The sequence below is a fragment of the Bidens hawaiensis genome, unplaced genomic scaffold (genome assembly GCF_021521415.1).
Source record: "Bidens hawaiensis isolate Kalapana, Puna unplaced genomic scaffold, B.hawaiensis_p1.1 tig00035420_1, whole genome shotgun sequence".
Lineage (NCBI taxonomy): Eukaryota > Viridiplantae > Streptophyta > Magnoliopsida > Asterales > Asteraceae > Bidens > Bidens hawaiensis.
In genome coordinates this window covers 133,584-205,672 of record NW_027496148.1, presented here as the reverse complement: position 1 = coordinate 205,672, position 72,089 = coordinate 133,584, and the positions used below count along the sequence as shown (strand labels likewise).

Genomic DNA, 72,089 nt, shown 5'->3' with positions numbered 1-72,089 from the left:
TGGTGTCCACGCGAAGATGTCAGCGTTTTTCTGTAATAAGCGCTTGAGTAAGGTGCGTGTGGGATCAACAACTGTTGGGCCAATGGAAACGGCCTGGTCAGGGTACTTGCCGTTGAAGGCCCATCTTTCTGGCTCGGTGATGGTTGGTTTAGCCATCTTTGGTTTGGGTTTAGATGAGACAGATGCGATGCATACCTGGGGAATGCCGGTGATCATCACTACACCCTCAGCTGTTGGCCATCCCATCATGCCGTGGACTGAGGATACCACGGCGTTGAATCTTGCCATCCCGTCTCTTCCGAAGAGAATGTCGTATGTGTGGTGTGGCTTCCTTATTACGACAAAATCCACGTCTTCTGTGCGTGAGTGATTCCCGTCCGTAAGAGTGACGGGGAAAGATAGGATGCCCAGGGGGGTGTTTGTGCTGCCATCGAACCCTTCCATCGAGGCGCAGATCGTTTCCAGGCGCTCTTTGTCTTCGTCATCTAGCTTGTCGAAGAACTGCCTGTACATCACCGTTGACGAGGCGCGTTGTCAGCAAGAGTGCGAGAAGTGATGTAGTGCCCCAGCTGGCTTTTGATGACGATAGGGCCTTCTTTGCTGGGTCCTCCTGGCACTCGCGGGAAGCGCACCTCAGCTTCCTTCCACGCACATGGTTCTGTCGTTCGCCTTTTTCTTCCTCTGATCTTGCCATGAACCATGTTGATGCTGATGTCAACGGGCTTTCGTCCGTTGCCTCGGTACCGGTTGTCGTTCCTTCCTCCCTTCTTGATTGATGCCACCAGGTGTGCCAGTCTTCCATCCTTGACGAATGCTTCAACAATATCCTTCATGGATGTACACTCTTCCGTACTATGACCTTTTGTCCCGTGGAAGTCACAGGATTTGCTCTGATCCGCATTAGGTCGCTGCCGGATCATTGGAGCTTTTGGCCATGGTAGCTTTTCAGTGGCAAATATCTCCGTGACGCTTTTGGTGAGTGGCGTCCACCGGTGTTTTTAGCTTGAAGGGTGTGTGTGATTTCTTCCGCCAACAAGAGGGTGAGAGCTGGATGAGGTGTCAAAGTTTACCCTTGACTGCCAGATACCTAGCTTCCTCTTTTTGTTCTGTCGGGCGATCCGAACATTGTTTTCTCTAGTCCTCTGCGTGTAGAGGTGTGTACTCTGGGGAAGATCCCTTCCCAGCTGCTTCTCCGTCTCGGCAAAGCGCTTGGCCGCCGTCATGATGGCATCCCATGTTGATGGCATGCCATCCTTACCCGTCAATGTGCGGATAAGCTCCGGGTATTCGGCGCCCTGGATGAAAGCGGCGCGAACAAGATCTTCACTTATGTTGCCGAGACTTAGCTTTTTGGAGTTGAAGCGAGTGATGAAGTCTAGTAAAGATTCATCCTCCTCTCTAACGCAGTTGAGGATCGTCCACTGTTCTTCAGTATATTTCCTCTGCTGGCTGAAGTGCTGGCTGAACTTGTTCTGAAAGTCCGCCCAATCATAAATGTGGTGGACCGGTAAACGGTCGAACCATGCCCTGGCCGCTCCAACCAGAGTCATCTGGAACATATAACACCACGTGGGTTCCGTCCAGTTACTGACGGTTGCCCCCGCAATGAATCTGTTCAAGTGGTCGTCTGGGTCGGATAGACCATCATAAGTGGCAATGTTGGGCATTTGTTTGGCACTTCTCGGGGCGATTGCTTCCGCAATGTCCCTTGCGAACTTTGACTTTCCTGCATTTGTAGCAGTTGGTCTAAAGGTTTTGGAGAAGTCACGCGGGTTTCTCTCCGCATTCGTTGGTTTAAAGGCTTCCCCAAAATTCCTTTTTGGTTGGAAGTCCGTTTCCTTACGCTTCCCTTTCGCCTTATGGCGAGGGTTTGCGTCGGTATCGGATTCTTCCCTTTCATGGTCTGAGTACTCGCACTCACTGTTCATATTGAGATGTTGGCGAGTACAGCCGAATTCGTCAGCCTGTTGAACTGAACGCAAGCGTTCATCCAATTCAGCTTGGAACTCTTTCTGACGTGCCTCGGCCCATGCCTTAACTTGATATAGTGTTTGGCGAGGGACCCTCGTTCGTTTTTCCAACTGGGCATCAGTGAACCCCAGTGGAATATTTACTGCACTTGCCCCGGCTTGGGTAACCGGGGTAGTGTTCGTAAGATTTGTATAACCGCCGGTGTTCCCCCCAGTTGCTGGGGTTGTGGTTACCGGGGTTTCTTGGTCGATTACTGGCCTTTGGACCGGAGTAACGTTAACCATTTCTTCAGAAATTTTGAAAAAACTAAGGATTAGTTCTAGCTTTTATGCACGGATGACGCCAATGAAGAAACACTAAGTGAACCCTGGGCAGATTATAGATAATCTGGGGGTTAAGTAATGTTTCCCACGAGGATGAGGTCCAGCAGAGAAGGTTGTTCTTCAAGGGACCTGCAAAACAGACACCGTAAGCTCGTCACTGAGAAGGGGGGGGGGGGGTTCCTCCTTGTGACCACCCTCCGGCGTGAGAATCAGACTAGATTGCTCTGAATATAAGTGTATATTAAGAGATTGCTAGATAAGATTGAGATATCAGATGATGTCCTTACCATTCCAAGGTGTTGGAGTATTTATAGCCGAAGGTAGGTTTCCTAGAAGGTACAGCCGGCTGAATAGTATTCCTGTTCCACCAACAGTGGACTACGCACAGGCCATGCTGGTTGGTGGATAGGCTATGGCCGACAGTAACAAGGTCGGCTGTACACTGTTCCTTTACTGTCGGCTACGCACTGTTCCACCAACTGTAGGCTGCGCACGTCCCATCGTAAGGGTTGGTGAGTAGGCAGCGGCTAATAGTGACAAACAGTACTAGAGGGTGCTCCTCCTCGTACTGTTGTCGGTGAGCTGTCACCCTGTGATTGGTTCATGGGCTGTTCTGGTCAAATCGTCTATTCTGCCCATACCTTAATAGGTATAGTACAAAAGATCTTCAAGAAGCATACGGACTGGCTCATTTAGGCGGGAGAATTCCCGCCTTGCTCATTCCTTCATGTGACTACTGAAGTAGCTAGTGCCTTGTGCGTGTAGCCTTGCTGTTAGTGCGGGTAGCCTTCCCTGATGGCTTGTATCCGCAACTGCGGGAACAGGCGGGGTACTTCACCATTGGGAGGCTTTCCCTACGGGTACAGCTGGCGTACTGCGCGTAAGGTTCTCTGAGCATGGTGGGTCCTGCGGGAGCAGTTGGTCGTTGCGCAGACGTCCCTGTTCAAGGTGAGTCTTGCGGGTCCAACTGGGCTCTGCTGGGACCTACCTCTTCAGAATATAAAACTAATAATCAGTCATTGTCTACTATACAAGTATATTTGCTTTAACATTTTTCTTGATTTAAATAATTAAACTACAATATTTACCTTACTTAGTAAGCACTATATATATAAAATGTTTTTTTTTCTTTGCATGTGTTTCTAAAGTGACATCATATCCTTTTAAATTAACAATGTAATAATAATAATAATAATAATAATAATAATAATAATAATAATAATAATAATAATAATTTGTTTATAAAGAGTTCAATTACGCATTACACACTTCATTCATAAAAAAAAGTGGTGTGTATTGAAATAAAAGGTAAACGGATAATAAGTTGTTTTGTTAACCCTTTTTGAATATCACACAGTTTATAATTAGAGAATACTTTCATTTGTAGCGGAAAATTTAAACCTTAACATCTAAACATCCAACATATCTTAACATTACTCCTCTTAAAACATAACTATATCAACATTCATTCATGGATGTTAGTCTTTATTCGGATAACCGTTGAATGAATGTTAGTCTTTATTCGGATAACCGTCAATGCTCTTTAGCTATGCCACATCATTAATTAGTCAACATGTGTGCATACTAAAGTAAGCTACGCTGAGTGAGTTCTAGTTTAACATAGGCAAACAAGATAACTTTACTCGTTCATTAACATTCATATCATAAGATATACATTCCATTTATAACCTTCCATATCATGCACAACTTAACTTAACATACTCAACTCATTTACATTCATAACTTACACATATTAACCATGAGTACGTACATAGTTCGCAGTCTATCCCCATACTCATTGTTGTGAACACGTTTATGGTTTGCAGTCTTTCCCTATGTTCACCCATACAAGGTTCACAGTCCTTCCCCTATACCATTTTTTCGTCTCCGCGGTACCTACACAGTTCACAACCCTTCACTATACCATTACCTGGCCTTTCATGCTATGAACACATACAAGGTTCGCAGTCTTTCCCAATGTTCATAACATACATTCATATTCACTTACAGACGCACAATGCCGTATAATGTTCGAAGTCCTATTAATATCGGCATATGCACATTCTCATTTCATAACAACTAACTATAAATGCATTAGCTAACTTACCTTAAAATTTATTTAAAACATTACCATGCATATACATTACCCAATCATTAACTTACATGCATGAAGCCCAAATCATTATCACTTCATGAGATTCACACAACCCCAAAACGTTAAAGAAAAAGGGGTCTAGAAACTCACCTAAACTACCTAATACTTTAACTTGCGTTCTGACTGGATAGACACCTGAATCACTATAGTCGGCCTAAGCATTAGAACCAACATTCAATAATAGACTCTATCTTGTGTTCTTAATCATCTAACAAAATACTTGGTCAGGATCAAGTGTGTTTGGTTCACTAGACCGACGCATCTGAATCAATTAGCAAAACTCTTAATGGGTAAGTTAAAATGGCGTTGAACGAAAAATTTACCCATTTTTCCCATCACCTATGTTTATATGTAACATCCCCAAAATTTTGATCCAAATATGACAAGTTAATAGAATAAAAGGGATTAGAAATGAAAAAAATTTGATTTATTAACCCATCGCGATACGTGATGGGCATAGCCAAGGAGACATCGCGTTACGTGATGGGAACGTCACAGAAACCCAATAAGGGCGGTGTCGCGATACGCTACGGCCCAAGACAGTAAGCCGTCGCGATACGCGATGACAAGGATAATGGGAAGATGACACTTGTCCACCACGTGGCAACACATGGCAGAGGTGTCTAAGAAGATGACACGTGACCACCACGTGGCAACACGTCGCAGACGTGTCAGGCCACGTGGCGACACGTGGCGCTCTCTGAGTAACATGTGTCACCACGATACGCGATGACCAAAAGAAAGGTTCTATCGCGTATCGCGATGGGACCAGTTTTCAGCTATAAATAGGAGGTGTTATAGCTCATTTCTCTACACACCACCCCACTCTCTCTCTAGAAATACTTTCTCTCTCTACCTCGGTTTCCGTGCCACCGACCTGACAATCATCACGTCGTAATCCGTACCATATACCGACGACACCTCAAAGTTCGTGCCGACAATCCCGACGACCGGCGCACCTCATTTTGCGTTCTGACATCATAATGCGTGACGACCTCGTAAACCGTGTCGAACCGACATTCTGCCTCGAAGTACGTGCATGACTCGACGACCCCCGAACGTTTCCTCGATTTGCGTGCTGAGGAGTTGTTAATCAAGATTATCACTATACGTGCAAGCGTTGAAGTGCTGCCCGAGAGTCTAGAAAATAATAAGCCAAACAAGGTAGGCATAGTGCCAAAATAAAATATTATTGTTTCAAAAGGCTTAGACCCTAGTCGGGGGGTATAGCCTAGACCTTGATGAAATTAAAATATAACAATTAAATAATATTTTTTATGATTAAGAGATATAAAATAATATAAACAAATGTTATAGCAAAAAAAATATAGTATCTTTATAATTAAGAAACCTAAGCTTTTACATACAATTGTTATAGTTAAAATATTAAGAATAAGTAAAAGTTTACATGCAAAGGTTATAGTCAAAATAGTGTTTCTTTATGATTAAGAAACATAAGACTTGACATACGAAGATTGTAGATAAATGACGTTTCTTCTTGAAGAAGAACATAGTACATGGTTGGCAAATAAAGAGAAAGAATTCATGTCCAAAATGTTTTATTCAAACTAATGATCAATCAAGGTTTAAAGCTATCAAAACCAGACTAAAGGCCTGTAGCCGGATTAAGAGACGATCCGCGTATTTATATATAAACCTATTTTATTATAGGTCAATCATTCAATCATTCATTCATTCACAAAGGTTTTCAAACGAGATCACCACATCATTCAGAACAGACAGTCACAGGTGAATACGTTAAACCTTTTTCAGTCAAGATAAACGGGTTGTTTATCTTAAACAAAGACAGTCAAATAAAGATTTTAGGATTACATGATCCCTATTAAAATACAAGATAGAGAATAAAAATAAAACTCAGACCGAGTACACATGTGTCTGGATCCAAACATAATTAATTAATCTAGTCTATCAATCAAGGCTACGTGGCCGCATACTAGAGATCATAATAAAAGTTCTTCAATGGGTGTCAACTCCCGGAGAACTGAAATTGTGTGTGTATGGAAAGTGGTACAAATCCCAGAAATAATAGACGTTTCTGCTGAGTGTGTTCCAGAAAACTATCTTGTCAAGCAAAGAAAGATTTATAAAAATGTTTTTAGAGTCAACGATTCACCAGCATATCGCTGACGTATTTTTTTCCCTCCAACATTTCAGGAAATAAAGATAGTACAGGTAGTAAGGAATTATATCCATCCAAAAAGATAGACGCTCGCAAGGTAGAGATGGCTCATCTTTATAAGTCAAACCCTCGAACATTTATTATTCGAGAAGCTTTCTAATAAATCAAATATTTTATTATATTAAATAAAAGTTTACAAATAAACTAATGATTTAAAATATATAAAGACTTTCGCTAAAACTCTTATATATTTTCAAAACAGGTACCAACTATTGGTCACACGCCTAGGCCCTAAGTCGGGGTGTGACATTATAACCCCTAGCCGGAAACACCACACATTCCATCGCCACTGGCTTCTTCTAGAGCTTCGCTACGCCATGTCGCCAACTATCGTTGAACCACCATCGCAATTGTCAATAAACGGTGTCGCAAACATCCACCACACCACGACCATTTTTTTGTTCCGACTTCCATCTTCGTGCACAGCCAAACACTCATAGCCACCTATAACACCGGTAGCCACTATTGCTCCCCGCCATAAATAGCCAAATTAATTTTGATCAATTGATCTTAATATAATGAAGATGTTCTGGTTGGTCTATTTTATTAACATGATGTTCTGGTTGGTCTATTTTATTAACACAAAATATTTCAAATGAGTAAAATAGTTATTCCATACAGTCATTCATAGGTCCAACTAAAAAACACTAGTGGCTCAACAATTGATGGCTTATAGTCTCTAAGTTACTAACTCAACACTTACTAGCACAAAAAATGCCAAATAACCCCGACCTATTTTCAAATTTCTTCCAAAAGAAACATTATTTTAAACAAAAAATGAAACTACATTTAAAAATATAAGAGTTAAGTGCAAAATGCATCCTCTGTGGTCAACACCATTTTACAGCATTAGCCCATGTGGTGACTTTTTTGTACGGTGCACTCTTATGGTCTGCATATTTTTGTAATTGGAATTGGTCGTTAACCCCCGTTAATTTTAATTGTTAAAATAAGGGGCCAATCCATCTTTTAACCCCCGAACCCAACCTGGCAAGAAAACCCCCTTGTTCACAAGATACAACCCTAAATAGCCATCATGTTGCGTCCTCTCACGATCATCATCTTCAACATCTACATTTCACATTGTTCATCTCAAATTGCTTGGCTATTTGGCTTATTTGCAGACGCCATGACTTTCACAGGTATGAACCGCTTCTCCAACGCTTCAATTGTTCATTTTCGTTTAGTTAATTGTAAGGCCCCGTTACCGGTGCCTCACTTTGGGCGTTGTATTTACTCATAAACACAATTTTAAACACCAGAGTTAAATAAAACTTTTGCGGAATAATAAATATTTCATAAAATATTACATGATAATTGTAACAACTCGGGTTTTCCAACTAATAGCTTATATCCGTTACCCGATCCACTTTTATATTCGGGAAATTTTTACCAATATATATATATATATATATATATATATATATATATATATATATATCGCGTCATTTGAGTAAATATTATTATGTTATTATATTATATTATAATCCAAAGCCCAAACCATTTTCCAAACCCGTTTTTGACCCGTTTGCCCGTACCCGATGACCCGTTTACGTATCTTGCACCTTAATCTTCGTTTAAACATGGAATGCATTATGTCAAATCATTCTTAAGGCAAAAACGTTTATAAGCGACAATATTAATTTGGAAATCTCAATTAAATCGATACGAATTTACATTAATACCGAACCGTCTATATCGTATAGCAATATTACGAGCTAGGGTTCATATTATCTCAATTAAAGCCACAGTTAGCATCGCCCCCCTCTCCGTTCAAACCCCCATATTCAATTTAATTATCAATCTCTTTTACCAGCTCGTTCGTTAGTTCGTTGGGTCCGCCTGCGTTCATCCTAATTACCCCTCGATTCACATCTGTTTAAGGTAAATAATTACATGGTTAGTGTCGTCGTGATGTCAGATTCATTAACCCTAACATTAATTCATCAATCATCAAACGAATAAACGGTTTTGATAATTAGGGTTTATAACAATTTTTGGGAATAAAATCAGTAGGTTTATAATGGTTTGTTTTCGTTCATATCTCAACTGTTAGTCTGGTCCAGTTGGTTGTGCAGGTTTGTTGTGGGTTTGTGTCGGCCACCTGCCTGGGTTCGAGCCTGGCAGTGGCCGGTTTTGGTCTTGTTATTTGTTTTTATTTTATTTTATTATTTAATCTAATTGTTAATTGGTTTTAATCAATATTAATTAATATTATTTATTGAATAAACATTATTTTATTAAGACCGACATCATTTAGTTATGTCTTTTGTCAAGATATCGTTAACAGCTCGGTTACGTTACATATATATATATATGTATTTTAATAATATTAAACCGTATTTTATTAAGACCCGACACTTTCAAATTCACGTTTTCACGTCATTAAGCGTTGTTACCAAACTTTATTATTTATTATATATTATATAAATGTATTAAATAAAAGATTCAGACAAAACATTTACTTGTATCTTATTATATACTATATTTTACACATTATTATAAATATTTTATTTATTCATTTATTTAGAATTTAAAATTAACAACTAGTGATTCTAACTATATAAAACAATCGTTCAAATCTATAATCCCAATCATAACTTAAATCACATCGAAAATCTTAATATATTTAAATCATGTTATATCTCTTATAATTAATTTATACTGTTATATTATTTAACTAGGAATCCTTGTTGGTGTATCCCGAAGGGTTCATCATTTTCACGTCATCATATTTGTTTTGTTCATCCGATCAAGTGAGTAATCACTCCCCTATTTTACTTGTTTTCAAATGTTTTGGGGACACTTACGTACCATTTATCGAATTATTTATCGTATTATTTCTCAAACGCAAACTGTGATATTTGTGTTATGTATCAATTGAATGACTACATGTTACTTGCTATTTGATTACTTGCTTACTTGAATCGCATTCGGAGAGGTCCAACATAATCTCATTATAGTATGATCATACGACCGTCGTAGTGGCCGGAGCCCGATCGCATTGGCAATGGTTTCACCGACACTCATTACTTGCTTAACACTTTCATTGTTTATACTCACAAATAACAGTTTTGCTTATTTTTACTCTATTATTTATATCATTATAAATTATCATTTTGTTTGTGTCAAAACTGGTGAATCTACCACTCAACATGTGTTGTTGACAAATATATATATTTTGTACGCATTTGCAGGTTATAGATTGGATTGCTTATCGAACTGAAGCTCACGTAGAGATGACCTTAGGATGTTAAACATAAACAAGAATAGTTGGTTTTGTATTGTAATTTTCTCTATTTTTGTTGTACTTAAATGTTCGTTGACAATTAATAAATTAATTAGATATTGTCGCTTTACAATTGCATGATAGTACCTTGTGAGCTGTGGCAATCAGCTCACGCCCCGACATTTCCGCCGTAGGTTAACGTGTTGGTGATATTAAGAGGCAGGATATTACTTATGAACCAAAGATCTCTCTTGTCCACGGCCGATGTGGGATAGCCTAAGAGTGGGACGATGTTGTGTTTGCCAAGGGTGTTACAAACAACCCCCCTTTTGACTCATCGTTCTCGATGAGGCGTGTCCCATCATCCCGAACGACATAAGAGTGGCTTTGATACCAACTGTAACACCCCGGCCCCTCGCGCCACCAATATTGTCCGCTTTGCCCACGAAGAGCTCACGGATTTGTTTTTGGTTGCCCAAAACGCGTTGGTGATGTTAAGAGGCAGGACATTACTTATGAACCAAGGATCTCTCTTGTCCACGGCCGATGTGGGATATCCTAAGAGTGGGACGATGTTGTGTTCTCCAAGGGTGTTACAATAATCCATTACTTGTATAAATCAACATCTTGTCTTTCAAATTTAGAAACATTAAACATAAAACATAACAGCCTTCCATGAGATGCCAGTCTCTTCTCTTCCATGCCATGTGCCCACGTCAAGCGAGCTGCTTCATCCTACTCACCCGCGTGCATACTAAAAGTCAGCTACGCTGAGTGAGTTCTAGTTACTTAGATAACATACAATACGTTCACATATTTATACATACGCACCCGAAGATACATATTATATAACCTACTTACCTTCTTTTTATACATATATTATCATATACTTTCTTTTTTCATTCTTTTCTTTTCTTTCATACCTTTATATTAAACCTTACTTTACAAAATTCTAAGTTTTAAAGAGCATTTCGCCCTACTGCCTCGAGTATTATCAGGGCCCGGTTCCCTTTCTGCCTCGAGTATTATTAGGGCTCGGTTCCCTTTTCTGCCTCGAGTATTACTAGGGCCTGGTTCCCTTTCTGCCTCTAGAATTATTAGGGCTCGGTTCCCTTTTATGCCTCAAGTATTGTTAGGGCCCGGTTCCCTTTCTGCCTCGAGAATTATTAGGACTCGGTTCCTTTTCTGCCTACAATTTTGTTAGGTCCCGGTTCCGTTTCTTCTATACAACCATACCATACCTGTCTACACATTCACAATCATAACTTTCATACATACATACATACATACATAACAATCATATCTTTAACTACAATTGGCGGTACGTGTAATATCCAAAGATCGTTCACACAGTGTCAAGAATTTATTTATACCTAATCATATAAGGCATACACTTACCACTTAAGGTAAGTGTATTAACTAATCACATTGAGTATGCACACAGCCCCAAAAACATAACAAGGAATGGGGCTAGAAACTCACCTGGATCCTGTTTCTTTCTCCGTTAATCGTTATTCCTTTCTTTTTGTTGAGCTCGATTGACTGTACATTAATTATGCATATCAACACATATCCTATTCACATTATTTATATCTCAGCCAAAAATGGCTAAGTCGGGTCTAATCTAATGGTTTAATGTTAGAATACATTTTCTACTTAGATTGTTTTCTTATTTAACCCTAATGTATTTGAATACCTTGTATTCGAATGGTATTAGAATACATTTGTATCTAATGATCACATTGTAAGCTAATGACCACATTGTAAGCTAATGACCACATTGTAAGCGAGTATACATTGTAAGCGAGTCTTCATGTAAGCGAGTATACATGCAAGCGAGTATACATTGTAAGCAAGTATAAATGTAAGCGAGTATACATTGTAAGCGAGTATACATGTAAGCGAGTCTCAAGATTGTAAGCAAGTCCACCATTAAAGTAACCGAATGAGCTGAAGTGTTTTGGTCCGTTTATTACCATTTTCACTACGTTTCATGACCTTAACACCCTATAATGGCTCGGTATTAACCCATAAACATTTCCTTAACCGTTTCGGCCATATCTTGACCCGAGTGACCATAAAGCTTGAACCTTTATGGCTAAAACGTTCAAAACTAGATTTAGGGTTTATTTTATGAACCGTACCTATTCTCCGATTCGTTACGTTCATTTTAACATCAACTTTACGACTTTATGGTTCGTTTATACCCGATCTACTCTAGGGTTTAATTTCATGGCTAACCGTTCATAAAACTATAAACTTTAATGATCAAGAACATACCTTAAACATTTGTTAGGTCATAGTTTAGCTTGATTATGAACAATAGTCTTGAATCTTGCTTAAATATCCAAGATCTATCCATATGTAGCTTAGGTTGGGTCTTGAATCTCTTCCTTGGCTCACGACCGTGAATGAGGGAGTTTATGTGTGTGTTTTGAGTATGTAGAGAATAAGATGGAGAGAAATGAGGGTTTTAGGGTTTTAGGGAGGTTCAAGGGAGTACTTATACTCTCTTAAGCCCATGGACCTAATGCCCCTCCCATCCCTTATTCCATCTTTTCCCACTCAAGTCCATACTCTTTATTATATTTAATCTAATTAAATATTAACACACAATAATTAAACATAACTTTCCTTTATTTATTATCATAAATTTTAAAATGTTACATTAATCGATTGTTCAACTTGAATTTGCTAATCATAATTCCAGTATTAATCGTAGCTAATGCGATTATGTTATTGTTTTGTAGGTGCAGTATGGGTCGATGTCTACTGGAACCACCTCAAGGTGGATATGGTGAAGACATGGCTGAACAAGATCTTCACGATTAGGTTTGCTACAGGATGGCATGATCAACTAGAGTAATTTTTAAGTAGTTTGAATTATGTATCTTGTATTATATTAACTGCTAATGATCAGGTGTTTTGGTATCAATTGATAAGTAGGTGTTTAGTATTATGTAAACTAGTAATTAAGTGTTATGTATAATATTAAGTACTAATAAACTTTTGTGTAATATGTGTTTAATTATATTAACGATAAACTACTTTATAAAATAGTTAAATGCAATGGTGTTGTGATCTTTATATAGAATATTTGATTGTGTTTATGATCATTATAAGTGCAATAGGTGTTAAGCAGTACAAAATGATTGTGATGTTAGGTATGGTTTAGGGTTGAGTTGGGTGACAACCTATTTTGAATTTGAAGGACTAGGATTTAGGGACAATGTGAATCTTTATGGTTTAAAGTCAATATGATCAATGTGTAGAATGACAATCTTTATGGTTTAGGGGCATTGTCAATCTTTATTGTTTAGGGTTAATATCAAACTTTATGGCTTAAGATCAATGCCTATAATGTGGTTAGTGGTTTATGATTTTGAATTTAAATGATAGTGCGGTCAGAGTGTATGTATGTATGCGTGTGTGCATATTTGTGTGAAGGACAATGTGGTTAGTGTGTATGCATGTATGTACATGTGTGTGTATGCATGTATTTATAAATGTATATATGTAAGTGTATGTATTTGTGTATGTTGTACAACGACATGAGTGTCTATTCATAGTTATCATCTGTGTATGCCTATGTATATGCATGTGTATGTGTGTGTTGTATCTGTGTTATATATGTGTCCATGTATGTGTATGTTTCCATGTATGTATGTGTCAATGCATGCATATGTATGTATCTTTTCACAGTTTGAATTAATATGTATTGGTTAGCAAGAATTAGTTCGATAGAGCCAAAATTAGGTTAGGATAAAGCAATACAATTTGAATTAGTAGGTATTAGTTAGTGTGAATATAGATTAAGCAAAACAATCAAGTGTTTGATCTTGGTTATATAACTTGGCTTTGTCGTTAACAGTTGAGCAAATCAAATGTTTGGATCTAGGTTATATGGTTAATTCAGTTAAACAATTTGACTTTATAGTCAACAATATGGATTTGCTGGATGTTCAATTTAGATGAATTAATCACTTAATCAACACTAAGTTAAATAAGAAGTCAACAACTAGTTAATCACTTAATTATGTTAATATACAGCTTAGTAGGTTACTTAATCAGTTAATATGCAATTAGAATGAAAGCAATGGCTAAATTCTTGATTGGCTAGTCAATGTGGTCAACTGAAGTCAAATGAATCTTGGATTGGTGAAAGTCTTTAGAGTCCAAGAAAGTCAAACGTAAAAAGAAAAACAACGGTTGATTTTAATTTTGGAGGGAGAAAGTATATTACAATGAGGGTTCAAATTTTATATATTACACAACTATAGGTACACAAAGTGTAAGGGTATACGGATCTTTTTATAGCTTTTGTTAGCGTTGGGTATATAGTAAGGTCCCGAATATAAAAATATGCAAACCACATGTGTAAAAAAATAAAAATAACTACCATAGATTAATGCATTTAGCGCATAACTCAAATATAAAGGTGTACCCAACAGTTTGACAAAAACAACTAAAATAATAATAATAATAATTTCTATGGCGATAATTATTTATAAATTATAAATTTATAAATCCTCTCACACCCTCCAAGAATACATAATAGAGTTGTGAGCTTGGTGTAGACCCACCCGACACATATGGAGAAGTGGATCACGTCTTCCCATTCCCACCACCATTTATATTATTAACCATTTTCATTTTCATCTCTCACAATTTGCAGCAAGCACACTTGTTTCAACAACCACTAGATTCCTTTCGAATCACTACCACCATAAGTTAACTTCTACAGCTGCCTGAAGCAGACGACGATACCCACCACCACCGTTCAATCAATAATAATATGCTCACGAAGCCACCGGAGGACTTGATGACCATGGATCTAGACCTCGATGGATCCTGGACCTTCGATCAGATCTTCTCCTCGGACCCTTCTCCCTCCTTTATCTTATCCGCCACTGAGCAGTCTTTCTCTCCGCTCTGGGCCTTTTCAGATGATAATAATAATAATGAATTGAATGATGCTGATGACAGACTCCCCGGAACTGCCACGTTGACTGCTTCTTTAACCGCTCATCGCCTTCTTTCGGGTTCGTTTCTGCCTTATTCAAGTTCAATTTTCGGGTTTTTTTCTCATCTGGGTTCAATTTCTAACTGGGTTTTGTTATTTTGTTCGTAAAAATCGGTAATTGATTCTTATTAATCCGGATAAGATGCAAATTATAGGGCTTTTGATTAGTGATTAGGTCTAAGTTTATCTGATTTTGCTGATGGGTTTTGTTAATTTGTGGTTAAAAATCGGTAATTGATTCTGGCCGTTCAATTTTGATTCTTATTAATCTGGATAAGATGCAAATTAGGCTTTGTTTATTGTTAAGTACCAAATTAATCTGAACAAGTCTTGTTTAATCTGATTTAGTAAAGACTAATTATTTTGTTTCTTTGAATGTTTGATACAGATAACGGTGATCAGATAACAAGAAAACCGTCAAACGGTGATGTAAGAAGGCAGCCATCGATGCCGGTATTGGAGGTCAGTCCGGAATATCAAGATGCAACATGTGTGATCAAGGAAAGAATGACAATGGCTCTTCGATACTTCATAGAATTGGGTGAAAAGCACGTGCTAGCTCAAGTATGGGCGCCTGTGAAAAACAAGGGTAAAAATATGCTCACGACATCCGGTCAACCGTTTGTGCTGGACCCCAACTGCACGGGGCTTCATCAATACAGGATGGCTTCTTTAATGTATATGTTTTCTGTTGATGGTGATACCGATGGAGTTCTTGGCCTTCCGGGTCGGGTTTTTAGGCACAAGCTTCCTGAGTGGACTCCAAATGTCCAGTATTATTCGGATAAGGAGTACAAACGGCTTAATCATGCCTTGAGTTATGATGTTCGTGGAACCCTAGCTTTGCCTGTGTTTGAACCGTCTGGTCAATCGTGTGTTGGTGTGCTTGAGTTGATTTTGACTTCACAGAAGATAAATTATGCTCCTGAGGTTGATAAAGTCTGCAAGGCGCTCGAGGTTGGTTGAGTCGCTGCGTTTCTTTATGTGCTTATAAATTATAAATAGACGGGGCAAAAACGAGCTGCTCAAACGGGCTGGGTTGGTTTGGACTGACCCCGAAACACGTTTTTGTTGAATTTTTCTCTCTTTTTATACTAAAAACATGTTATGGTTCTAACAATTGTATTGCTCAGAAAACATATTACATTTAAAAAAACGATTTAGATTGTGTTATGCAATAAAAGTACATTTCGGATTACTCTTTACCCATTGACCCCTTTCCGGTTATTCATGTTTTTTAAGTTGAGTACACCTTTTGTTCTTAAACTAAGGAAATAACAAAAAAATCTTTTATGCTCACATTTCGTAGCAGTTTACGTTTTTTCTATTAACTCATGCTGATTTTTTCTGCTTCAAATCCAGTCATGTGTCTGGCACTAGAGGGTATTTTAGTCATTTTACCTCATGTGCCTGGCACTTGGCTGGACTTAACAGAAAATATAACACCTGTTAGTGGAAAATATGCTACTGTTACAAAATGTGAACGTAAATGTTTTTATTTTTTATTATTTATTTTTTGTTATTTCATTAGTTTTAAGGAATAAAAGTGAAATTTGCTATATAAGATGTTTTTGTTATATCTTTGTGTTTATATTGTACGTGTTTTACCATTAACAAGAACCCTAAAAACTTGCCGTTGATGCCAATGACATTATATAATTCTTTTTATTTACAAGAACTATGTAATAAAGTTTCTGCCTTTTTGCAGGCGGTGAATTTGAAAAGCTCAAACATATTGGATTCTCCGAATACGCAGGCAAGCAGTAAGATGAAATAATATTTAATTATCATGTTTTCTTTTGTACCCTCTACATTTTTCTCAATATGTACCTAGTTTTTTCTGTACCCCAGATATGCAATGAAAGCCGACAACAAGCCCTAGCTGAAATCCTGGAAGTCTTAGCCGCGGTCTGCGAAACCCATAACTTCCCGCTAGCTCAAACGTGGGTCCCATGCAGGCATCGAAGCGTCTTGGCCTACGGTGGTGGGTTTAAGAAAAGCTGCAGCAGTTTTGATGGCAGTTGCATGGGTCAAGTATGCATGTCAACAACTGATGTTGCGTTTTATGTTGTTGATGCGCATATGTGGGGTTTTCGCGACGCATGTGCCGAACATCACCTCCAAAAAGGCCAAGGTGTAGCGGGTCGGGCCTTCGCGACACGAAGCTCGTGTTTTTGTGAAAATATTACACATTTTGGTAAAACCGAATACCCGTTGGTTCATTATGCGCGTTTGTTTGGGTTAGTTGGATCGTTTGCGATATGTTTGAGGAGTACACATACGGGTGATGATGATTATATTTTGGAGTTTTTTCTTCCGCCTAATATGGTTGACTGTAAAGACCAACAAACGATGTTGGGTTCGTTGTTGACTTCAATGAAGCAGCATTTTCGGAGCTTGAAAGTTGCTTCGGGTGAAGAAATCGGGGAAGATGGCAGATTTGTTGAGATTATTAAAGCGTCAGTGAATGGTGATATTATTGATTCAGGTATTCAGTCCATTCGGTTATCTGAATCGGTTATTTCAAACGGTGGACCTTTAGTTAACGGGCCGAATGTGATGAATAGAAATTGTGGGAAGTTAGAGACGGTTGAAACGACGAAGAAGTCTGAAAAGAAACGAGGGAAAGCGGAGAAATCAATTAGTTTGGAAGTTCTTCAACATCATTTTGCAGGAAGTCTTAAAGATGCTGCAAAGAATCTTGGTGGTATGGTTACACATTCTTTGCTTTTTTATTTTTACATCTCCACTTAAAAGATATCATTTTGTGTCATTAAAAAAAGGGAAAACTTCACACAATAATAACTAAGTTTTCCATTTGTTTCTGTAAAGTCAACTTTTATTAGGTGTTTCAGTCTTGTGTCATTTTATTGTAAAAGTTATTTCTTAAATATTATCCAAGTTTCATAATTGTTAATTTGAAGTCAAATTGGAGAATACATCACTAAAGAGTAATCAAGGTTAATATATATTTTATTAAATTTGAAGTATTAGGTAACAGTGAAGAAAACAATTTCACTAAATAATAACCAAGTCTCATAAGTATTTAATAGTATTTAATATTTATATATGTTTCATTTGCCTCACTTAATATTTAAAAAATTAACATTTATAAAAAAATTACGCATGATTAGGTTAGTGGAACATTTGGGATACTTGGTTACTATTCTGCAAAGTCACCCCTAAGAAACAGACTAATTTCAACCGTTATTTGACTCAAAAGTCAATGTAGAACAATATTATTCTCTTTCTTATCATTATTTATATTAATGGTTTTGCAGTTTGCCCGACTACAATGAAACGAATATGCCGACAACATGGAATCTCAAGGTGGCCATCGCGTAAGATAAACAAGGTTAACCGCTCGTTAACAAAACTTAAACGAGTGATTGAATCCGTACAAGGTGGTGAAGGAACATTCGGTATTCCATCTTTAGCAACCACCCAACTCCCTCTCGGTGTTGACTCGCCACCCTGGCCCACGGCTCCAAATGGTTCACCATCTAACCAACTTGGTTCACCCGGGTCCAAACCGTCCGACCCTCCACGCCCAAGGACCGATCATGGTCCAACCAATCAAACATCCGGAAGCCGAGAAGCCAGCACCGGTAGCCCAAACTCTCACCGCTCTTACCAAGGTAACTGTTTTCTTTAAACCCAACCCTCCTTAAATCTTAATCGAATCGTTTCTGATAACCAGACGTATGTCGGAGTAACAGAAAGTCAACCGGCTGAAGTCAAAACACCACCAAACGTAGCCGCAGAGTTCACCATATCCGATGCACTTCACGCTGCACAGACTGAAGAGCCGTTTAGAGGAATAATGTTAATCGAGGATGCAGGAAGCTCACACGATCTAACAAATCTTTGTCCTGTCAGCGAGCCTATCGAAAAGGTACAACAACTTACTCCAACGGTACAACCTTTCACAGCCAGGACCGAAATGAAAACAATAACGATAAAGGCGACTTACAGAGAAGATATAATAAGGTTTCGTGTGGCTACAAACTCGGGTATTGTAACATTAAAAGAAGAAGTGGGAAAAAGGTTGAAGTTAGATGTGGGTACATTTGATATAAAGTATCTTGATGATGATCATGAATGGGTTCTAATAGTTTGTGATGCAGATTTGCAAGAATGTATCGAGTTGTCGGTTTCATCAGGGTGTAACATAATCAGGCTGTTAGTTCATGATCTGTCGACTAATCTTGGGAGCTCGTGTGAGAGTTCGGATTAAATATTAGGATTAGGGTTTTGATGAAGTTGTAGATTATTATGGGGTCATAGGAAGATGACCAAGTTTTAGGGAGGAACATTCCTCTATTCTTTGTTGTATAAGATATATATATAACTGAATGTTGAAAATGTTAATTGTACATTGGTTTGTTTTTTGTTATCCTTCACATATAATTTGGTCTCTAGGTATTAGTTTTATGCTAGATTTTATATTTTTCTGTGTTTTTGTTGTCAACATGTACTGATATATGATAATTATACAGAAAACCTACTCTAATAGTATCTTTCTATTATGGTAAAAGATTAAATCCAATAACCCTAATGTAGTTTACTCTAATACTTGTTTACAGTTACAGCGGGAATGGAACTAAAAACGACGAATGTGTAAATTTAGAAAGAAAACCAAAAGAAAAGTAAATTCACGCTAAGAAAACATTGTGGGGGCAAAGGCGAAGGACGGATCTAAAACCATAGTAGAGGTCTAGTCTAGTGGAAGAGGTGCTATATCAGGGATATGGTGACGAGCTACGTTGTGGCTAAACAATGACCCCTTATGGTGACAGGGGCTGCAATAAAACCTAATCTATGTATATATACAATGCGTCCCCGGTATATTATGAGAAAGAAAGAAAGTCATCGTACAAGGAGGACGATGGGGGAAGAGGGGAAAAAACCAACCAAGATGTGGTGGCAAAAGCGACAAAGAGATACGGAGGGGGGAGACAAGAACAAGACACCAACACAAGACTCTCATACCATATTATGACGAAAACTTTGTAATATATTGTGTACTATTTTTTTACTAGTATTTTCTTACACCTAAATATCACATAACATTCCACTTGTAAAGATTTGAACTCAGCACTTTTGCGAAAACAAATATTATAAACTATTGATCAACTAGTTAGGTTCATTGATTACAAAAAAAAAACGGATTAAATACTATGTCAACTAATAATAAAAATGAATACAAATGATCTCTAACTTATATATTTATATATTGTTTCTAATAGTTACTTTATTGTGTAATATACCAATCAGCCTTTCAGTTAACTTAGTTTGATAATGTTTCAATGACAAAAATTGTAATTTAGTCAAAGCATTTATATATCTTTTGAATTTATTTATGGTAAGAAAGTTAAATAATATATTTAGAGTTTGATTATGAAAGAGTTTCACACATAAATGAGATGTTATAACCTGATCTAAAAACTATTTAGGTTTGTTTAGACTCATTACCCGCTTATTTTTTTTACTATAAAACTATTTCTTAATTATAATAATATCTTTTAAAAAAAATCAGATATTAATTTTTAGTATATCACTATTTTATAGGATTTTTATATTAAATATTTGATGTGATTAATTTTTAATTTAATGAGATATTATAACCCGCTTAAGGGCTATCTGTGTTTGGTGAATCCATACTCGTGAATTCGGTTCAAATGCGTAAGAAGCATCAATTTACAAATAAAACAATCTGTGACTTGAGAAAATGTAGAGAGCAACCAGAGAGCTTTTAAAGATTTCGATTATACATATTTAAGATAAGATGTAAGAATAATAAGAAAAAACCAATTAGCAATTGAGATTGTAAATAGAAGAAAGCACAAACGATTAAATAGCAAAATTACAAAACAGTATTATAAAGAAAGAATGGCATGTTTTGAGCATTCATATCCATCATTTTATCTACAAGGATTAACTAAGAATCATACTTTCTAAAATTACATTACATTTTATAAAAAAAACCACTTCACCTCTCATCTATATTTTTATCTTTATCTTACACAGGGGCGGACTCACATAGTTCCCATCGGGGTCCCGGGACACCAATGTTTTTTAAAAATTACTTATAGACGATATATTAAATTTTGTAAGGACCCCATAAAAATTAATACTTGGAACCCATAGTATTAAGGCTGAACTAGTCTAATGGAAAGTCCCTTGTTTTTTCTTTGAGAGGTTGCAGGTTCAAGTCTCACCATACCTTAGGGTATTGTGTTTTTTCTTTAGTTTATCCCATATAACCATTATCACTTTAGTTTATCCCATATAACCATTATTACCATGCAACATATATAATGACAACATGAGTTTTACATATACTTAAATTATTTATCTTGTGTATGTATATTATAATTAATCATTTATTTGTGTAAGAGTTAGTTTTTCATGTCTTGGTTATTCATGTAAGACCATATATATATATAGCTTACGCTTATGTTTTTCGGGTATGAATAAAAATGAATTAAAAGTGTATGTTCTATCTAGTTTCTAATCTATACTCTTTCTACTTACTCGTTTCCGATGACACCATATTTTCGTGTTTTATTATGTTCCTCCTCTCGACCCGACCCGAATAACGACCGACCAAAAAATTTTGTAAACCGGAAAAATTGGAACCCCATTGACAAAAAATCTTGGGTCCGCCACTGATCTTACACACAATTTTTTTTTCCTCATTTTTATGTACCACATAAGTTGATTGATGATAAATAATAGTTTTTCATTTATAAAAAGCTACTGTAAAGAAGAAAACAAAATTTACAGTTGATCTAGAGAAATGGTAGATAAGATGTGTTGTGGCTTGGGGGTGAGTATTCATTGACCCCTTCACTTCCTCAACAACAAACAGTCTAAGTAACAATGTGAGTTAACAAAGTTAAAAATAAAATTAATCATCATCATCATTATCATCATCATCATCATCATCATCATCGTACTCAGTATATCCCATCAATAGCAAAGCTATGGTAGGGTCTGAGGAGGATAAAATGTAGACAGCCTTACCTCTACCCCATAAAGATAGATAGGCTGCTTCCGATGAGACCCCCGGCTCGATAGTAGTTTTGCATCAAGCCTTGGACATAAGACACATAACACCCAACTATCGGGACACCGACCGATTAGTGCATGTACCCTTGTCTTTTGGCTATCAACGCCATCCATATGATGCCTGATTAACCTTCCGTCGCTGTGTTCCCGAGTTAACTTAACAAAAGAAAAGAAAGGAAATGAAAGGAAAACTTTCTTTTCCTTTCCTTTCCATTTAATTCTTTCCAATTGAAAGTAAAACTTTCAGCCATAAAAACTTTACATGTCCCACACTTTTCCTTTCTTTTCTCTCTTAGATGAAACTTGAGAACACAAGTTTTAAACTTTTCATTCATTTCTTTTCATAAAAAAAAACTTAGGAACACTCCAACATCTATCTTTCCATCTATTTCCTTTCCTTTCTCTCCTTAAGTGGAGCTCGGGAACGCAGCGTTAACGTTATTTTTACGAAATTAGTAAGATAACGTCAAAATTAGTGCCATTTCATTTTTGCCCACACATATATACATTATATCACACATATATACATTATATGCGTGCACAATGTGAATTAATAAAACCTTTTTAAAAACCTAAAAAAAAAAGAAAAAAGAAAAAAAAGATACTTGATTTGAAATTTGAACCCTAACCCCATTCATTATGGTTTATACTTGACGCTGGTGGTGGCTGGGTATGCTTCTCACATAACATAAATCCTATCAATTGCCAACAGGTATCCATGACTACATTTGTTTTCTTTTGTTTTGTTACATTGGAGTATTTGCAATTGTCTGAAATCATGTTTGACCTTTTAATAAATTATGAGGATTTACATTACTACATGAGATATTTTGTAGGTATAATAAGGGGTGGCTATAAACCGGGTAAGACCCACGAGACCCCGGATCAGACCAGGTTACTTACTCTAGAGTCGGTTCCCGGGTCGTAAGAGTTCTATTAAACGGGTCCACGTCGGTCTCGTGGGTCTGACCATTTTCTTTTTACATAAAATGGGTATGACCCGCCAGACCGATCAGGCCCCCATTATTTACAATAGGGTTGGTTCCTAGGTTTATGAGAATAACGCTAAACGGGTCTGGGTTGGGTCTGACGAATTTAATCAAAGTTCACATTATCATAGTACTCTTGGTTCTGATTTTGTTTGTTTCTATACATTTGGAGGGGCATCATTGGGTGGGGCTTCGATGCCCCCCAGTGCCCACGTGGCGCTGCCGTGGCACTGTGGAGGGGCATCGATGCCCCTCATGTTTTGTTCTTGTTTTCTGAAGTTCTCATGAATTCTCTTTATTCATGCGGTCACATTTTACAGATTGACAACTACTATGTTCGATATTCATAACAATGTTTGCGGAGTCGTGTTATTTTAAAATCCGACGATTAGGTGTTATGCTTCGTCCGTGTGTATATTAAACTTAGTTAGCTTATTTTGCAGCGAACAAGAATATCATAAGATGGATATGATCAGCAAGCTTCCCCTAGGCGTAATAGAAACCATCTTATGTTTCCTACCAATTCAAGAGGCTGCAAGTACAAGTATTCTCTCTAGAGAATGGAGGTACCGTTGGATCACAATCCCTAAACTTGCGTTTATTGAGCGTACGTTTCAAGTATCGGCTGCTGGGGACGAGCTGTCCGATTTAGAGCAAACGTATGGCACACCAAGTAAAAGGAGAGAAATGGCCAAGAGGTGTAAACTTTTCTATGCTATATACCAAGTTCTGCTTATGCACGAGGATCCAATACTTGAGTTTACTCTTTCTATGGAAACAGACGGCTCCTGTGTTGAGATTGACCACATAATACTTCGTTTGTCGAAGAAAAACACTGTCAAAATATTAAAACTTCATTTTTTGTATGGGGGATCTAATTGGTACAGGTTACCCTTATCTTTCTTCTCGTTACATCAGTTAACGGATCTGTATCTTAATGGTTGTGTTCTTGACCGTCAACCATCATCCAATGTATTTGGTAGCCTTACAACTTTAAATTTGCAATAAAATAAAGATATGTGACAAAGCGCTTCTGCGTCTTTTATCGAGTTGTCCGTTACTTAAGAGATTGACAATAGTAAGTTTATAATAAAATAGAATGTCGATTCTCATGATCTTTCATAACTTAGCTAGATATCCTTATTTTTTGTAGATGAGTGACGTTGATAGTGTTTACGGAGGAGGTTCCTCCATTGCCGATCTCATGGAGTGCATACCAAACGTTGAATATATGTCTGTTTTCTTTTTCATCTTTCTGGTAATTCTATCCGCATGGTATATGCTTGATTATAATTTAGTCTTCTAATTAGTTATTACTGATCTTTATTTTGTTTATGGTGCAAGTGTTTTCTTCCACTTCCGAAAGAGCTTCCAACAACATTGGTCCACCTAAAATGCTTGTGCATGGAATTGGTATGGTTTAGTCACAAAAATGCGGTACCTTTTCTTGTTCTTTTGCTTAAAAGCTCCCCAAACCTCGAGAAACTTAAGCTAGAGGTAAACAACAAGAATCTATATATTTTACTAGTTTTGATTCTCGTCAAAATACACTCACACAATACACTTGATGTAGCTTTCTGCCGATGGATTGTTTGATGAATCTGAGATGGCCTCCATTACACTCGAAGGCTATTCAGATATCATGTTGGAGCATCTTAATGAATTAGAGATTTTAGATTTTAGCAACAAGGAGAACGAGTTAGCTGTTGTAAAGCTTATTTTGGCCAAGTCACCTGTGCTGAAGAAGGTGAGGATATATCTATGGGACGAGTTTGATGAGGATGTAAAGTTGCAGATTTCAGAAACACTTTTAAGCTTCCGGTGCGCATCACCTGTGGTAAAAATCATTATTAGTTGAAATTAGATCAGTAAGTGCACTTGAAGGCTTGTTCTTTTTTTTTTTGACTGTTTAGTGAAATGAACAATTTTATTTTGTTTAGATACTGAATTTATAGACCCAACAATGCAATCAGGGGTTGATGGTTAACCTTTATAGTGGATTAATCTACTGAAAGATTGCAGCATGTAATGCTTATCTGTAAATGGAAAAATTTAAAAAGTATATTTTTCTGAAACAGTATATTGATACACTCATTATTTAGTTAGAAGAAAGTTTCTTTCTTTGATTCATTAGTTTTTAAAAAGCAAATAGTTGCATTTAGGGCTTTGTGCTTTTACATGCTTGGTGATTAGGCTGTAAACGAACCGAACGTCAGCGAACCGTTGGTGGGAAGTTCGTCTATGTTCGTGCGTTTAATTAATGAACGAACATGAACAAAGAATTTTGTTTGGTAAGCATGCTAAATGAACAAACACGAACAGAGGCCGCACTCTTTTAATTGTGTTCGTGAACGTTCGGTAATGTGTTCGTTTAGGTTTGTTCCTTGATGTTGTTCTTTAACGTGTCCGCCTATCTTTGTTTACATATATATATTTGCTTATTAGAATTTTGTTAGTATGATTTTTATTAATTTATATATTTTTTACTAATACTATTAATATGTTAAGTTTTTTTTGGATAGTATGTGTATTTCCAGATTTTTGGGTGATTTCGTGTTGATTTAATGATTATATAACTCTCAAATTAATATGTTTGTTTAACATTTGTGTTCGTTAGTGTCTCGCTGCGTTCGTTTTTAAAATTAACGAACGAATATGAACGAATACTAACTAGCTCAATTTCTTAACGAACGAACAAGGAGTAGAAATTTCGTTCGGTAAAGTGTTCATGAACTGTCCGTGTGTTCAGTTCCTGTTCAGAATTGTCCTTTTGTATGGCAAAAGTTTAACGGACAAACAGGAAAAATGTTTCGTTTGGTTCGAAATAAAGGTTTGTTTTCTTTCACAAAGAATTTACTTTGGATAACTAGGTTATTATAATACTCAGTAATAAGTAAATTGTAGAGCCTTCTATCATGCTATTAATAGTGCTTGCTTAAGAATTCATACCTTTACATCGGGGTGTAACATGCAGAGCTTCTCACGTGCTACTAAAGATTGGCTCGTTAAAACTTTAAACCGACATGAGCTTATATAAGCCTGAGTCAAGCTCGTTTAATACCGAGTTTGAGCCCCAGCTAGAAATTTCTAGAATATTAAATTTGCAACCTAATTGTTAGTGTAGATATTGAAGGGTTAAAGTAAACTTGTATTAGTTTGGGTGAAATACGGCACCATTAGAAGTTATAGTTTATAGTCTAAAATGTATTGTAAATTCTTGTAAATTAGAACCGCCGACCACCGTTATGTAAACTTGTAAATTGTTCATCTAAGAGACTAAGAAGACACACAATTTTTTGTAAGGAACTCGTGCTGAACCGAAGCCTCAACCATCGTTAACGGATTAGTTGGTTTATTCTGCAGGGAAGACCATGTAACATTTGTTTATATGTCTTGTCATTCTCTTTGTCAACGATTTTGTAGCACGAATTTCCTATATGAATAGAGAGCGTTTTTATTTATATTATTGTTCATTTTAATATAATATGACACATTTTCCCTACGTAAACAACTATAGTTGGTGAGATCATAATCCCAAAAATTTTACATGGAGTTACATATTGTCGTGTGCAGTCTAGTGCCCCACTCGAGGGTTATCATGGAACTAGAATGAAAAATCTAATGAACCAACCCAAGCAAGGGTCATGGTTTCATTAATCAAGTGTGTTATACATTAATTTGCAATGGAATATATATATATATATATATATATATATATATATATAGGACAGAAAACATGGGAATAAGTCAAAATTTATTTTAGGTGTTAATAATTATAATAACAAATATTTATAACAAAAGCTGAATTATCAGTTTTATTTAATGTTTCCAATTATTCGCTTACTTTACCTAGAAATGGATTTACTGAGCTTGAACAAGCCTCTTTAATAGTAAAAATCAATGAGGGTGGTATTTCATTGACAAATATAAACCTTTAAACACCTGGTTTTGAAGGGGATGTTTTTGTTCCAAGTCTCACATACAATAATGATTGAACAGAAAGTCATCGTTTAAAAAAAGATTATAAAAAACTCAATTCATAAACTGATTACAAGAACTAATTTATTCCAGTATTATGGTACCGACCATTGTATGTCGACATGATGCGGGACCCCAAAGGAGCACAACTTGATCCAACCCTTGATCATTTCCTTAATCCTAAGGCTACATATTATTGTCGGTATCTTAGATATACGAACTAAATTTCTACGGAAAGTGAATCCGACAACTGACACTTCCCACAATACTCTCTTCTATTAGGCTATGTATAGTGAAGGAGCTATAAATTGGGACGAATTGCGACACGTGGCGTCCAGTCAGCAAATGATTGGGTTTTGATTTTGAGTGTAATGTTGTTGTAGCCCCTCACAATCACGTCACTTTTTTTTAATTATTATTTTCTTTTTATAATTAAACTAAACAAATAAAAACCCATTAAATTAAATAATTAAATAAATATACATTAAAGATAAAAAAATATACAAAAAAAACTAATATCCATAATATTAATGCATTTTTTCAACTCGTCGTGGTTGCAATAATGCGGCCTTTCGTGTAACCCGTCCGCTTTGAGGGATTCACAGTCTTTTTACATTTATCGCAATTCCAACGTCTGGGCAAGCTTTTCATAGTGTTTGTCGGTTTTTTCATGCTAGTGGCGAGTTCCACGGTCGGGTTTCGAAACGACTGAACACCTCGTTTAGATGTTTGACTTCTTCACTGGCTGCCGTATTGAATCATGACGACGACGAACCCTCGCCTTTTTTTGTATTCTTTTTTCTTGTCTTCCCGCGGGGTCGAGCCAACTCATGTACTTCGTCTTCGTCGTCGTCTAAATTAACCGCATCATGTTCGTCAATGAGGTTGAAGTTACGAGCATCGAAGGGTGTTGTTGGTGTGCTTGGATTTGCCGAAGACGATGTCCTCGACTTTTTTGACGCTCGGGATGATGCACCGCTCGTCGAGCGATCAGAAAGGTGGGTGCCCCATTCCATTTCGGGCATACATTGAGTTTTTCCTAACAACTTAAATGCTTAAACGTTGTCCCGATCCGCCCTTCGGGTTGCCCTTGAGTTCGAAAGTCGCTTAACACTTTATATTGGATGTCGGTGTCGTTTTGTCCGCTACTTAAACCGCAATCACGCAAGCGGTGGTATATCCCGACAATTTTTTGGCATTCGGAATTATCGACCTTCCAATGGGCTTAAACCGCTTTTTTACCTCGGTATTCTTCCAGTTTACCCGTTAGCACGAGCCAAGCTTCAAATCCTTTCCTCCAAAATACTCCGACGGCTTGAAACTTAGCTACAAATTAAGATTATTTTTCACAGTTAATATAAATTTTTAATACACACTAAATAAAGTTATATAAATACTTAATATTAAAAAACTTACCAACATCGGGATCCTCCTAAATGACGACCCAAGCTCTTGTGAGGGCTACTTCCTCATCCTCGGTCCATTGCTTGTATGGTGTCATAATATAGAATCATAAGTAGTTGAGGTAACGGTACAGACATAAAAATGATAAGGACATGGTGGATACGCCGCTGGTGCATCCTATATATAAGTGCCCTTATCGGATTTTCATTTGGAGCGTTGCTTCAAATATTCAAAGTTCTGTATTATGACTAGTTTTAATCATATTAAAAATTTCTTTTCCTCCAAATTTTATAGTGTTGTTATAGTATTCTTTAATTTCAGGACGAAATTCCTTAAAGTAGGGGAGACTGTATCAACTCGGATCTTTTCGTATAATATTTCATTCAGTACCCGACCCGTTTCGATGTTTGGCTTATTTATTAAATAAAAATATCGCGTTTTTCGAGATGATTAATTATTAATATATTATTGTTTAATTAATTATATAAAATATAACTATAACTTTTAATGCTTGGCAAAAATTACCCAAACATGAACTTTTATCTCTTTATGCATCCAACCTCAAACCTTGGGGCCTAAACTGCAACTTTCTAATACAACCCATCAAGAAATCTGGTTAACCCAAATACCGACCCGATATCATCAACCCGATTAACAATTGGGATTACTTGGACCTAAATTCTTGTTATTATTTTTTTATTAAGAACTTATACTATTCATTTAATTGATTTAGCTACTACAAAGCGATTACAATAATGTGGCAGGCAAACGGACAACAAGCTGCGCCGCAACCCCCTTTTGAACAACAAAGCCAATCCTACTAAAAATAAAGTTTTGGGACCTAGGAGCTGAAGAGGTTCCGTGTACGACATGCTGAACCCTATTAAAAAGGTTCACAGCCTCTGGGGCCAGAAAACCAAATGTATCAAAAGCAAATGGGAGAAAAACATGTTGATTCTCTAAACAAGCTTTCTCGTGTTTAACAACTTTGCCCGATTCAGCCTTCAACGCAGCCTGACCCGCAATAAACCCACGGTCCCTGAGCCCAACAAGAGGAGACACTCCTGTAAGATCCACACAGGCGTGTTTCCCCCCTGCCCACCCGAACACAAGAATATCAGCTGGTCGTAAAGTAGACCCCTTCAAGAGGATCCGTGAGAAAGTTAACAGGGGCTTCCCTTTTAGCAAAAATCCCTGCCCGTTTAAGAACATCACACATAACACCCCTAACCAAATCATGTATGCATTTAAAGCCAGACAATTCTTTGCAATGCACTGCATGGTCTCCAAAAGAATCCAAACAGGCCTTGCGACAAATTGGGCAAGGCTCATCAGTCGGGAACATATGGATCATTAACCGGTACTTAAGGATAGCCCGATACTCCAAACCCTACATATGTTGGCCCAATCCTTCAATGGGGATGGTCGTTAGAAAATCCTGAGCCCGAGGAGCCCGAAGGCATTCAAACACCGTCTTTTGGTGAGGGGATAGATCAAACTTCACTTCTAAACTCTGGGCGATTCCACTAAATAAGGCACTCACAACATGTTGGGCTTTAGGGGGGCGGTGTCCTTAATAGAGAACCCGCTAAGATCAAAATCTGGAAGTGAAGTACATAAACAATCCATCGCACACCCATAATCAGAATCCAACCCATAAATATCACAACCCCGAAGAATATGGTCTTGCAAACACCACGATTGTGCTATCGAAGCCACAAAAGCATATGTAGATACATCCTCAGCCGAACATAGACCCAACCCCCCAAAACGGGTAGGTAGTGATGCCAAACTCCATTGGAGATCCCCGAAGAATGGACCCCCCACAAACCATGATGTCCTCAATCGCCCTTCGAAGGCCATTATCAAAAATAGAAACAACCTCCCCCACATACATAGGTTGGCACGTTCTCAAACCGAACAAAAGCTTTGCGACTCCCATACATGAGCGAAGCAAAAGAAGCTCGCATTGAGGATCCCGAAGTCTGGGAAGACAGTTCATCAGTTCCACAGCGCTAGATGCCCTTTTCATAGCCAAACTGCTGATAAACCCCGCATCCCGGCTTACAGCACCACCAAGGAGTTTCGCACCCAACACCGGCCTTCCAATACCGCAAGGGAACAACCCCTCCTGCACTTTAACCCCATTGCATGTTGGCCAAAATAACTCTGTTTTCTTAACGTTTAATTCAAGACCCAAACGAGGCCCATCGGACCTGATAATATCTAAGGCTTTGGCCACCTCGCTAGTGTCCCTGATAATTATACCATCATCCAAGTACCAAGCATGAAAGAGAAGCTTGTACTGATCTTTGATTTGGTGAACAAGCGGGTGCAAAACTAAGGCAAAAAGGAGAGGCCCAAGAGGGTCCCCCTGTTGAACCCCGGTGGTGGATTTAATGTAAGTATCACCCACATATAACCTAGCCGACTGCTCATATAAAAAATCCACCCAAATAGAAATACAAGGACATCGACTCCGGACCTCATGGAAGTTGAATCAAATATTTTTATGGAAATTGAATCAAATATTGTGTTAAACATACTTAACTCGGCCTACCGACATCAATAATATGGTAAATCGATCAAACCTTATTCGTTTTCTTAACATACAATAGCCGACCCTAACCCTAGAGCGATATACATATAAACGATTATAATAACAAAATTAAACTTCCAGACATCTTCTCCTTACCCTAGCCGTCATTAACCCTCAAACCGATTGGATTTTCATCGTGGTTTGCACGTCCGTTCATCTCGAAGTATAGCCGGCCGTTTTAATCAATAATTAACCCTTCGTATATCGTCGTATAAGGTAATTAAACACATGGTTTTGCTCGTTGTTATCCACTGATCAGTAGGTCTATGATCAATCGGCCAATCACCTAAAGATTTGGCCGATTGATCGATCTAGGGTTCATAAGCTTAATGGGTGCTTGCCTGCGCTGTTTATAGTTTTTTTGTTTGCGTGTTTGTAACAAGGTACAAGCCAGCCCTGTTGGCTGGTGTAGTGATGTTTAAGACTTGGGTGGCTGGGGGCGTGGGGTCGAGACACCCCCCCCCCCCCCCCCGTATTTTTTTGTGTTTTTTGAGTTTTAATCCATTTAATTATTTTATTAATATATATTTAATCAATCTAATTATAATACAAATATTATAAATATATTATTTAATCAGTGTTTTAAAAAACCGACATTTTAACTCGTAGTTTTCCGAATCTCGGCTAGAATTATATATATATATATATAACAGTTATTAAGAATTAATAAATGATTTTAATAAGGTTTTAATATTGAAGATTTAAGAAGGGTTTTTGATTTAAAGTATATACTATAAATATATCTTATTGTTTTAAAATTTTTGGACAAATAATTTCATAAACAAGTATTTTATATAAATTATCATAACTTTAATTAAAAATAATACTTATAATAAGAAAAGGATTTATGCTTTTATTTGTGAAATGATTGTAATTATCTTTTTATAGAATCAACGTTAGAAAACTTGTTTAAACTCTTGTTTTCCTGTCTCAAATATACTTTCATTTTATTAGATCATTTTTTAACTCGTAGTATTTCTCGATTACCAATACTTAGGGATTTTCCGTTGATACATCGCGACAAGCATAACTCATAATATTTGTTTCTTTATCATCCTCCAACCTTTGCTTATTTACTAAGGTGAGTATCTCACTCCCCTCTTTTTACTCATTTTATAATGTTTGGGGACATATGCGTTCGTAGATATTTTACTATTATTTAATACTCAAACTTGCAACTGTTAGTCTTGCGTGTTTAACAATTTATGCCTAACGTGTTATCTGCTTATATGCTTTACTTTAATACATTTCAAAGAGGTCCAACATATCCTCAAACTAGTATGATTATACGCCCGTTGTGTTAGCCATCGTTCAGTTCATCTAGCATCGAGCTTACCGACAACATAATTACTTGGTTATTGGTTAAATTCTTTATCTCACTTGACACAGTTTGCTCTTTTATATTATTATTATTATTATAGCGTCTTAAATCTGGTGTTTTAATCACTCAACCTAGTGTTGACAAAACCTATGTGTATTTTTAACGCATATGCATGTCATCGTTTGATTTGATTCTCAAGCTTGTTTTGAAGAAAACTTAGGATTGCATGCTAGAGAGAAGAAACAAGAATTTAAATTTTATTTTTGTCTTTACTTATCTTAGTTATGGTTTATGTACTTGGTATTTGAAAATTGTTGGATTTATTTAATTTAATAGATATTATAATTTTAATTATTTCATGATAATACCTTGAGAGCTGTGAGCAATCAGCTCTCGCCCCGACATTTCAGCCTTAGGTTGGGGTGTGACACTGTTATACTGCAAAAATAAAAAAAAATAAAAACAACCCAAGTGGTATGAAGTGTTGAAGCCACATAAAATTCGAAAAAAAAATCCAATATATATATATATATATATTAAAAGTAATAAACTATTCATTTCAGTAATGTTAGCTTTCCAAGTTGCAATTTCACTATATAGATTAATAATATCATTTTATATAGAAAAATATCTAACTTGTCGCAATTTCATCCGGGAAGTAGCCAATCAAAATCAGTCAAATAAACCCTAGACCCTAAATCATTTAAAACCCACAGTCCATTTCAGAGCACCATATCGAACTTGTAACAATATCCAAATTCTCCATTTTAGAACTCTAAATCATTTAAAACCCACTGTTGATTAAACTTAAATCGATGAAGATATTGATTACCCAACAACAGAATATATAGTAGATCGTTTATATATGATAATACCTGAAATACGCGTGAGATTTCACATCCATTCAAAACACAAAAAGAATGTATAAATGTAGCATTGATTGTAGAAACTCTATGACAATTGAATGGTGGAAGACAATGGTGTATATCAGATGAAATAGAGAGGAGTAGTTAAGGTTTTGTGTCAATTAATTTAGAAATTGCTCTTCCAATTGTAATGGGCGAAGAAAGTGTATATCGGTTTTAACATTGGAATTTTTTTATTTTTGATTTATTATAATAGATAGAAATTCTATAGATGAATGATATTTTTGGAAAACAGTCAATTGAACCAATAGAAGGTGTTAATGTAACATCATGAAAATATCGGGACAACACTACCAAGTTTCCAAAGTCAAGGGACCAAAAATGTCAAAAATTTAAAGCCTTATGGTTTAAAATGAAAATTTTGATTTCCTGACCCATCGCGATACGCGATGGATCAGAAGAGGAAGCTATCACGTACCGCGATGGGTTGTCTGATAATGAGACACGTGGCACAACGTTTGCCACGTGGTGACACGTGGCAGACCTACGTGATGAGTGTCGCGACCTACGTCGCGATACGCGACTGGCCAAGAAATGGCCATCGTGTATCGCGATGACCTTGCTTATTTTTCCTATAAATAGCAAGGCCGGGTTCTTCACAACTCACACCCAGATCAAGCTTACCTTTCTCTCTCTAACATCTCTCTAAACCTTGGGAAGCGTGCCCTCGAGGGTAAAACGTGCCCATAATCCTCAAATCCCATTCCCGATTTCTTGATATTCGTGCCACTTATAAAACGACATACCAAAGAAGAAGGTGTTACAATCCCAACGATCCATTTTGTAAGGCGTGCCGACGTGAGAAGGAGTGTTGGGCCTCGATAAGCGTGCCGAAGGAGAATATTGATCAAAGAGTCATGAAAGACGAAGTGTTGCTCGATTGGGTAGGCTTTGATAAGCCAAGAAAAAGTAGGCATAATGCCCGAATAAAATAATAATAAAATATTGAAAAGGCTTAAAACCCTAAGTCGAGGTTATACTCGATACATTGATAAATTAAAGAACATATAACAAAGAAAAGAAAAGAAAGAAAAGAAAGAGATATAAATGTTTATATATATGTGTGATTATATATATATAATAATTCTTTGTTATAAATTATTACTTAAGTAATAAATAACTATTCTTAAATAATAAATAGATGTACGTTTCTTATAAAAGACGAAATGTAAGAAAATAAGATTAACTATAGGTTGTCTTATAAAAGAAAGAAAGAAATATATTTTTAAACTAAAGGTTTAAAAAGAAAGAAAATACTTTTTAACTAAAGGTTTTAAAGTAAAGATTTGAACTAAAGGTTCATCGAGGTAAAGATTATAAAGACTAAAGATCTTAAGCCGAATTGTATATCCAACTAACAAAAAGTTATACTCGTACTATAGGTGCGGGATAGCAACGGGAAAGACCCTTGGACGGTGTTTGAAGCCGATCCAAATCAAAGAAGGTGAATACGCCCCAAACTTTACAAACTTGTTTTAAAACGAGTCAAATGTGTTACATGAAAAAGGTTTACATGAGACTACGTGTCTCTAAAAACATTTATAAACAAGAGTATAAACCTTGCCCTCAGGCTGTAGTATACGTTTTTCTGGATCCTTATATATGTGGTAAAATGCGGTGTGCACATCGCACCACACTTGGTTATAGTCACGCTCGCCTGCGGGGATTAATGACCATGTGCATAGTTATGGTACCCAAGTAATGTTGAACGCTGCGTGTTTGCTGGGGTACTTTGTGTAGAGACTTGCGTTTATAAATTGTATTATTTTAAAACTTGATTATTCCTAAGCCACGATGGGCCGGACCCAAGTTATGTCTCGAGGGGTAATCAATAGAAAGAAAATATTTTAGCGTCAGCATATTCACCAGCATTCGTTGTTGACGTATTTTCTTAACATTTTGGAGGTGACTAAAGCTAGAGCTTGGAAAGACGAAGTGCTCAAGATATCCGTTGGCTCGGATCTTTTTGTATAAACTTAAATATTAAAATGGTGATTTGTAATTAAACAAGTAATACTTTTGTTATAACTTAAAACGGATATTTTATAATCCCGTCTTTTGTAATATAAATATTATATTTTAAATTCACATGTTTCAAAAGACTTCCGCTTTAACACGTAACTCATGATTTATTTGTAAAAGTGATACCAACTGTTGGTCGTACTCCCATGCCTAAGATGGGGGGTGTGACGGGTTGGTATCAAAGCCATCGATCTTAGCGAATTAGGTATTAAAAGATAATACCTAAGCTTCGATCCAAGTATAGGAAAAATATTTTATTACTTTTTTATTTGAGTAAGTATAAGATAGGCTGGTAACATTTTCTTTCCCTCTTCACTCTAAACCACCCAACATTATATGTCTTTCAATAAAATGATGGAGAATTATGAACGTAGAGCAAAACGAGCTGGAATCACTGAACCCTTTCCAAAAGATAACATGAGTGAAGATTATTATGAAGCCTTCTTTAACCCCGATGTAGAACATGACCAAACCAAACCAATATATTTTCCCGGAACCAAGCATTACCCAGTTAATCTACCTAATAGTCCACCTATGTAAAGAAATGATCCCCCAAGACACTCGAGCTACCATCCCACAAGCATGCCTATGTACTACCCCTCCGAGATCCCAACATACCAACCATCCGAAATTCCCACATATCAACCATCAGATATTCTGCCATACTATCCATCTGAGGTCCCAACATACATACCACCAAATCCTCATCCATCATACACTTTCCTCGCGTAAGCAAATAAAAGAAGAACCAAGGTCTCCCTCTTCAGATTGGATGCAATGCCATTCTGATCAGCGACGATGGCATACAGGAACATCAACTTTCGACGACGTGAATTCTCACCCAATCCTTCTGAAGGATCATCCCGCAAGCCGAGGATGAGAGTTATGATGCCGTATGAAAGTTTCCACATGCCCTCAATGACGAAGGTGACTTCTCAACTAATGGAGGAAGAAGACCCTGATGAAGAAGAGGATCCGGAAGAAGAATCGGAAGAAGATCCTGAGGAAGAGTACCCGGAGAATCCCAATGAAGTAACATCACCAACGGAGGAGCCGTTCTCCCACCAGATTCCAAGTTATGGTTCCGTCGATCCTTATGTGCAATATCTCAAGGAACTCAAGAACCACCATACCAAGGTGAGATCCCATCAATTGAAGACAAAGCAAATGAAATATGTGAGCAGAACGAGGCTACCGAAGCTTTCTTCAATTATCAATCCGATGTGACCGCATCTCCTTACCCAGACCCAAGGAACCATTATGATGTAGTGATGATGGGTTATCGCGATCCACCTCCAAAGTATGGGTACCCAAACGAGATCCCTCAATCACAGGAAGAACACTTGTACCGAGCCTTGCATGAGACTGATGACCTTAAGAAGAAGATATCAGTGAATGAGAAAAAGAAGAAGATAGGAGACAAGCTTCTTCGGAAATGTAACAAATTGACCAAGGTGGTGAAGAAGTTTATGAAAGATTAAAGAAATGAGATGAAAGAAGAATGAGTGTGTAAGAGTTATGTGTGTGTTAAATGTAATTTCTTTGTAATGTGTAATATGTATAATAAGGATAGGTACATATATATCAAGTGAACGATATATATATATATATATATATAGAGGAAGGTTAAAATAAGAAGGAAAACTTTTATGAGAAGCGTAGGAAATGATCTTGACCGTTGGATTAATTATAACACACAGGGGTATATTTGTCCAAGTATTTTTTTTATTTGGTAACAGATTTGGTATTTATCCTTAATTGCAGCCTATCTTTTATGCTTGAAATCGGCGAGGGCTCACTCAACCAGAACCATATGCATATAAAGTGTTCATATAGTGTTCACATCCATAAATTGATTAAAACAATAATTTCATATAGTGTTCGTCATACAATCAATAATAATTACAGGTATGGTCTCCAATTGATTAGCATCTAGACATAATTTTTTAGATTCAAACACCACCAGATCCAAATATGAGATGAGTCCCAGATGGCGATGCTGAAGCAATAATTGGATATGGAGGTTTCTCCAGTGGCGCTGAAGCAATAACTGGGTATGAAGATTTCGCCGCGGAACGGCCAACGACGGTCAAGTATGACCTGAATTGGGTCGGCACTGAACATGCCGACAGAGCTGGTACGGGATACGATGAAGAAAGATCTATCACGGGTTGTTAGTAATTAGAATTAGTTGTGTTTCCAAATTCGTTTAATTGAGAATCACAAGAAAGTGTTGAGAAATTGGAATATGTGGGGTTTTTTTTTCTTTATTGTATATATTATGAGGCATAGTTATTATTATAGATAATAGATGGAAGGAGGTTGGATGATCTGTCACTACCACCTGTTGACATCCATAAATTGTTTAGAACACAAAATCATATGTTATAGTGTTTTTCTTTATATACGTATTTTATAGGGCTTTAGTTCAAATAGATTCATTGTGTTTTAGTTAAAGCGTTATGAATGGTTTGTATTATATATTTTATTTAGTTTAAAGTGTTTTTGTTCTTGGTGTTTTTAATGTTGTGTTTTAAATCTGGATCAAAATTTGGTGTTGTTTTTAAATTTTGATTATTATTTGATTTAAAACACACTGTAATATTTCTTTTAATCTTCTTGGTGTTGTTTTTAATTTTAGATTAAAATATGATAATTATAGTTTGATAATGTTTCCTTATATAATATAACACACATGACGATTATGCCCCTAGAGTGTTATAAAACAAGTATTAAAATAAAACACACTTCGAAAAAACACTACAATGAATATTAACCATTAGATCACATAATCCAACTTACCATATCACTTCCTACACTTCTTAGATACACTTCACTTCTTATTTTAACCTCACCCTATATATATATATATATAAATATTGTGAAAATAAATATATATATATATATATATATATATATATATCATGCTATGATATATATATATATTGTGAAATAAATAAAGATGTGTGTTTTAAGAAAATAAATTGTTAAATTCAGATATAAAGAAAAATATTGATAATGTCAAATCAAAGTAACAACATTGAAGCTTCACGAAAAGAAGCAGATAAACGAAAAGAGAAAAGGAAAGAGCATGAAAAAGAACAAGATAAAATACCCGATAAATATATGAACCAATTACAACAAATGATCAAAGATGCCGTTAGAAATGAATATGAAGCTTGATCCCAATCCAGGCAATCTAGAAAATCTCAATCTGTTGAATTTTCCCGAAAATCTGTTAAATCTCGTCCTAGACCTTCTCATATAGAAGAAAGTGTTCATGAATCCAATGTTGATGGTGGAATTAGACAAGAGTTTAAGAAACTTAAGATAAGTGGTTGTTCGTTCAAAGATTTCAAGTATTTTGAACCTAAAGAGTTTCATGGTGATAAAGGATCCATTACGACTGTGAGGTGGCTAGAAGAAATGTAATCGATAGTAATTATAAGCAAGTGCTCCGATCAAGAGAAAATTCAATATTCTGCCCTTATGTTTAAAGGCGAAGCGTTGGAGTGGCGGAACACGTTGATTCTAAGTAGAGGAAGAGAAGTGATGTACAATATGTCGTGGGAAGAATTCAAAGAATTAATAATAGCAAAATTCTGTCCCATGCACGAAACCGACCAGATTCAAACCAAATTTCTCAACCATAAGGTCGTAGGAGCTAACCTTCGCGAGTATAATAACAAATTCCATGAGTACTGTCGCCTCGTTCCCCAGCTGGTTACACCTGAATCCAGCAAAGTTAAACGTTATATAAGGGGATTGCCGCGGGAAATCCGCGACATGGTGAGGTCTCATCTCCCTCAAACTGCTGACTCTGCGATGGAGTTAGCTGGTTATCTTATGGGCGGCCTTGTCCGCAATAAAAAGGAAGACAAAAAGATTGTGTCAACCAACGACCAAAGGAGGATTGGAGGAAACGCCCGATTCAAGGGCAAAGGTGTGGAACAATGCAAGTCCCGATTAAATTCCAACCCTCAATGCAAGACTTGTAGAAGGTATCATAGGGGACGATGTCACTTCGCTCCTTCTTCCACCGCAACTGTCTGTGAATCCTGTCATAGACCCCACCACGCAATGGCCGATTGCTGGAAGAAAAAGATGACCTGCTACAATTGTAAAGAAATGGGGCATTTGAGCTTTGAGTGTCCCAAGAACAAACCCGCGACTGCTGGTGCGGGTGGAAGTGGTCAAGCCAAGAAAGGCAACGCAAGAGTCTTTGTTCTTGGCACTGAAAAATGCTGCTGACATGCCGGAAACCATCACCGGTACGTTTCTAGTCAATGACACCTATGCAAGAGTTTTGTTCGATTCGGGTGCAAATTAAAGTTTAAAGATTATAGCTTTTGTAATCTATTTAACGAACCTTTAACAAAACTAAATAAAACTCTAAGCATCGAGACTGCTAGCGGCGAAATAGTCAAAATCTCTGAAGCCTTTGAAAATGGAAAATTTCTTTTAGCTGGTTATATTCTGCCTATCCAATTGCTACCAATGACTCTTGCTGGTTTTGATATTGTACTTGGTATGGATTGGCTATCCAACAATCATGCTCGTATCATTTGCATTAGTAATACCGTTGAACTTCAAGCCCCTGATAAACAAACCATTCGAATTGAAGGGACAAAGACGCTGGCCAAGTTAGCATAATTTCCATGTTTAGGGCTAACAAATGTTTGAATCAAGGATGCTTAGCATTCATGGCCTACGTCACTGAAGAATCCAAACCAAAAGAAATAAAAGACGTTCCTATCGTTTCTGAATTCTATAATGTATTTCCCGACGAACTTCCTGGAATCCCTCCCGACCGTGAAGTAGAGTTTAGGATCGATCTTATACCCGATACTGCTCCGATCGCCAAAGCTCCGTATCATCTAGCTCCAACCAAAATGAAAGAATTGAAGAAACAACTCTACAAACTGCTTGAGAAGGGTTTTATCCGACCAAGTTCTTCACCATAGGGAGCACCAATCTTATTCGTCAAGAAGAAAGATGGATCTATGAGGATGTGCTACCGAGCCTTAAACAAAGTCACAATCAAGAACCCTTATCCACTCCCTCGAATCGATGATCTCTTTAACCAACTCCAAGGCGCAAGCTTATTTTCCAAAATCGATCTTCGTTCTTGTTACCATAAACTCAAGGTTCAATATGAAGATATTCCGAATTCTGCCTTCCGAACAAGGTATGGACATTATGAGTTCACGGTCATGCCGTTTGGACTTACTAATGCACCAGCTGCGTTCATGGACATGATGAATCGAATCCGTAAGCCTTACTCGGATAAATTTGTTATCGTCTTCATAGAAGACATACTTATTAGTCTAAGGACGATCATGAAAATAACCTCCGAACCTTACTTGAAATACTAAGAACCGAGAAGTTGTACACCAAGTTCTCTAAATGTGAATTTTGGCTTCTTGAAGTACAATTCCCTGGACATGTCTTAAATGTAAATGGTATTCAAGTCGATCCCGCAAAGATTGAAGCAATCTCTAAGTGGGAGATTCCAAAGTCGCCAACCGAGATCCGAGGTTTCTTAGGTTTGGCCGGCTACTATCGAAGGTTCGTTGAAAGCTTTTCTCGTATAGCCGTTCCCATAACTTCTTTAACTCGTAAAATCATCAAGTATGAATGGGGAGTGAAACAACAAGAGGCATTCGATACACTTAAACAAAAGCTCACCCAAGCACCTATACTAGCCTTGCCAGTAGGTACTGAGGATTTTGTAGTCTTTAGTGACGCATCTCATTCCGGTTTGGGATGCGTACTAATGCAACGAAAGAAAGTGATTGCCTATGCCTCTCGTCAACTCAAGGTTAACGAAAAGAACTACATAACTCACGATCTAGAGTTAGGCGCCATAGTGTTTGCTTTGAATCAAGGATGCTTAGCATTCATGGCCTACATCACTGAAGAATCCAAACCAAAAGAAATAAAAGACGTTCCTATCGTTTCTGAATTCTATGATGTCTTTCCCAACGAACTTCCTGGAATCCCTCCAGACCGTGATGTAGAGTTTAGGATCGATCTTATTCCCAGTACTACTTCGATCGCCAAAGCTCCGTATCGTCTAGCTCCAACCGGAATGAAAGAATTGACGAAACAACTCGATGAACTGCTTGAGAAGGGCTTTATCCGACCAAGTTCTTCACCATGGGGAGCACCAATCTTATTCATCAAGAAGAAAGATGGATCTATGAGGATGTGCATTGACTACCGAGCCTTAAACAAATTCACAATCAAGAACCGTTATCCACTCCCTCGAATCGATGATCTCTTTGACCAACTCCAAGGGGCAAGCTTCTTTTCCAAAATCGATCTTGGAACTGGTTACCATCAACTCAAGGTTCAATATGAAGATATTCCGAAAACCGCCTTCCAAACAAGGTATGGACATTATAAGTTCACGGTCATGCCATTTGGACTTACTAATACACCAGCTGCATTCATGGACATGATGACTCGTATCTGTAAGCCTTACTCGGGTAAATTTGTTATCGTCTTCATCGACGACATACTTGTTTACTCTAAGTCAAAGGACGATCATGAAAATCACCTCCGAACCTTACTTGAAATACTAAGAACCGAGAAGTTGTACGCCAAGTTCTCGAAATGTGAATTTTGGCTTCCTGAAGAACAATTCCTTGGACATGTTATAAATGTAAATGGTATTCAAGTCGATCCCGCAAAGATTGAAGCAATCTCTAAGTGGGAGATTCCAAAGTCGCCAACCGAGATCCGAAGTTTCTTAGGTTTGTCCGGATACTATCGAAGGTTCATTGAAAATTTTTCTCATATAGCCGGTCTCCTAACTTCTTTAACTTGTAAAAACATCAAGTATGAATGGGGAGCGAAATAACAAGAGGCATTCGATACGCTTAAACAAAAGCTCACCTAAGCACCTATACTGGCCTTGCTAGAAGGTACTGAGGATTTTGTAGTCTTTAGTGATGCATCTCATTCTGGTTTGGGATGCGTACTAATGCAACGAAAGAAAGTGATCGCCTATGCCTCTCGTCAACTCAAGGTGAACAAAAAGAACTACACAACTCATGATCTAGAGTAAGGCGCCATAATATTTGCTTTGAAGATATGTAGGCACCATATTTGACCAAAAAGAGCTTAACACGCGTCAATGACGATGGATGGAAACTCTGAATTACTACGAATGTGAGATCGTTTATCACGAAGACAAGGCTAATGTCGTAGCCGATGCCTTAAGTCGTAAGGAACATGAGAAACCGAAAAGAGTCCGAGCATTAAGATTAGAACTTCAAATCGACCTCATTGATCAAATCAAATCCGCTCAAACTCAAGCTATCAATGAAAACAAGATTTTCGACGAAAAACGTAACAACACCATTGACTCGCTAGTCAAAGGTGACTATGGTATCCTTAGAATGGGAAATCGAATTTGGGTACCGATCGTCGGAGACTTACGCGAAAAGATCTTAAACGAAGCCCACAAGTCCAATTACATGATGCACCCTGGTAGTGACAAAATGTATCAAAATCACGAATCGAACTACTGGTGGAATGGAATGAAAAAGGATATCGCTTCGCATGTGGCAAAATGTCTAACTTGTTTGAAAGTCAAGGCTGGACACAAAAAGCCTTCGGGATTGCTTCAGGAACCCGAACTTCCCGTATGGAAGTGGGAGTTAATAACCATGGATTTCATCACAAAACTCCCGAAAACGACTCGACAACATAATGCTATTTGGGTGATCGTCGATAGATTAACTAAATCCGCTCATTTCATACCGTCAATGAGTCATACTCAATGGATAGATTAGCGCGTATTTATGTAAACAACATCGTTGCTTTGCATGGAGTACCGCTGTCTATAATTTCTGATTGAGACAGTTGTTTCACGTCTCACTTTTGGAAAAGCTTCCAACAAGCGCTTGGTACAAAGTTAAACCTTAGCACCGCCTATCATCTACAAACTGATGGGCAAAGCAAAAGAACAATTCAAACGTTGGAAGATATGCTCCGCGCTTGTGTGATAGATTAAGGTGGAAGTTGGGATGACCACTTACCCCTAATGGAATTCTCATATAACAATAGTTATCACACGAGTATTCAAGCCGCACCATTCGAGGCATTATATGGACGAAAGTGTAGAACGCCTGTGTGTTGGTCTGGATCTGGAGACAATCAATTATCTGAACCAGAAATAGTCCAAGAAACCATCGACAAGATCTTACAAATTCGAGAACGAATTAAGACGGCACGTGACCGCCAAAAGAGTTACGCCGATGTCCGTCGTAAGCTGTTGGAATTCAATGTTGGTGACAAAGTTCTTTTAAACGTTTCTCCCTGGAAAGGCGTAATTCGCTTCGGTAAAAAAGGAAAACTTAGTCCTCGATTCGTTGGACTCTTTGAGGTACTTGAACGAATTAGTACTGTTGCATACTGGTTGCGACTACTCGAGGAAATTCAAGGGATACACGATGTATTCCATGTTTCGAATATGCGTATATGTTTAGCCGACAAATCTCTATCAATGCCCTTAAAAGATGTAGAAATAAATAAGAACTTAAATTTTGTTGAAAGACCAATTCAAATAGAAGATTCAAAGTTAAAGAAATTAAAGAGACGAACTCTGAAAATAGTGAAAGTGAAATGGGACTCACGAAGGGGGCCCAAATACACTTGGGAACTCGAATCCGAAATTAAGAAGAAATATCCCCACTTATTCTCATGAAGAAATCTTGAAGACGTGATTTATTTCACGGTGGGGAGGATGTAACATCATGAAAATGTCGGGTAAAAAATACCAAGTTTCCAAAGTCAAGGGACCAAACATGTCAAAAATTTCAAATCTGATGGTTTAAAATGAAAATTCTGATTTCCTGACCTATCGCGATACGCGATGGATCAGAAGAGGAACCCATCGCGTACCGCGATGGGTTGTATGAAAATGAGACACGTGGCTTGCCACGTGGCACAATGTTCGCCACGTGGCCACACGTGGCACACCGTTCGCCACGTGTCAACCCGTGGCACAACGTCTGCCACGTGGCGACACGTGGCAGACCTACGTGATGACTGTCATGACCTACGTCGTGATACGCGACGGGCCGAGAAATGGCCATCGCGTATCGCGATGACCTTGCTTATTTTGCCTATAAATAGCAAGGTCGGGTTCTTCACAACTCACACCCAAATCAAGCTTACCTTTCTCTCTCTAACATCTCTATAAACCTTTGGAAGAGAGCCCTCGAACCACCCCGTAAAACGTGCCCATAATCCTCAAATCCCATTCCCAATTTCTCGATATTCGTGCCACTTATAACACCACGTACCAAAGAAGAAGGTGTTACAATCCCGACATCCCGACGATCCATTTTGTAAGGCGTGTCGACGTGAGAAGGAGTGTTGGGCCTCGATAAGTGTGCCAAAGTAGAATATTGATCAAGGAGTCATGAAAGACAAAGCTGCGACGAAGTGCTACTCGATCGTGTAGGGTTTGATAAGCCAAGCAAAGGTAGGTATAATGCCGAATAAAATTATAATAAAATATTGAAAAGGCTTAAAACCCTCAGTCGAGGTTATACTCGATACATTGATAAATTAAAGAACATATAACAAAGAAAAGAAAAGAAAGAAAAGAAAGAGATATAAATGTTTATATATATGTGTGATTATATATATATAATAATTCTTTGTTATAAATTATTACTTAAGTAATAAATAACTATTCTTAAATAATAAATAGATGTACGTTTCTTATAAAAGACGAAATGTAAGAAAATAAGATTAACTATAGGTTGTCTTATAAAAGAAAGAAAGAAATATATTTTTAAACTAAAGGTTTAAAAAGAAAGAAAATACTTTTTAACTAAAGGTTTTAAAGTAAAGATTTGAACTAAAGGTTCATCGAGGTAAAGATTATAAAGACTAAAGATCTTAAGCCGAATTGTATATCTAACTAACAAAAAGTTATACTCGTACTATAGGTGCGGGATAGCAACGGGAAAGACCCTTGGACGGTGTTTGAAGCCGATCCAAATCAAAGAAGGTGAATACGCCCCAAACTTTACGAACTTGTTTTAAAACGAGTCAAATGTGTTACATGAAAAAGGTTTACATGAGACTACGTGTCTCTAAAAACATTTATAAACAAGAGTATAAACCTTGCCCTCAGGCTGTAGTATACGTTTTTCTGGATCCTTACATATGTGGTAAAATGCGGTGGGCACATCGCACCACACTTGGTTATAGTCACGCTCGCCTGCGGGGAGTAATGACCATGTGTATAGTTATGGTACCCAAGTAATATCGAACGCTGCGGTATTTGCTGGGGTGCTTTGTGTAGAGACTTGAGTTTATAAATTGTATTGTTTTAAAACTTGATTATTCCTAAGATACGATGGGCCGGACCCAAGTTATGTCTCGAGGGGTAATCAAGTGAAAGAAAATATTTTAGCGTCAGCATATTCACCAGCATTCGTTGCTGACGTATTTTCTTAACATATTGCAGGTGACCATAGTTAGAGCTTGGAAAGACGAAGTGCTCAAGATATCCGATGGCTCGGATCTTTTTGTATAAACTTAAATATTAGAATGGTGTTTTGTAATTAAACAAGTAATACTTTTTTTATAACTTAAAACGGGTATTTTATAATCCCGTCTTTTGTAATGTAAATATTATATTTTAAAATCCAAATGTTTCAAAAAACTTCTGCTTTAACACGTAACTCTGATTTATTTGTAAAAGTGGTACCAACTATTGGTCGCACTCCCAGGCCTAAGATGGGGGTGTGACAGTTAATAGTCTAAGTAGAAGAGTTTCTAATTAATTGAATTTGTTTTTATTTAATTGGAAAGAAAATCAAAGAAGTAGTTGTTATATATGGAAGCAATAGGGTTTGACCAATAAAAAAAGGCTATGTGTCCATAAACTCTATTGATTTAATAGTATAGGTAGATGATAAAAGATTGATATTTTATTTATAATTTCTTGCTAAACCATTTTATTTTGGAAGTTGTATTAACTTACATTTTAAAATTTGGACTCGTACATCACCTCTTGCTGTGGGACCCTAAAGGACTTTCCCTTGATCAATTCCTTGATCTTATGGCTGCCAATTATAGTAAGAATGTAAGCTACAATGAGCTCTGTGGACCCCAAAAGAACACATTGACTTTGCCTTGATCAATTCCTTGATCACAAAAGTTTAAAACACATATTTGACCAAAAAGAGCTTAACATGCGTCAACGACGCTAGATGAAAACTCTGAATTACTACGACTGTGAGATCGTTTATCACTAAGGCAAGGCTAACGTCGTAGCCGATGCCTTAAGTCGTAAGGAACATGAGAAATCGAAAAGAGTCCGAGCATTAAGATTAGAACTTCAAATCGACCTCATTGATCAAATCAAATCCGCTCAAACTAAAGCTATCAATGAAAACAAGATTTCCGACGAAAAATGTAACAACACCATTGACTCGCTAGTCAAATGTGACGATGGTATCCTTAGAATGGGAAATCGAATTTGGGTACCGATCGTTGGAGACTTGCGTGAAAAGATCTTAAACGAAGTCCACAAGCCCAATTACATGATGCATCCCGGTAGTGACAAAATGTATCAACATCTCGAATCGAACTAATGGTGGAATGAGATGAAAAAGGATATCGCTTCGCATGTGGCAAAATGTCTAACTTGTTTGAAAGTCAAGGATGAACACCAAAATCCTTCGGGATTGCTTCAGGAACCCGAACTTCTCGTATGGGAGTGGGAGTTAATAACCATGGATTTCATTACAAAACTCCCGAAAATGACTCGACAACATAATGCTATTAGGGTGATCTTCGATAGATTAACTAAATCCGTTCATTTCATACCATCATTGAGTCATACTCAATGGATAGATTAGCGCGTATATATGTAAACAACACCGTTGCTTTGCATGGAGTACCACTGTCTATAATTTCTGATCGAGACAGCCGTTTCACTTCTCACTTTTGGAAAAGCTTCCAACAAGCGCTTGGTACAAAGTTAAACCTTACACTGTATTCTTGAGTTTTTTTCCATGGGATAAGAAAGGAAATGATAAGATTTTAGTTTGAATCTTCATTCTTGAGTTTTTTTATAAAAGAAATGATAGGAAATGATAGGAAAACTTGGGTGTTTTAAGTCCCAAAGTTTTCTTGCCAATTTGGCATGATTTGGAAAGAAAGGAAAGGATAAATATTTAAAATTACCACTTTACCCTTCAATCTACATCTAATAATTGTTTTAAAATGGCTATATTTGTAAAACTACACATTTTTTCTTTTCATTTCCTTTTATTTAAACTAAAGAATGTAATTAACCATTTCTTTTCTTTCCCTTTCTTTCATTTTTCATTAAACTTGAGAATGCATTATATGCATGTACTTTCTTTTCTTCTCCCATCCTATCCAATCTTATACTTTCCTTTCTTTTAATTAAAAACTCGAGAACACAGTGTTATAGATATGCTGTTGGGCAAAGCGAAAGGCAATTCAAACGTTGGAAGATATGCTCCGCGCTTGTGTGATAGATTTAGGTGGAAGTTGGGATGACCACTTACCCCTAATGGAATTCTCATATAACAATAGTTATCACACGAGTATTCAAGCCGCACCATTCAAGGCATTATATGGACGAAAGTGTAGAATGCCTATGTGTTGGTCTGGATCCGGAGACAATCAATTATCTGGACTTGAAATAGTCCAAGAAACCACCGACAAGATCATACAAATCCGAGAACGACTTAAGACGGCACGTGATCGCCAAAAGAGTTACGTCGATGTCCGTCGTAAGCCGTTGGAATTCAATGTTGGTGACAAAGTTCTTTTAAAAGTTTCTCCCTGGAAAGGTGTAATTCGCTTCGGTAAGAAAGGAAAACTTAGTCCTCGATTCGTTGGAACCTTTGAGGTGCTTGAAAGAATTGGTATTGTTGCATACCGATTGCGAATACTCGAGGAAATGTGTAAAATCCCGGCCTCTCGTACCACCAATATTGTCCGCTTTGCCCCCGATGGGTTGCCCATCCGGGAACTCACGGCTTTGTTTTTGGTTGCGCAGGTAGAGACTTCCTAGGTGGTCACCCATCCTAGTACTACTTCCACCTAAGCATGCTTAACTGTGGAGTTTTCATGTGCTCCACAACCAACTAAGCCCAAAACACGTTGGTAATGTTATGAGGCAGGACATTACTTATGAACCAAGGATCTCTTTTGTCCACGGCCGATGTGGGATAGCCTAAGAGTGGGACGATGTTGTGTTTGTCAAGGGTGTTACTGATGTGCTCAAAACAGTCAATTAATTATCAACTAAATTAAACAAGTAATAAAAACTAGACCTAAGACTCAACTACACAAAACACCGGCAAGTGAACCGATCAATTGTATTAAAGCTAAGTAAGTCCTGAATATCGAACCCACAGGACTCTATAAATTACGTTAATTAACTAATTAGACTCGACTTACGACACGACTATTTATTATTAATGTTTTAAGGGGGATTTTAAACTAATATTAAACTAAGAAAGTAAATAAACAAGTAAACGAGAAACAAGCAATCAAAAACAAGATTGAAACCAATAAGAGAAGGAATCTACCTAGGTAAGAATCCCATGCATCAACAATCATCAAGCAATGGACAAATAACATGATTATGGAAATTTATTTCTAAACATATTCATCTAACAAAACCCTAAGGACCCTTGACTGAATCAAACGAAATCCCAAAGAACAATTATTAGATTATTAAGCAATCAGTATTATTGATTTCCGTAAAGTCATCAATTAGGGTTAATTAATAGTATCTAAAGCAAGCAATCTCACGAAACACTAAACTCTAGATAACTTGATAAGCTAACATGACATCATGAACATGGATTAACACAATAAGCATGAATATTGTCACTAACTATCCTAGCATGCAATTGACCAAGACACATGAACAATTCCTCACCTTACAACTATTGAAATTTAGCAAAACATTCAAAATCTTAACCAACTATTAACAAGCTTCTATGATCTAATACGCCTATTCAACCATAATAATCAAAACACCAAGTAAAGATTAAACATGAACCCTAAGATCTAAAGAACACAATCAATAGAAAACAAAATCCATGTGAAGAAATAGTTAATAATCAACCAAGATAATAAACACTTATACGCATCATGAAAGCAAAACCAAGTCTTTTACTATTAATAAAACGAAACCATAATCAAACAATTGTCCAAAGCAAGAATCAAGTTAAAAACATGTTCATCAAACCTAGGTAGACATGAAGTCTAGCCTAGAATCATTATTAAAAACAATCCTAAACAAGTATTCAAAACAAAGAGGAAAGACATGACAAATAATGAACAAGGAACGAAAGTCAGAGCGATAAAACCCTTTGCGATTGATCCTTGAACACCCGGATGAAAGAACTCTTGATCCTCCTTGGTTCCTAGCTTCAAATCACTTTCAAACCCTTGATAATTCTCTCAAAATCGGCTGCCCAAAGTTGTATATTCGGCTAGGAATGCAATAGTATATATATATAAACGAGCTGGGCTTGGAATTGCGAAGATGGGCTGACCAGGAGGCCTAGGCGCCATGCGAAGGCATACTGCCTTTCACCTTCGCGCGCGTCGGCGCCTCTTTTGGTGACCAGAAGGCCTAGGCGCCCCGCGGCCCCTTTCTTAGCGTGCGGCGGCGCCCTCCAAACATAGCCTACAAAATTTTGTTGTTATTTCTTGTTAAATCTTTGCCAAATCTTGATAATTAGCTCCATTGATCTCCAAGTAATTATGAGAAACTTCTAGAACTTGCTTCCTTTGCTTCTCCAAGCCACCAAATATATGAAAACATAACTAAACATTAGTGAAGCAATCACGTAACCGTTTGACGAACAAAACGAACATAAGCACGAACTTAACCTTCACATGATATGATAGAAAGAATTAAAGCTTAACATTCAAGACACCAAAATATATAAAACATAATAAATAGATAAAACTTGACTCAAAACCTTAAATAATAAAAGATAAATGGAACTCGAACTAAAATGAACTCAAAACATTAAATGGACATAACTTTACAAGGGATTCGAGATGTATAAATACATGTATATCAGTTACAAACAACCCACCTTTGGACTCATCGTCCTCGATGAGGCATGTCCCATCATCCCGAACGGCACAAGAGTGGATCCGATACCACCTGTAATATCCCGGCCACTCGTACCACCAATATTGTCTGCTTTTCCCCCGATGGGTTGCCCATCCGGGAATTCACGGCTTTGTTTTTGGTTGCCCATGTAGAGACTTCCCTGGTCACCCATCCTAGTACTACTTCCACCTAAGCATGCTTAACCGTGGAGTTTTCATGTGCTCCACAGCCAACTAAGCCCAAAACGCGTTGGTAATGGACATTACTTAAACAATTCCCTTGGGGCGAGGTGGAGTGGAATAATGGTAAAGTATGTGATGTGATGCATACGTGAAGTTTAGGCTATGTGGTATGCTCTAACCCATCTTAATTCCACAAAGGCACATCATCACTCATTATTCTCTTTTTCACTCCATCTTACCCAAAGGAAATTGTTTAATCGTTTTAACCGTAACATCCTACATTTGATTATAATAATAAAATAAATGTCGTTTATTTTATATCGTGTCGTTTATCGGTTTAGATAATAAATTGTACATGGTTGGGCTTGGACTTTAGAAGATAGAATAAAAGATGGAATGGGCCTTAAGTCCATGAGCTTAAGGGAGTATAAATACCCCTTAAAACCTAATCCTTTCCATTTTATCCATCTCTACACCATAGCCTACACCTTGGAAAACACACACAAACACTATCGTTTAACCCGAACGAAGATCCGAAGGCGAAAACCCGAGCTTGTTGGTGCTAGATCGTTGTGAAGAACCAAAACAACATCAAAGACTAGCTCGTGTTCGTAGTTTGACTCGTTTAAGGTACGTTTATATCTAGAAATCGTTCATATGGTTCGATTTGATTTGGGAAATCATAGATCTGTGTTAGTTTGTTATAAACGAATCCAAAACAACAAATCTTATGGAAATTGATCAACATTTGATGGGTTAATTATAAACCTAAAGAACCCGTATATATGTATATAAATCGCACCTCGTAAATGTAAATATTTGGATGAACGGACGATTAGGTTTTGTAGGCGCTGTAATTCCGAATCCATGGATACCAAAATCGTAATGTTTCGTTAAGAAATGAATGTTTAATTGCAGATCTAAGAAACGTTGACTAATCTGTGTTCTTGGTGATTTTGACTTTGACCTTCGAGTCAAGGTCTGGATAAGATGGAACAATTCGTTATAAAGAGGTAACGAATTAGTAAACCAGTTCGTCATAGCAGGATAACGAATTAGTTCACCAATTCGTTATGTCCAATTAACGAATCAGTTTCCTCAGTTCGTCATGATCAGATAACGAATCAAGTGATTTGTTACCCACCCAATTCGTTAGGATAACGAATTAGGCCAGCGATCCAGGATAACGAACCAGATAACGAATCAGGTGATTCGTTACTCACCCATTCGCTAAGTCCCGATAACAAATTAGACCACGAATCAAGTCATGTTCAGACAACGAATTGGAATGACGAATCAGTTGATAATATGACGAATCAGGATAGCGAATTAAGGAAGAAAACATAGCGAATCAGAGGAAAATCGCTATAACAAATGAGGTAGCGAATTCGAAAATAGTTAAAATCCTAATGGAAAATATGTTAAGATAGTTATCAAAAATAAAATTTTTCCAAGCTAACCCCAGCCAGGGGCTCTGCCCCTTGGACCCCGCTAGGGGCTGCCGCCCCTAGAACCCCGCTGCCAGGGGCGCTGCCCCCGGATCCCCGTTCGTTGTGGGTTATATAAAGATAGAAATACGATATGAGTAGCAATAGTTAATTGATACATGTACATATTATACACACAGCTCAAGAAAGGGATTACCATAAACGGTGAACATAACCGCATTCAGGTGAGTTTCTAGCCCCATTTCCTTGTTATGTTTTCGGGGCTGTGTGCATACTCGATGTGATAGTTAATACACTTACCATAAATGGTAAGTGTATGCCATGTATGATTTATATGTTATGAATGTATATCTTAAATATGAATGAAAGCTTGTCGGTACGTGAACGATCTTCGGATATTGCACGTGTTGACAAGGGATGTATGTTTATGATAGATGAATGTGTATGATAGATATATGTACAACATATGAATATGTGTGAATGATTAAAGAAAGTATGTATGTTAAGGGCATGTATAGACAGTATGTACGGAGATGAAGAAAGAGGGATCATACCCTAATAATATCTGAGATAGAGAAGAAAATGATTAGACCCTAATAATATCTGAGATAGAGAAGTAAAAAGGGATCAACCCTAATAATATCTGAGATAGACAAGAAAGGGATCAGACCCTAATAATATCTGAGATAGACAAAGAAAAGAGGGATCAGACCCTAATAATATCTGAGATAGAAAAGGAAGGGATCGGACCCTAATAATATCCGAGATAGAAAAGGACAGTAATTTATATAGTACGAAAGTAATAAAGTATGAACGTATGCATGAACTTATGTAATGAAAGTAAATTAGTAAAGTAACGATTATGTGTCTTGGATGCATAATCGGAGGTAAGTGTATGTATGGTTTAATGTGTGATTAACTAGAACTCACTCAGCGTAGCTGACTTTTAGTATGCACGCTGGTTAACAGATTGAGACAACTGGTTTGAGAGGGACACATGGCAGGATTGAAGAGGCTGGCATCTGAAGATTGTCATGATGTTTTGAATGATATAATTTATGTTATGTTTTAAAAGACAATTTATGGATAATTGTAATGAATGGTTGATGTTTTATATTATTCCGCGAAAGTTTTAATTAACTCTGATATTGCACTAATTTTGAACTGCGTTATTTTACTAATTTTGACGTTTTATATTATGTTTGATGTTTTATATTTAGAACTGCGTTTTTGACGTTATTTTACTAATTTTGACGTTATATTTAGAACTGCGAAAGTTTTAATTAACTCTGATATTGCACTAATTTTGACGTTATTTTACTAATCTCGTGAAAATAACGTTAAAAGTGACGGACGGTTAATCAGGCATCATGTAGTGGCGTTGATAGCCGAAAGACAAGGGTACATGCACCGATCAGCCGGTGTCCCGATGATTGAGTGCTATGTGCCTTATGTCCAAGGCTTGATGCAAAACTACTATCGAGCCGGGGGTCTCACCGGAAGCAGCCTCTCTATCCTTATGGGGTAGAGGTAAGGCTGTCTACATCTTACCCTCCTCAGACCTACTATAGCTTTGCTATTTGTGGGATATACTGAGTACGATGATGATGATGATGATTTAGAACTGTGTTTATGAGTAAATCCAACACCAAATGTAGGGCACTGGTAACGGGGCCTTACATTAACTTCATCCCACTCCTATTAATTGTTAATTTAATATATTGTTATTTATCTTTTAATCCGTTAAAAGCATAATCCAAGTCTTTTTGTTTAACTAACTTAACACAAGTGGGAAGTGGTTTAATTCATCTTTAAAGTGCCATGCCATTTTAACTTAAGTTAAGATTAGAGTATACCCTATGACCTTAGGGGCGTGAATATATACCCTATACATATAGCCTAATCTAATTCGTTAAATTTTGTTAATTTAATATTTGTTCTTCCTATATTTCCTTAAGTACATGTGAATGTACTTTCCTTTTTATCGGTCTATGCTCGGGATTTGTTGATGTTAACTTTATGAAGTTGGAATATAAGTTTAGAATGAAAGTTTATTAGATTTTTTTTATTAAAGTAGATATTATTATAAAACTCAATTTGGGTCGACTCCAATACTCCATTAACAGGCCTTTGGGCTTTGACACAGTTTTAAAAGAACAAGGCCTAGATATAATTTTGATTGGTCCATTTGGTTAATGCGCTGGCTCAAATCTGTACAAGGGGAGTGTTTACTTGGCTCAAATTTGTTTTGCGCCTAATTGAATTGTTACTTCCGCATATTATCAATTTATCATACAGTTCTTCAAATCCTTTTATCAGTTTATACATAAAACTACTTTTTATCCACCTGTATTATGAGAATTTTTTTAAATTTGTCGTTTCTAATATTATGAACATATTTTTTTGGATTTTAATTTAATTTATTGTAAGAAAGTTTGTAATATATTTGTACCTATTTTGATCCATTTATGTTTGGATATGTTTATTTTTTTATGAAACATTGAATGAATCATCTACTTAATGTTTTGTATTTGTTCGTTTGTGTTCATTTAAGTGTGTTCGATTATGTTCGTTTATGTTCATGAGTTGTTCATAATGGTGATTCAGGAGATATCCTACAAAGTAGGGGCGGTTTGATGTAGGTGACGATGATGATTGATGCATGAGAGGAAAGATTAACGATGGTGGGTGATAATCAGAAGTTAATATGTAATGAAGAAGATAGACCAACAACATAGAATATGTAGTAGGGGAAATTAAATTAGGGTTTGATGATGAAACATATTTCACAAATAAATAAGATATTATAACCAAGCTATATGGGTTTGGTGAGACCCATGACCCGCTAATATTTGTTAACCTAAATGAAATGTTACCCCGTTTAACGGGTCCAAACCGGGTTAAATCAATGAGATTTCACCATTTAGAAATCAATTCGTCTCGTACGTTACTGATGCGGTACAGACAATCGCTTGCGGTACAGACGATCGCATCTGGTAGCAATTCTTAGTATTGTCTACAACAAAAAAGGTCTATTTAGAATGGTTTCATTACACGGTCTTATAAAACAATATCATGTTTTAAGTTGATTGAAAAGCACGTACCAGTTATGATTGAAGCCAAAAATCTGAGAATTTAGAGAAGCAAATCCATAGAATTGAAGCCAAAAATTAGTGTCTAAGTCTTGAAGATATATAAAATTCTTAGTGGTGTAACAAGGCAGAAAGAAATGTAGGAGATTTTCACCTATTTCTTCATTTCATGGATTTCATATGAGAGTTGCTAAATAGAATCATATTCTGGAAATTTGTGTTGAAATTTGTTTGGCAATTGTTATAGTTTAATGGAGCCAAGAACACATGAAACTCCATAGTTGATACATGTGTATATGTGCATGTTAACAAGTAATTTTCTTAAAACCTCACTAATTTATTATTAACTCAAATGGGTTACATATATAAATCTAATTGCATATAACATTTGGGTCGGTATCAACAAACTCTCCTTGGGCATCAACAGATGAGTCATAAATACCTACCGGTGTTAGGCACTCATGATTAGAACTTTTAGGATGATCGCAGTAATGTTGATTAATTATGATTGGATTTTTAACGTTTTCCAGAAATATGTCCTGAAATACGATCCCCCTAGCGTATCCCGTTCCACCCTACAATTCACCAAATGGTTATGGTATTTAAAAACGTACAATAGGAAATATCTATAATTTATTTTATTTCATTTTACCGGTACTGTCTTGATTCTTAATCCATTTGTGGTTCCACTGATGTTACAATTTTCCACACGTACGTTTTCGACTGTGTCATGACCATGTTTTTCACCGAGGCTTCCGATACTACGTACAGAAACACGTACATCAGTGATTGAGTGAAGGGAAATTTGTGTAGATAATATAACAACCAACATTAAAAAAAACAATTGATCATTTCATACCTTATGCCATGACCCGGTCCACAGAACACCCTCGTGACATTGATATCGCTTACACCACCATTAATAGCCACACAATCATCGCCTGTTTTTATCGTATCAGAACTGATTAAACATTACACTAGATAGAAAAAATTATAGTTATATAAGATGTAATTAGAAATATAAGTAAAAAACCAGTTTGTATAATAGAGTCATGGATATTTATTTGTGACGAAGAAGAGATGTCGATCCCGTCTGTATTGTGGGAGTCTCCTGGTGCTGATATTTGAAGATATCCAAGATCTACGTCTTGGCTATTGCAAATGCTGATATGAAGGCTTGGGCTGTCAACATGAGTTGTGCCATTCAGCCGAAGGCCATCGCACTCGTTAAAATGTAAAGCCTAAAACGATTTGCATTTACATGTTAATTATTTACTCCAACTCATGTCCAAAATCGATCTTTAACGTAGAGAGCATATATATATCTTACCGTTGGGCGCACACATTCTTTGAATTCTGGCTGCATAAAAGAACAATTGAAATAATAATTAAGCTAGCTGTTTATGTTGTACGTTTGATATATGTTTTATCATATATGGACTCAGAAAACTAACCTGGTTTCCCCACCACACTGAGCCCTCACCATTGATTTGGCCAGGCCCGTTGATGTTGAGTCCTCCAATGGAAGTGAAATATAGCCAAAACCTGTTCTTCATGCAATCTATCCATTTATCTTTTGTCTTTGGTGCAACGATATTGCCTAAAAGCTATTCATCAAAACACAAATTACAACGTTAGTCACGTTAATTAATTATCATACATTCTTTAGTCACAAATTCAGTCACACACACACACAAAACAAAAAAAATTAAAGAATTTAAGAGATGCAATAATTATATATGTATTTGAGAAATTAAGGTAAATGTACACAGTTATGAGAAAACAATATACCATTTATAAAAAGGTTTTCTACAATATTAAATTAAAATAAAAGAGGTGGAAATTATTTATATGTGTTATTCAAAATAAAACTATAAACGTACTTTATTTTAAAAAAGAAGCTTTTTTTAATTACCTTTTGAGTTTTTTTAGTAAAATTAAAATGATATATATATGTGATATCTAAGAGAGATCAAATTTTCAAATATATTTACATATATTTATTATTCGAACTTTGTAGTGGTAAAAAGAATAACAAAGACGTAAAGAAACCCCTTTTACATTTTCATAAAGGAAAAGACTAGAGTATATATAAAGCAAAATAAGAACGACATGTATATATTTAATAGATGTTAAATAAGAACGATCGATCTTTTAGTTGGATCGAGTGAATCAAAACTTCCGTCCTTGTTATGTAACTGGTATTTGTTTCTCTTGCTCTTGTTAGTTCTTAATAATAAAAGCCATTATAAAAAGAAGATATATATTTTGTTTCTTAAAATTTAACGAGCTCATGCATGCCTTCTTTTCCAAACCAGCCTTTACAATGTCAAAAAAAGAAAACGTGACATTAAATTGATATATGTGTTCTAGGCCCAGTTTTACCTGAATATACATCGAAGAGGATACACAGGGACCACGGAATGAAACTGGGCTTACTAAAAACGACTTCGTTGGTGGCATGACCAACGTGGGGTCTGGCGACACGTCTCTACAAAAATCATCCCACGCTTGACCGAAAGCCTGCGAACGTAAACCTAATTAGAAAACACTTAACCGGTCTCCTTTTTATCAACCTTTTATTTTATTGAACAACAATATTCTCTCTTTATTTAACTTATAGAAACTTACATTGGTGTCGTCCGTGTCATCGTCTCCTATTGCACCATAAGTGGTGATGTGGGCCCACGTATTGAAGACCGGCTATTATGTTTCTGGAGGCCCAAGATCGCGCAACAAAGGGTGGCCCACGAAGCTCCGTTTCAGGCCCATTACCAGTCGAATCGAAGCTTGAGACAAGGAGCACATTGTGGCAAACGCCTACGGCGGTTTGGCCCCTGTCTGAAGCCCAAAAACGACTCCTAAATAAAGTTATGGGCCTTTTATTGTTTTTTCAGCACTTTTTATGTTTTTATTTTTGGGTTTGTGTTTGGCCCATGGCCCGTTTTAGGTCCATTTCGTAGTAGAACTCTTATTTATATGTTGGTGATGTAAGATGAACAATCAGACTTGAATATTAATAAATTTCGTTTTTCTCTTCATTTTCCCTAGACCTTTGGGTGGGATTTGGGAGTTTTGAAGTTCATCACGGGTATTCACTGAATCAACGTGATTCGATCTTCGTTTTGTTTATACCGCTGCATCAAGTGGTGACATAAAAAATGGCTGCATTCACGTACATAAGGCTGTAACAAAAGCTCAAGATCAAGAAGACTACCATGATCAAGAAACCCTGCAAATTAAGTGGAGAATTAGGAAATGTAACATGATTAATTCCTATCATATATATGTTGGTCATATATATAATTCCTTACAATTTTGAAGGTATGTGGTTATTCTGCTGTTGTTTGATTGCAATTTCCCTTCCATCCAATTCCAATTTATATTGTGACAAAATGTAATTAGATTAAGTGCATCAACATGCATGTGTACGTGCATGCTCATGGAGATTTAGCTTTTTGTTCTTAACTATCAATAATAAATGCATATTATTTTTTTTTGTATCATGAAATGAGTCGAATATTTAGGTTGATACAGAACTTTACAGATTAATTTGTTTAGCATTCATGGTTTTGTTGTTCAAGTTGTTAGTATTGACGGTGGTTTTGGTTAGAACATAGATTTATGACAATTTTAGTTCAGGTTTTATATGTATTAGTCCATGCAAATTCTACTATTATTTGTGCATACGTATTTTTTGTATCATGTATAATAAGTCCAATATTTTTATAGGTTGATATAGAATTGTTATCAAATTTTTTCATGCTTATAATTATATATTAATTTGCTTAGTATTTATGGTTTTGTTGTTCAAATTGTTAGTGTTGACGGTGGTTTTGGTTAGAACATAGATTTATGTGTAAATAAACTTCTTGTTAAAAAGGAGAAAAAACAGAGATTTATGACAAATTTAATTCTGTTTTTTTTTATTATTAGTTATTTGGAGTTTTGGTGTTATATATTTGTTGCTTCCCGCAAAATGTTATTAAGTTTTCAGTTTGGTTTCATAGAATTTGTTTTACATTTGAATGGACTTTTATAAATGAAACATGCATGATCTTTTATAGAAAAAGGATATCTTTTATAAAAGGTGTGTATAGATAGACTTTCGCAGTGTGTTAGTCAGGCAATTTTAACCCGTTTCATTTCAGAAATTACATATTTGTTTCACAATTCACATTGGTCATCCAGACTAACAGTAATGTTATTTCACCTAGTGTTAAAAATATATATTATCTTTTTTAAATGACCATCATACTTATTTAAAAAAAAATAGTACTTATTTAACATCTTGTACCAATAAAGTACATAATTCTTACACAATATGATTGTTTGCAAACATAACATAAACATAAATGTTCAGAAGCCGGTCTTTAGCTATGAAGAAGCCCTTGCTCTAATGCAAGTCGTGCTCAATAATGTCACACCCCAACCTGCGGCAGAAATGTCAGGATGTAAACTGATTGTCACAGCTCACAAGGTTACTATCATGCAACATTATAAGTTTCAATGTCTATTAATAATTTCAAATAAACAATTATTCATTACAATATCTCAAAACAAACACAAATCAAAATCATAAAATTAATTGTCTCATTGAATTTCTTCTAGCATAAGTCCTTAAACGATATTCTAACTTCAACTACATCATACGATGATCTGCATATGCGTTAAAAATAAAATAGTTTTGTCAACATGAGGTTGAGTAAGTAAAACACCAACTTTTCATGATTATATAATAATAATAATAATAATAATAATAATAATAATAATAATAATAATAAATAAGAGAGCAGACTGTGTCCAGTGATAAGCAATTTAACCAAGCACATAAACAAATCAATCATACCATAAAGAAAGAGCTAAACCGCTGCCATGCGAATGGGCATTGGTTACCAAAAATGAGGTGTCGATGGAACCATTGTCAATGCGTCGGACGCCGACCACTACGATGGTCGTATGATCATACTAGACTGAGAGTATGTTCGAACTCTCTGAATGCGGAAGCATATAAAACAAGTAAGCACATAAACAAGAAATGTATAAATTGTTAAACACAAGTGGCAATAGTTGCAAGTTGAGTAATATATAGTAATAAAATAAATAGAACGCATATGTCCCCAAAACGGTTAAAAATGAGTTAAAAGGGGAAGTGAGATACTTACCTGATCGGATGAACGAAATACAAATGAAGATGATGAGAGCAGTTAAACCCCTTCGGGATTCACCGACAAGAATTCCTAATTAAATAATGGTAATATGAATTAATTATAAATAATATACACGATTTAATGAATTAAGATCTCTAATGTGAATTGAGTTGGGTTTGGGATTAGAATGTTTATTAATTGATTAATGAATTTCTACAATAATTATTGTTGTAAAGATTAATATTATTGTTTGTCCTATACATAAAAGATGATTAATTATTATTTATAAAATACTATTGATTGTTCTTGATAAAAATATAAAATTCATTTACCTAAATAATTTTAAAGAATTAAGATATAAAATATCTAAATAAATAAATAATTAAACATATAAACTAAAAATAATTTAATTAAATATAAAGTGAGATATGCTTCTAGTTATTCGAATAAATAAGATACGAATATATAAATAAGTAAATAATCATAATAACAATAATGTGTAATTATTTAAATATATAGTATATAGCAAGATATAAGTAAATATTTTGTTTAAGTCTTTAAAAAACTATTTAATACATTCATTAGATATAATATATATATATATATATATATATATAATAGATATGAGTGAGTTTATAAAGACGTCTAACGACAAGGAAACATAAGTAATGGATTCAAGTTCTTATAAAATAATGTTTATTAGATATTATATATATATATAATAGATATGAGTGAGTTTAATTATAAAGACGTTTAACGATTAGGAAACATAAATAATGGATTCGGGTTCTTATAAAATAATAGTTACTTATTATTAATACATACTTAAAATAAATACATATATATACATATAAAATAAAATATAAACAAGTTTATAAAGACGTTCAATGATGACGAAACGTGAATCAAAATGTCGGGTTTTAAATAAAAAGCATAAGGTTTACTACTACAATCGAAATATACTTATAAGGCATATGTATATATATATATATATATATATATATATATATATATATATATATAAACACACATACACGTAAACGAGAGCTTTTAATGATATTTTGACAAAAGACATAACTTAATGATGTCAGTTTTTATAAAATATTATTTATTTATAGCAAATTATTAAATTATCATTTATCAAAATTAATTATATTAATTTATAAAAACAGCTCAAATTAAATATATAAATAAGAAAAATAAAAAGTAAAAACCCTGGTGGTCGGATTCGAACCCGCGACTACCAGGTTCAAACACACACACAAAACCAACTGTCCTAACATGTCAATTGAGATATTAACAGAACCGATTAGTCATATATTGAAGTAACCAGAACCCCCCCCCCCCAAACCCCAAATTGGTTATAAACCCTAGATTCCTCAATCACTCAATACACGTTAAATCCGTTTAATTTAAGTTAGGGTTAATGATATACGATGATGGACGATTGTGTTACACGGTCTAATTACCTCACACAGTTAATAGTTGCCAGTTGCCAGTTGATTTGGATAACAGGTGGACGTCACAACCCGATTCAAAGGCATACAAATTAAGCTGTTGCAGACTAATTGCTTCCCGGGTTAGTTTCGTGAGGTCTATAACCTCGTGCAGCCAAGATGAATTAAATTTTCGTAAGCTCTAGATGGTGTATAGATATAGTATAAATGACGGGTTTTCTAAGTAGTTAAATCGTATTTTTATGATCGTGTTTTCCTAATTAATAACGTCGGCATAATCAATTATGGAAAAATTAACAAGTATTGTGATTTGGTTTCCAAGAATATGACGAGAATTGTGGCCTAAGAATAATAAACGAGTTGCGGGTTTGCTAATTGGGTCATGTATGTGGGTTTGGAATATGGGTAAACCGGGTATGATGATAGTAATAATAGTAATTGCATTTTAGTCCATACCATTTAATGGTGGAAACATATAGGGTAAAACTAAAGTTTAGGGTGTAAATTGAATATATGTCAAAGTTATATTCGAAAATTAATTAAATATAATAACGATAATAATAAGAATAATATTGGCTCGATAAAAGCGATGGGTTGTTGGTTAACATTTATCCGAAAAACAAAAACGGGTCGGGTGATATGTAAATGAAAAACCAGAGTTGTTACAGTCTCCCCTACTTGTCACACCCCGACCAAAGGCGGAACATGGTGTAACGTATTGATTGGACAGTAGCTCAAAAGACACTAATTAATGCAACAATAATTATTTAATTTCATTAACATTAAACAAGTACACAAATTCAATATACAAATAAATACATCATACTTTTTGGGTTTAGAATAAATATCCTAAGGTAAAAACTAATATCTTCAATCTTGATCAATGTAAATTACTTGTACCTGTGACATGTATGAAAATAGAGTTTGTCAATACGAATGTTGATGAGAATACAAAAGTTTTAGTTATATATATATTGATAAATCACAATTCATATGTAAATGATAAGTATTACAATTCTTATGAAAATGTAAACAACTAAATAGATGTGGACCCGTTCTTATTGATACGAAATCAAAGTACTTGGGTAAATGTATGATCATACTAGATGAGGATAGATGAGGATGAGATACCAACCACCAAACATAAAATAAACAATTAAACACATAGAGCATTATCATAGACTTAGAGCATGCAATAATCACACATAAACATATATTGAATTGTGTTTTGAATAGATGTGGAAATAAAACATAAGTAAACTTGAATATGGTATACATGCTACCCCCAAAATATAAAAGATAGAAAAAAGGGGTATGTAAACTCACCTTTGAGATTAAAGACAAACTTGAAATGACAACCGAAAGCACGTTAAAGAAAATGAACGATCGATCCTCACGAACTATAAATAAACAAAATATAATAATTAAAAACTAAGGGGATTATAAATTTTAAAGAATACTAAATCAAATGAATAAATAATAATATAATAACAAGGAAAATATCAAAAAGGAAGATGAAATACAAAATCAGTTTTTGGACATGAAACTGTTCTGTTTTGTTTAAGGTATTTAAAATATCAAACAATTTTAAAGCAAAACTTTTCAGTCTATTAAATTAGAATGTTTTGAACAACTTTCATTTGAAAAAGTTTTACAAATTCGTAACCTAAATAGGTCAAAACAATCATGTAAATCAGAAGGTACGAATCTGCGTACTGTTTATAAAATATTGATTGCGAATTCATACGAATAAACTAAAATGCGTAAAAATAGTTTTTAGAACCGTATTTCAATGAAGTACATAATAGAATTTGGTATTACACTTTTTCAGTTTTTTATGAACAAGATATGCATCTTTCTTTAACAGCTATATCAAATGTCAAAATTGAAATATTGCTAAAAGCAATATTTTAACGATTTTGAAAAGGACTATGATGAAATAAAATTATAGACTTTTTTGGATATGATTATATAACAATTATGAGCATATATCATAAAAAATCCTTGGGTCCTTTGAATAAAAAAAATAATGATTCAAAACAGATAAATAAAGATGTAAGAACGTTTCAAGTGTGACCTTCGTGTAATCGATCATCTCCTTGTGTTCTTTGTCTCATCCACCCTATACACCATGGTGTATGGATTATGTGGATTCCTAGACATGATTGTGTTATGGTCATGTGACCATTTTATTAACTAGTATGAACAAGAATTAAATAGAAATAAGATGAAGAAGACTTGAATAATTAAAATCCTACCTTTGTAATAGAAAAAAAAAATAATCTCTTGAACCTGTCAAAGAGTGGTGCAAGAATGAAAGGGGTGGGAGTGAGTTCTTATTTATACTAAAATAAGGAGGTTATTCTTTAGAATGTTTTAATGATAATATTGATTATGAGAGTGATTTGGGGGAGGAGGTTTGACCAAAATTTGAATGGTGTAGAAAGATAATTTTTCATCTTTTAAAAATAAATAACTTTAGGTAAAAATAAATGTGACATAACTATATTAAAATGATGTACTTTGTTTATGCATCAATAATGTTATTTATGTGATATTTGAATAAAGAAAAATCATGAGTGTTATAATTTTTATTTATATACATATTAGTAATGATTAATATCATTAAATAACTTTAGGAAAGAAAACTATTACATACGAAATTTGTAACATGTGAGTATAAGTATAATTAACCGAATCACATCAAATAATAAAACGGGCCGGTTTAACAAACATAATACAAATAATAGAAATTTACGAATGTCACATGAAATACATAAAATACATGAAACGAATCTGGATATATATATATATATATATATATATATATATATATATATATATATATATATATATATATATAAACAAAATTGAAAATTTAAACGAGTCAGGCTTTCGAGTCCGAAAATTGACGAATGTTACACTACTTTAGGGAATTTCGTCCCGAAATTAAATAATACTATAACAAAACCATTACATTTTGAGGAAGAGAGAAATTTTAAATAAAATTTTTAAAATCTATTATGACACAGAACTTTGAATTGTCGAAACAACGCTCCAAATGAAAATCAGATAAGGGCACTTATATATAGGATGTACCAGCGGCGTATCCACCATGTCTTTATCATCTTTACATTTGTACCATTATCCAACTACTTTCGGTTCTAGATTATGACACACAATTGCACGCATTATGATTTCCATGCGAGGACTTCAATAATTATGTAGGCCTTCATAATTACTTAGATCGTCGGATGGTCCACATAACTCGTCCCATCATGTGGGTTACAAAACATTTGAAAGACATGATATTTAGAGAAAACAAGAATCTTAATACGTTTTGGTTGTAAACTAGAAGATCATAGTTGTGTAAAATATTAATAAAAATAAATTGAAATCTTGAGTTGACTTATTAAAATATTAAAGTTTCTAAAACGTCTTTCGATTAAAGTTATAAATTTTGGAAGTTTGAAAATAAATGAGGCAAGAGACAAAACTATTGGAGTATGGTAAGATGGATTTTATTGTATGAGTATAATCACTTAAAATTAATAAATTATTAAAATTTGAAATTGTTTAAATCCGAAAGTCGAAAAAGTTTGTTATTATGTACGATGAGCAACATAAAATATGTTTAGATAAAAAAATGACAAAAACATTTTCTTTGATAAACTTAGTTATGGGTAACTTGATTAACTAGATCTATAAATATTTGAATAATTGAAGTTGATTGGATTAAAATATTTTGATTAGGTTGAAAAGTAGGGTTTAATAGAAAGTTGGAAATTTCGAGCTTGTTGAACATGATTGAATCGGGAACACACATGGCATAGGTGATTAGGATTTCCATCATTGAAGCAAGTATGGATGGTGAGTGCGAGGGTTAAGCAAACGACAAAGCATGGATTGTACGTGTAGAAGACAAAGATCGTTGCGAGATGGCTTGGGAACTAAGCAGTGTATGACAAGTGTTAACAGGGGTGATCGAAGCGATTACATCGAATGCAAAAGCAATAAGAGCATTGAATTGAATGATGATAGTTGTAGGCGAAGCATGACGAGTGAATTTTAACGTAAAGTTTCTTGTCTGAGACGCTATGATTTTGTTGAGATTGATTGTTAATTTGAATTAACAGCATATAGTTGATGTTCAGACTTGCGTTTGTTATTGTTGTTGTTATGAGAATGAGTAGGGGTAAATGAATTGAATTTGTTAGCGAAGAAGTTAATGAACAAGATTGCAATTATGTTTTGGAAATTGAGTTATTTTAGAGATCGCAGGAGCTATCTCTTTGACTAATCATGTAGTAATGAGACAGTTATAGAAAATAAATGGTTGATGTTGAGAAAGAATTCTATAATTAAGAAGGATGTAATTTAATGAGAGAATTGGATAGTTGTGTAGATTTCATATGAGTTATTGTGTAAAAACGGAACTTAAGTATGTTATGCTGATGTTTATTCATAACTTAAGGATAAGTTAAAAACTAAATTGAAAATCAATGAGTTACTTTGATGAGTGAATGAGTTTTAATATCTCTTAACAATTTGAAATTTGAAGTTGAATAACTGAAATATATTTAATAGTTTATGTATATATGATTCCATGAGTATAAGAAAACCATTCGATTATTAAGTTATGCAGTAATATTATTTAAATTACTGGGTATTTCGATAATATAATAACGTGATAAGATGAATAGGTGAAAACCAATAGAGTGTAAGTTGTTTTGATTGACTCGTGAGAACTGAGTCTTGATGAATGAAGAATTTGGATCCGATCAGGGAATAAACATGTTTTGAGTGTATAAATAGATTGAATTAATAGATCTTGATTTAAAAGTGATTTAATAAGTAAATAATTGAGTAACATAATAATATAATAATAGAATAATTAAATAATTAAATCAAATCATAAATCGCTTCGTATAAAATCAAATAAACAAACAAATAAACAAATAATTAATGTTCTTCGATGTGTTGGGTTTCCCATGAGCTTTCCATGGCATTTTGTTTCCCCAACTTATTAGCATACCAAAATTAAAACAAATGTTAGTTGGCCTCCCATGAGCATTACATAGCAATTTGAATGACCCAACTTAATTAACGAATCAACGAATCAATTGAGTTTGTCGGCCCATGAGCGTTACATGGCGATTTGACCGACCAAACTAAACAACGAATAAACGAACTCGTATAAGTAGTTGAAACATCTCATGTATCACCACGGATGATAATGTTCCAACAAAATATCGCAAGTATAACAAATTGTGCAAATGTATAGTTGGCGTGTCCATGGCGTCCCATGGGTTTTACACCCGACTAGACATTCTAAAAATAATAAAACACAATAAAGGGTGTAACCGTTTAGCCGGTTACATTAAACGCTTAAAGTGTCGGTCGCATGACAATTTACACTATGGCGGGGAATCTTGTCACACTCCCTAATTTTAAGTGAAAACGAGCAAAAACAAAGCTCGGAAATTTCTGACAATAAAAGTCAATCTAATAAAATTTAACATAAATATTTTAAGATTGAGGCATAGCCTCGAAGTTATAAAAATATATTGAGAATAAGACATAGTCTCGGAGCAATAAAATATTTTGAGAGTGAAGCATAGCTTCGGAGTTGTGTGTGTGTGTGCATGACTAATAAAATAAACAATTATTTAAACAGTCAAATAAGTACCTAATCTAGCAAGGCAAATACGTAAGCTGTAACAAACGAATAGAACACATCAGGTAAACAAATAAGCACGTATGGGGCTCATAAGCATGTTACTAAGGCACCACTAACGACCTATCTTAAACCTTCGGCTTTGATACCAATCTGTCACACCCCAACCTACGGTGGAAATGCCAGGGCGTGAATTGATGTCACAACTCAAAAGGTTACTATCATGCAACATTATAGGTTTCAATATCTATTTAATAATTTCAAATAAACAATTATTCATTACAATATCTCAAAACAAACACAAATCAAAATCATAAAATTAATTGTCTCACTGAATTTCTTCTAGCATAAGTCCTTAAACGATCTTCTAACTTCAACTACATCATACGATGACCTGCCTATGCGTTGAAAATAAAATAGTTTTGTCAACATGAGGTTGAGTGAGTAAAACGCCAGATTTTCATGATTATATAAGAATAATAATAAATAAGAGAGCAGACTGTGTCCAGTGATAAGCAATTTAACCAAGCACATAAACAAATCAATCAAACCATAAAGAAAGGGCTAAACTGTTGCCATGCGAATGGGCATTGGTTACCAAAAATGAGGTGTCGATGGAACCATTGTCAATGCGTCAGACGCCGGCCACAACCACGGTCATATGATCATACTAGACTGAGATTATGTTGGACCTTTCCAAATGCTGAAGCATATAAAGTAAGTAAGCACACAAACAAGTAAGGTATAAATTGTTAAACACAAGTGGCAACAGTTGCAAGTTGAGTAATATATAGTAATAACAGAAATAGAACGCATATGTCCCCAAAACGGTTAAAAATGAGTTAAAAAGGGGAGTGAGATACTCACTTGATCGGATGAACGAAATATAAATGAAGATGATGAGAGATGTTAAACCCCTTCGGGATTCACCGACAAGGATTCCTAATTAAATAATGGTAATATAAATTAATTATAAATAATATACACGATTTAATGCATTAAGATCTCTAATTTAAATTGAGTTAGGTTTGAGATTCGAATGTTTATTAATTGATCAATGGATTTCTACAATAATTATTACTGCAAAGATTAATATTTATTGTTTGTCATTTACTTAAAAGAAGATTAACTATTATTTATAAAATACTATTTATTGATCTTGATAAAAATATAAAATCCATTTACTTAAATAATTTTAAAGAATTAAGATATAAAATATCTAAATAAATAAATAATTAAATATACAAACTAAAAATAATTTAATTAAATATAAAGTGAGATATGCTTCTAGTTATTCGAATAAATAAGATACGAATATATAAATATAGTATATAGCAAGATATAAGTAAATATTTTGTTTAAGTCTTTAAAAAACCTATTTAATACGTTTATTAGATATACAATATATATATATATATATATATATATATATATATATATATATATATATATATATAAAATAGATATGAGTGAGTTTATAAAGACGTTTAACGACTAGGAAACATAAGTAATGGATTCGGGTTCTTATAAAATAATATTTACTTATTATTAATACATACTTAAAATACATACATATACATATAAAATAAAATATAAACAATTTATAAAGACGTTCAATGATGACGAAACGTGAATCAAAGTTTCGGGTTTTAAAAAGCATAAGGTTTACTGTTATATTCAAAATATACTTATAAGGCATATATATATATACATATATATATACATACACGTAAACCGGGGCGTTTAATGATATTTTGACAAAAGACATAACTTAATGATGTCGGTTTTTATAAAATATTATTTATATATAGCTAATTATTAAATTATCATTTATCAAAATTAATTATATTAATTAATAAAAACAGCTCAAATTAAAAATATAAATAAGAAAAATAAAAAGTAAAAACCCTGGCGGTCGGATTCGAACCCGCGACCACCAGGTTCAAACACACACACAAGACCAGATGTCCTAACATGTCAATTGAGATATTAAAAGAAACGATTAGTCATATACTGAATTGACCAGAACCCCCCCCCCACCCCAAATTGGTTATAAACCCTGGATTCCTCAATCACTCAATACACGTTAAATCCGTTTAATTCAAGTTAGGGTTAATGATATAAGATGATGGACGATTGTGCTACATGGTCTAATTACCTCACACAGCTAACAGTTGGCCGTTGATTTGGATAACAGATGGACGGCACTACTCGATTCAAAGGCATACAAATTGAGCTGTTGCAGACTAATTGCTTCCAGGGTTAGTTTCGTGAGGTTTATAACCTCATGCAACCAAGATGAATTAAATTTTCATAAGCTCTAGATGGTGTATAGCTATAGTATAAATGACGAGTTTTCTAATTAGTTAAATCTATTATTATGATCGTGTTTTCCTAATTAATAACTTCGGCATAGTCGATTATGGAAAAATTAACAAGTATTGTGATTTGGTTTCCAAGAATATGACCAGAATTGTGGTCCAAGAATGATAAACGTGTTGCGGGTTTGCTAATTGGGTCATGGATGTGGGTTTGGAATATGGGTAAACCGGGTATGATGATAGTAATAATAATAATTGAATTTTAGTCCCTACCATTTAATGGTGGAAACATATTAGGGTAAAACTAAGGTTTAGGGTGTAAATTGAATATATGTCAAAGTTATTTTCGAAAATTAATTAAATATAATAACGATAATAATAAGAATAATATTGGCTCGATAAAAGAGATGGGTTGTTGATTAACATTTATCCGAAAAACGAAAACGGGTCGGGTGATATGTAAATGAAAAACCAGAGTTGTTACAACTTTGGTGTTGGATTTACTCATAAACACAGTTTTAAATATCAGTGTTAATCAAAGCTTTCGCGGAATAAATAAAACTTCAAACATTCATTACAATCATTCGATACTTGTCTTAAAGACAGAACATAAATAGTTTATTTAAAACATCATGACAAAACTTCTTTGGATGCCAGCCCCTTCAATCATGCCATGTGTCATTCCCTCAAGCCAACTTCTTCATTCTATTCACCTGTGTAAGGCCCCGTTACCGGTACCTCACATTTGGACGTTGGATTTACTCTATAACATAGTTCTAATCATCAGAGTTAATAAAAAACATTCGCGAAAAATAAAAACCTTCATAAAACATTTCATAACAATCCAAAACTCGTCTTAAACAAACAACTTGTCTTTCAAAAACTAAGTAATTAAAACATAACACGTCTTGAGTCTTCCGATGCCAGCCTCTTATTCAATGCCACGTGTTCCCCTCAAGCGAGCTGTCTCATCCTACTCACCTGTGTGCATACTAAAAGTCAGCTACGCTGAGTGAGTTCTAGTTAATAACATAACATACTTTACATACATACTTACATACTTTCATTCATACTTTCATACTTCATTCATAGTATACATATATACTTACCTTCATACTTTATTCAGATTTCTACTTTACATTATTTTATTCTGCCTCGGATATTATTAGGGTCCGGTCCCCTTTTCTGCCTCGAAAGTTATCAGGGTCCGGTCCCTTTTTCTGCCTTGGATATTATTAGGGTCCAGTCCCTTTTTCTGCCTCGAGATTATTAAAGGGCTCGGTCCCTTTTTCTGCCTTGGATATCATGAGGGTCCAGTCCCTTTTTCTACCTTTCTATCTCTTACGTTCATAACATACATACATATCATTTATATCTCATACATAGCATTATAACTTGACAGCATGTGCAAAATCCGAAGATCATTCACGTACCGACAAGCAATCATTCCTACATTCACATAATCACATATGCATACACTTATCACTTAGGATAAATGTATTAACAATCACATTGAGTATGCACACAGCCCCGAAAACATAATCACATAAATGGGGCTAGAAACTCACATGGATCCTGTTGCGTTCACCGTTAATCGTTATCCCTTTCTTTAGTTGTGCGCGGCTAACTGTATAACAATTACACGTATCAATCTAACTATCACTACCCATATTGCGTTTCTAGTTTAATTATTGCCCTCAAAGCACGGGGGTCCGGGGGCAGTGCCCCTGGAAGCGGGGTTCTAGGGGCGACAGCCCCTAGCGGGGTCCAAGGGGCAGAGCCCCTGGATGGGGTTAAGCTGCCAGGTCAGCTTGGAAAAATTTTATTTTCATTAACTGTCTTGACACATGTTCCATTAACATTTCAAGTCCTTTTCTAGGTTGGGCTTAGCATCTTATGGGCTCAATTAAGCCAGTCCAACTGTTCATCTGGGCCCAACTGGGTCCAGGCCCAAACCAAACAGTACCTAGTTGGCCGAGAACTCTGGGCAGAGAACCCTGATGGCCGAAAACCCGTTCTGGCCGAGAACATTGGTTTGACCAAGAACTCGGGTTTGACCGAGAACCCATTTTTGGCTGAAAACCGTTCTGGCCGAGAACATTGGTTTGACCGAGAACTCGGGTTTGACCGAGAACCCATTTTTGGCCGAAACCCGTTCTGGCCGAGAACATTGGTTTGCCCGAGAACTCGGGTTTGACCGAGAACCCATTTTGGCCGAAAACCCATTGCAACCGAAAACCCTTGGTCTGATGCTTCCGGTTCATATTTTCTATCCTCAATTCCATTTTAGGTACCATGATAGTTAATCGGTCCATAACCACAACTTTACTCACATATTTCCTATCTCATTATCCGTTTACACCCGTTACTATAACATCACCTAGATCTAACCCG

At 35.7% G+C, this 72,089-nt stretch overlaps 2 protein-coding genes and 1 pseudogene across 5 annotated transcripts; 2 read left to right on the top strand and 1 right to left on the bottom strand.

Moving 5' to 3' along the window:
* The first annotated feature begins 14,704 nt into the window (after window positions 1-14,704).
* Window positions 14,705-19,279, top strand: LOC143587245 (protein NLP7-like). Of its 3 annotated transcripts, none has more exons than XM_077068591.1 (6): window positions 14,705-14,920; window positions 15,290-15,858; window positions 16,610-16,657; window positions 16,753-17,608; window positions 18,183-18,539; window positions 18,621-19,279. In XM_077068591.1, exons 1-6 carry the CDS (start codon window positions 14,707-14,709, stop codon window positions 19,136-19,138), a joined length of 2,562 nt encoding a protein of 853 aa, XP_076924706.1. In that variant the 5' UTR covers window positions 14,705-14,706; the 3' UTR covers window positions 19,139-19,279. The 3 variants fall into 3 exon arrangements, with proteins under 3 accessions (XP_076924706.1, XP_076924705.1, XP_076924707.1); XM_077068590.1 differs by having other exon boundaries at window positions 16,610-16,664; window positions 16,736-17,608; XM_077068592.1 differs by having other exon boundaries at window positions 16,610-16,664; window positions 16,736-17,608; window positions 18,602-18,721.
* A 4,124-nt stretch (window positions 19,280-23,403) lies between these two features.
* Window positions 23,404-24,861, top strand: LOC143587246 (F-box/FBD/LRR-repeat protein At1g13570-like; annotated as a pseudogene). Its single transcript, XR_013144847.1, has 4 exons — window positions 23,404-24,042; window positions 24,118-24,222; window positions 24,309-24,461; window positions 24,538-24,861. The product of XR_013144847.1 is annotated as an F-box/FBD/LRR-repeat protein At1g13570-like (transcript).
* Window positions 24,862-55,461: 30,600 nt separating this feature from the next.
* Window positions 55,462-56,710, bottom strand: LOC143587243 (putative polygalacturonase At3g15720). Its single transcript, XM_077068588.1, has 6 exons — window positions 56,545-56,710; window positions 56,421-56,450; window positions 56,124-56,331; window positions 55,950-56,031; window positions 55,743-55,851; window positions 55,462-55,665 (listed from the first exon to the last, which is right to left on the bottom strand). The coding sequence occupies exons 1-6, from the start codon at window positions 56,644-56,646 to the stop codon at window positions 55,462-55,464; spliced, it is 735 nt and encodes a 244-aa protein (XP_076924703.1). The 5' UTR covers window positions 56,647-56,710.
* Between the last annotated feature and the right edge of the window lie 15,379 nt (window positions 56,711-72,089).

Excerpts from the sequence above, each read along its gene's own strand:
- LOC143587245 (XM_077068590.1), top strand. The coding sequence starts at position 14,707 with ATGGATCTAGACCTCGATGGATCCTGGACCTTCGATCAGATCTTCTCC. Across the intron at positions 14,921-15,289 it reads CGCTCATCGCCTTCTTTCGG|ATAACGGTGATCAGATAACA; the intron begins GTTCGTTTCTGC and ends TGTTTGATACAG. Across the intron at positions 18,540-18,620 it reads CTCTCACCGCTCTTACCAAG|AAAGTCAACCGGCTGAAGTC; the intron begins GTAACTGTTTTC and ends TCGGAGTAACAG.
- LOC143587243 (XM_077068588.1), bottom strand. The coding sequence starts at position 56,646 with ATGAAGAACAGGTTTTGGCTATATTTCACTTCCATTGGAGGACTCAAC. Across the intron at positions 56,451-56,544 it reads CAGTGTGGTGGGGAAACCAG|CCAGAATTCAAAGAATGTGT; the intron begins GTTAGTTTTCTG and ends TCTTTTATGCAG. Across the intron at positions 56,032-56,123 it reads TGACTCTATTATACAAACTG|GCGATGATTGTGTGGCTATT; the intron begins GTTTTTTACTTA and ends CGATAAAAACAG.